Here is a 70263-nt window from a genome sequence, read left to right as displayed (position 1 = left end):
AAAATTCAGTAGTTGCAACAAATGGACTTATGAAATATATAAAAACCTAATAATTGTCATCGTAAAAATTCTATCATCATGCGTGACAATTTTCTTTTTATTAAAAGAGAAAATTTTGCTTGAAAACTCAGAAAAAAAGGGAGAAGCGGCTGGGGGAAAAAATGCAGATAAATGAATTACTATGCGCAATGTACATACGATTCATGATAGAAATAAACTTTGGACTATCCCTCTGGACTTTCACTAAATGATCAAAATCAAAATTCTATGAACCTTTTTTTTTAATTTTAAAAGTTGAATTTAATTTGATTTAATTTGCACTATTTGTAGTAAAACTGGTCTAATTATACCTATTATTAAAGCATAGCTAATGTCATTGAATAAAAATACTTAAAAAGTTGCTTTTTCATTTATTGTGGGAAACATATTATGTTTATAAATGTAAAGTAATTAATATCTACAAATGTTTAAAGATTTAAAAAAAATATATGAATAAAAGAATACGAATTTTTTTTATTTAAAAAAATTACAATTAAACTGTTTTATATAGAATTTTCCTATTTTTAACTAGTGTGTTCATCAATTAATTTGTTGTAAACGAACTTGAAAATAAGAATTTTTTTTTTTCAAAAATTTTATTGATTACTTTTAATTTACTTAAATTTTTCAGCACACTTTTCATTTTTTAAAGACATGACTATCAAAAAATTAGTTCAATAACTTATATATTCTGTTGTATTTTGAATGTTTTTCCTCTGCCATTAAGTCATATGAATGCTAATTGTAAAAATTAAATGAATAAGAAGAAAATAATTCTCTTAATGCTTTTTTATTCATTTATAAAATATTTTTTTAGTGGAGTTGATTGAACACTTTCCTCTCAGTTGAGGTTACTTTAATTTTTACGTCCAGAGGATTAATTTCACATCCTCCAAATGTAACTAATACCAATTCCCAAGAAAGTTCAATGTTTGCTATTTATTTCGTCTAATTTTAAACTACTTCTTACATGAATCGCAGCTCTTACATATCCTAAGTCTATATTTCATGTGAATGCGCCATGGTTTTATTCAGAACAACCCAAATGAAAAAACGTTCAATATTGCTACCTTATTCTGTTGTCTCTTTGAATAATTTTATTTTTCTAACAACTATAGACAATTTGAATTTTATCATATTTATATATTACTGAATTTGAAAATTTATTTATTCATCCATTTACACCGAATGTAACCAACTATAATACACTCTTCTTCTCTTTTCTTTATAAGATTGCGCTATCTAATGTAAATAGCAAGTATGTAAATGAAAAAGTCTATTTTTCATTTTCTGCCACTGTAAATACAAATACAAGTACAAAAGTGACGACCAGCAACAGGCTCTGGGCCCAGCTAGACTGGTCCTAGTCAATTTACAATTCCCAGTATGGCCCTGTTAAAACTATCTACTCCCTTGCTCATTACCACCTCTTTCGGTAAGCTGTTCCAAAGTTCCACTACCCTGCTAAAATAATAATTTTTCCTAATATACATGTTAGCCTGAGATTTAAATACAGTGGCGTAGCTAGACCCCGACTTTCGGGGGGGGGGGGGGTTTACTTCTTTTATATATATATATATATATATATATATATATATATATATATATATATATATATATATATATATATATATATATATATATATATATATATAAATATATATATATATATATATATATTATATATATATATATATATATATATATATATATATATATATATATATATATATATATATATATATATATATATATATATATATATATACAGTGAAACCCCTCCTAACGGACACCCCTTTAATGCGGACACCCCTCTTATGCGGACAGTTTTTAATTCCCCGGCAGAGAGACATTAAACCTAATGTATAAGGAACCTCTCTCGTACGGACACCCTCAAATACGGACACGGACACCCTTTTCGAAGTCATTTACATAGATATATCCTTTTTTGCGGACAGTATTTAAAACTTGAGAATTAAATAGCTACTCCATTGAAAGGCTTCATTTAATGCAAAGTCGACCAGCTTATACGGAAATAAAAAAAATATTTCTTTGCAATTTTACTTTGCATCTACTGCGTAGCAAAAAATTTTCAGCTTGACACCGAAAATGCATTTTTCATTCCAAAAAACATCATCAAATCGTCAAAAATAAAAGAAAAGAAAAGAGAAAATGATTATTCTGCAAGTTTCTGTCTGTATACCCCCACCCTCCCCCGTTGCCTTGTTCCTTTTCAGATGAACAACAAGCAGGCGTGTTGTGTCTTAAGTGGAGCCGAGTTGACGCGCCATCTAACAAAAATATTTTATAGAGAGTAAAAGTCGTCAGCGTCGTACTCTTTCTCTTAAAGAAAAAATTGAAGTTATAGATTTCGCAGAAAAAAATAAAATTGGGATACGGAACATTGCTGAAAAGTTTGGTGTGGGACGCACACAAATTTGCTGTATATTAAAAGGAAAAGAGAAGTTTAAGAAAGAATGGTTCATAAATGGAAACCAAGAGAAGAAAAAAGATTTTCCTAAAAGTAATGCCCTTGCAGTGAATGAAATTGTGTTTAAATGGTTTGTGGCCGCAAGAAACAAAAATATTCCGATTTCTGGCCCTATATTTTACAAGAAAAGGCGAAAGAAGCAGCTACTGAAACGGGTATAGAAAATTTCAAAGCTTCCAATGGATGGTTAGATCGTTTTCGAACGGGACATGATATCGTTTTTAAAAAAATATGTGGTGAATCCATGGATGTGGATGCTGACGTTTGCGAGAAATGGTTTGAGAAAGTGCCTAGTTTGATTGAAAATTACGAGCCATGTGACATTTATAACATTGATGAGACCGGTTTGTTTTATAGAACTCTGCCAGATAAAACCTTAACTTTACGGAAAGAAAACTGCTCTGGTGGCAAAATCTCCAAAGAACGCTTAACAGTTTTGTTGGGTGCCAGCATGGATGGTACAAAATTAAAACCAGTTGTCATCGGAAAAGCAGCCAGACCTCGGTGTTTTAAAGGACTGGATATAAAAAAATACCTGTAGACTTGTATTCAAATAGAAGAGCGTGGATGACAACCAGTGTCATATCTGATTGGCTTGTAACTTTTGATAAGAAGTTGGGGAGAGAAAAAAGGCATATTGTTATTTTTATGGACAACGCGCCCTCCCATCCCAAAGACTTTCACTTGAAAAATATAGAAATAGTCTTCTTGCCAGCAAACACAACATCGAAATGCCAACCTATGGATGCTGGGATAATTCAAGCATTTAAAATTCAATACAGACAACTAGTTATGAAGCATTTAATCAATAAAATGGAAGAAATTAAAACATGTAGCGAATTGTCCAAAACAATTGATGTGTTAGATGCAATCAGCTGGGTTAAGCACGCATGGAAGGAAGTTAAAAAAGAAACAATAGTAAGTTGCTTTAATCGCGTTGGATTCAAAAAAGGATCTGCCACAGAGGAAATTGACAACGAAGTTGATTGTGACAATGATGGGATCCGATTTGCAGTCGTTAATGCAACAAGCAGGGTTCACAAATGTGACCGCTGAAGACTATGCTCCCATCGACGACCAAGTTTTCACTGAAGAAAGCGAAACAGAAATTGCAAGCATAGTGCGCGAAATTAACGAAGATCATACAGTTGAGGATGACGATGAAGATGAACTGTCCGTAAAAGAAGACGTTAAAACAATTAAAAATGTTAACGAAGCTTTAAGCGTATTAGATGGACTCAGGGAATTTTCAATTAAACACAACGATCCTAAAGGACTAGACTTGGTACAAGAACTTAAGATACATTTCGAAAATGAAAGACTTTCATCGATCAAAACATATCAACAGACATCAATCGAACAATTTTTTAAAAGTACAAATTAGGTATGTAATTTTTATGCGAACCTGTTATTTAAATCTCTTTGAGTGTGCAAAACTGTAATATTTGAATTTAACCTGATAAAATAATTGTTTATGTATATGTTGGTAAAAACTAGTAAATTAAAAAAAATCTATGCATATGAAAGAGTAGAATTCACACATATTTCATTTAAGATTTCAAAAAACATAAACAAATAACTAAAGTTAATTAAATTAAAAAAACCTCTGTAAAGCGGACACCCCTCTCTTACGGACAAAAAAGTTTGTCCCGTTAGTGTCCGTAATAGAGGGGTTTCACTGTATATATATATATATATCTTTCTCTTCTCTCTTCTTTTTCTCTTTTTTTTTTGAGACTAACTTTTCGGGGGGGGGGGGGGGGTTTGTCCCCAAAAACCCCCCCCCCTTAGCTACGCCCCTGTTTAAATAGCTTAAAACAATGACCCCTTGTCCTGTTTTCAGTGCTAAACTTCAGCCCCGTAACATCTTTCATTTTAATAAATTTAAACAACTGAATCATGTCCCCTCGGTCTCTTCTTTGCTCAAGAGTGTACATTTTTAGCCTATTAAGCCTGGAATCATAGTCTAAATGAGAAAGTCCATTTATTAGCCTTGTAGCCCACCTTTGAACCCTTTATACATGAATATCTTTCTTAAGATAAGGAGACCAAAACTGAACAGCATATTCCAAATGAGGTCTTACCAAGCTTCTATATAAGGGCAGAAGAACTTCTTTAGATTTGTTTGAAATAGATAAACTCAAGCATCTTATTGGCTTTATGCTGCACTGTTGACTGAATTTTAAATCCTGACTTATTAAGATGCCCAGATCAGTAACTTTTTCTGCCTGACTAAAGACTGCACCTTGCAAAATAATAATTTGTACACTTATTTCCATGCCCTAAATGTAGCACTTAACATTTTCCAACATTAACAGCCATTTATCAGCCCACTGCTTAATATGATCTAGATCCTCTTGCAGCTGATTTGCTTGTTCTTCATTTTCTACACTCCCCGTAAGATAAACAATAAATTTAATACGTAAGTTTTCAAATATTTATATTTCTGCTAATTATGAATAATAAATGAATACGAAAAAAAAAGGCGAACCTTCGTTAGAGGGCTATGAAACCCTATTTCCCTATTTTTATAATTATTTTGATTGGTACTCATACATCTGTCCACTAGATGGCAGCATGAACGATAAGAAGATCAAGCAGAAATACGAATATATTGCACCACTATTTCACTAGGACATCTTCGGTCCCTAACAGAACGTTCTGAAAGCGTCAGGATGAAATAGTGCAATATCTTGGCTTTTCTACTCGATTTTCTTATCGTTCATGCTGCCATCTAGCGAACAGATGTATGAGTATCAATCAATATTAATTACAAAATAAGGTTGTAAAGCCCTTATGGTTGTCTTCTTTTTTGTTCCGTATTCATTTATTCTTTATAATTAGCCAAAATATAAATATTTGAATTATTATAAAGGTTACATTTAGCGTTTATGATGGAAAAAATGAAAAATAGACTTTTTCATTTACATACATAATTATGTACTTTAGTGCAATCTTATAAAGAAAAGAGAAGAAGAATGTATTGTGTTTGGTTACACTTGGTGTAAATGGGTGAATAAATAAATTTTCAAATTTAGTAATATATAAACATGATAAAATTCAAATTGCCTATAATTGTTAGTAATAATAAAATTATTCTAAGAGACAGGAATAAAGTAGCATTATTAAACGTTTTTTCATTTGGGTTATTCTGAATAAATACATTGCGCATTTGCATGAAATAGACATAGGCGGATTTAGGCTGTGAATACTGGGGGTGCAACAATATAGCAGTGGCGTAGCTAGGGAGGGGGGGAGAGGGTGGTCCGCCCGGGGCGGCGTACTTTTCGGGGCGGCGATTCAGCACTTTTGGTGTGAAAAAAAAATCAAATAAGGGAATCATACTTTAAATCTAATACTGGAGGCAAGGAAAAGAAAATCCTTTGAAATGTAAGGTTTTGGTATGACTGAACGGTCATTTCAGTGTTCAAAGTTGAAATATTTCCGTAGTGAGCCCTTGAACCTTCCTTATTCACTTAATGTCCTTAAATTGTAATTCAACACTTAAAATTGTATTTTTTTTAAAACTTAAATTTCGGAAAATATTCAAATATGTAATATCAAACATATTTCTAAAATATATAATCTGTTTATAAAAGGTTTTCTCCAGGGAGTAGCTGATATTTCTTCTAAACTTGATTTAAAATATGAGACTGAACAATTTCCTCCCTCCATAAACCCCATTTCTGAAAAAGGTTTCTCCATTCGCCTTAATTTGATCAAGAATGTGTTCAAAGCGGAAACAAATGATGTAGTGTTAAGAGCTCTTGCTCTCGAAACAATAGAATCCTGTTACCCCAGAGAGAAATGGTTGAGAATATATACTGACGACTCTAAAGTGAATGGATGCGTTAATACTGGTGCTGGTGTTTACTGTGAACTTTTTTCCTTTTACACCCCCCATTGGCAACCATAGATCAGCTTTCGATGGCGAGATTGCTGCCATTTGCCAGGCCCTGTCGCAGCTCCAGCCACATTTAGACTCTTTTTCAAAAGCAGTTGTATTAACGGACTCAAAGGCTGCACTCCAAGCTATCGATACACCTAGCCACTCCCGAACTTTAACCACCGATAATTGTTTGAAGCTCCTTAACTGGCTTGCCAGAAATAATATGACAGTTGTTCTTCAGTGGATTCCGGCCCACTGTGGAATCCAAGGTAATGAGATGGCCGATTTTTTGGCCAAAAAGGGAGCATCGGTTCTTTAGAGAACCAATCCTAAGCTTCCATTTAGTAACATCAAAAGCTTAATAAAGAAAATCTTTAAAGACACTTTTCACGAAGAACTCAAAAATCGCAACAAACCATGGTTTGAGCTGATTCTGAATGTCCCTAATTGGCCTAGGATGAAATCCTTCGCCATGTTTCGTTTATTATCTGGCCATGATTGCCTACGAAAACATCTCTGTCGTATCAACGTGCCTGACCCTTTCTGCACTTTGTGTGATCTCCACGAAGTAATGGACATCCCTCATTTGTCCAGATTTCCTGCTCTCCCTCGGACATCCATCTGGGAACGCTATTGGATTGCTCGTTTTCATTTATAATTTTGTTGTTATCCTTTTGATATTCAACTGTCTTTAAATGTGCCATTGGAAATTTAAAAAAAAAAATAATAATAATAATCTGTTTATGTATATAAATATCAAATATATTTCTGTAAAAGTTGTTTCTTCGCCAGTACTGAATTAATGCAGGGAAAACAAATTATTGGAACTTTGTTATGGAATAAAAGCTGACTCTCTATTGTCCCCAAAGGCTTAAACTGACTTCAGTTTTGATAAAGATTCGGTAGAGAACCCTTTTCCCCCAAAAGTTACTTTTAACTGCAATTTTTGATGTAACTTCAGAGTATTTCTCCGAGATAGACGCCTGACCCCGCCTCCTTTACCTTTATAGGAAGAATACGGATTAAATCAGTTTCCTTTTCCTACCTTAAATGAAGTTTTATATTTTGAGCGATAATTTTCAATGCTTTAATGTAGTAGATATGTCTCAATGAAAAGGTTGCAAATAGAGGAACCGCCCCGGGCGATAGAAACTAGCTACGCCATTGCAATACAGGGGATGGGAGGGGGGATACAGCACTGCAAATGGCGACTAAAGCTGCTATTTTGACTGCAATTTTGATGACAAAAGCGAGTATTTTGCAATCAGTTGTAAAATACAGCGACTATTTTAGTAAATGTAACTAAAAATAGGAAAAAAGCTAGTTTTTTTTTCTCCTAAGAGAAAAAATTTACAAAAATAAATAAATAAATAAATAAGTAAAAAATCGCTTTTGAGTTTACCCCCTAGTTACCCGGAAAAAAAAGGAAAGTTTTACCGCGTTTAATTTTTGAAAACAATCGTTTTAAAAAGTGGGAAAATGAAATGTAATAAAACATTCACGACCAGAAAAAATGTGAAATTTATATTTTTGTATAAAAAAAAGTTTCGTAAAGTTTCGTCGCGATCGTAAAAGATCGCAATTTTCGTAACGGTATCGTTTTTGTGAGTGCGATTTTTGTAAAGGATTAGTTTTTGCAATCGCGATTTTTGTTTCTCAACTACTTTTTTTTTAAAAACTGTTTTTTGGTTCTTAATTTCTTTTATTCGTACTATACATTCATTTTTTTTAAACGAGAGCTAATTTTCTTTCTATCGGAAATATGAATGTGACGCTTCGAGCTCTTTTTATACAGTCAGTCTTTTACTGTTGTCTTTAATATTAAGTCAGACAGTGAGAAAAATATACTAGAATGTGTCAGTGCTAGTTTCTCTAGTGTTTATTCAGGGTTGGGCTAAAATTTGGAAAATATTTTTTGAAGTTTTCCTTTTTAAAGGTTGTTTGGAGAAAATTAACCCCACGTAGGTCTGTCCCACTTCACGGCATTTTAATGATATAAATGCTTTTTTTTTTAAATAGGAGACTATTTTAGAAATTATTTTCTGTATTTGGTAACTATTTTGGAGACTATTATTCATATTAAAGGCAACAAAAGTAACTAATTTTAGTAGCGGAACTCAGTGATAGCACTGCTCCGCTCCCTTCAGAAAATTTTGAAATTTTTAGTGGAAATTTTCGTTTTTAGTTGATTTCAGAGTGACTTTATTGTATTGTTTACTGGAATGATGTGTAAGGACCAGTGGTTGGAAAAACTACATTTTTTTTTGTAGCGAACTACAACTACAACTACTTTAGCACAAATGTAGTTAACTACAACTACAACTACTTTTTTCAAAATGTAGCAACCACAAACTACTTTTGAAATGTAGTCGCTACTTCGCTACTTTTCAAAAAATAAATAAATAACATACACATAATACACACCAATTGCGGATTGAATAAAAAAAATGTTGAGATTGATATATTGGTTCATTTGAACATGGAATATTGCTATAAATTATCTATTCTTTCTTTCCTTTACTGAAACGATTCGTCAATTCAAACATTGTATACCATTTGCAAATATTCCCTGCAAGAAAGGACTTAAAAGTGGAAGGAATTCAACTTTCAAATTTGTAATCCTTTCCTGACAGTAAATAGTATTTCATTCAAGAAGTGTAACTCGGCTACTTGAAATTGAGATAAATGTAGCAATAATTTGATTTAAATTTTACATAGACATACATATACATAAAATTTATTTAGATGATGAAAAGCATCATCTTTTAAACAAAAGAGAAGAACTTTAATTTTCATTATATGAGTTAATTTTAGAAGAACTTATATGTCGTAGGAATTAATTGCTTTTGAGCTTCAAGCTACGGTTCCGGACCTGGACACATCTCTTTTCTTATGCCCCTGACAAAATAAAATAAAGAATTTTTCAATTTTACCGAATAATCTCAAAAACTCAGAACATTTAATAATTGACTTTTAATATGTTAATATATGAACACCCAATCAGTAAAAAAGAAAAAAAAAAGAAATAGGAAAAATACCCCAAACGGTTCTACTAATTATCCGAAACATGTAACATAACTAAAAACTTACTTTACTTCAATGTGCATTTTTTAACAACAGTGGACTCGGGCTACAACGCAATTCGACTAACACGAAATGTCTATATAGCGAGTTCTACTCGAGAAACGAATTTTGCAGCTGACGCGAATTCCTCACTCGCTACACGAAAATTTTTGGAGCAGAAGCTCAGGGTTTATATCACCCTCTTTCTTGGGTACTAAATATTAGTTTCGTGAATGGAATTTCCCTTTGGCATCACTGAAAGCCAAAATTCCCCGCACCGTAGAGTCGAAACATCAGATTGTTAACGTACAAATCGCCGCTCCGCATTTTTTTTGAAATATGAAACATAATTTCACATAAGCGGGCTGTTTATCTAAAGTTAGAAATGTATCCCTCGCGTAAATTGAGGTTCGACTGCATGTGCAAATGGCATTGATACCGAAAGCTTTTTGCTTAACGGGCAAAGTTTGCATGAAATGGAATAAATTCGTTTTTTTCTTTCTAAGCCATGCTCTACTCAAGGCGAATTGGGAAAATGTTAAAGTTTCTATGCCAAACAAACTAATGGCGTCAAACAGATACTACGTATGGCGTCAAAATAATATATCAGAGGTCAGCTCATATTTTTCAGTGTTACGAATCTCATTGGTGCAAGTTTTACTCGCGTAATACTTGCACCAGTCAGATTCGTTTGAAAATGCGTTTTTTTTTTTTTTTTTTAAATTCAAAAGTAGTTTCCAGAAATAGCTACAAACTACTTTTTTTTGTAGCGATCTACTCACTACTCTACTTTTTTTAAAAAGTAGTGCGCTACACTACAAACTACTAAAAAATGTAGCTACTACAGTAGCGTCGCTACTTGTAGCGCGCTACTTCCAACCACTGGTAAGGACTTTATTTATTTATTTATTTATTTTGAGGAAGTACATCACAATAGCCATATTTTTGGTTGTTTCAAAGAAAAAGAAAATTGTAATGTTATGCCAATAAATACCAAATTGCGGAGCATAAAATTATTATATAATACAGTTCTGAAAAATAATTAATGGAATGTTTCTATTTGATTTATGTAATTATTTATCATCTTTCTTTTTTTTAATGGAGAAATACTTCTTTTTAATTCGTATAGTGCAATTTCTCTCGCACTGGCGATATGTGGTTACCGGGTCACACAATAAGCTACCTAGTATTTTATTTTTGGGTTTGCTTTCAAGTAAATTAACTTGCATTTAGCTGTAGAAAAATACAAGTTGTTTTACAAAATTCCTGAGGAGAAATTTATATTTTCGCCTGATAAAATATATTTCATTTAAATTTTCTTTAAAAATCCAACCAAAATTGTTGGGGGTGCGGCGCATCCCCTGGCACCCCCGTAAATCCGCCTATGGAAATAGACTTAGGATATGTAAGAGCTACGATTCATAAAAAGAGTAATTTAAAATTGGACGACAAACATTGGACGTTCTTGGGAATTGGTATTTGTTATATTTGGAGCATGTAAAATTAATCCTCTGAACAAAAAAATTAATGTAACCTCAACTGATGAAAGTACTCAATAAACTTTATTTCTAAAAAATATTTTAGAAATGAATAAAAAAAAGTATTGATGAAATTATTTTCTTCCTATTCATTTACTTTTTACACTTAGTATTCATTATTAAAATGCCAGGTGAAAAATAGCTATGTACAATAGAATAAAAGTTATTAAACTAGTTTGTCGATAATCATATCTTTAAAACGCGAAAAAGGTGCTGAAACAATGTCAGTTAATTAAAAGTGAGCAACAAAAATTTCTAATTGGAAAAAAAAATCAAATTCGTTTACAACAAATTTAATGATAAACATATCAGTTTAAAATATGAGTTTTAGTTTTACATCAAAAACAAAAAAAAAAAAAAAAAAGTCCTCAAACATTTTAGTCTGCAAGACGCTCATATGTGAAACACATTTTCTATGTTAAAATTTTATATGAAAATAGTTTTATTGTAATAATGATAAAGGTTATTAGAAATGACTACTTAAAATCAGGGTTTCTGATTTTTTAATTTTCTTTTTAAATCAAAAAACTCGGATTTTTTTCATTCAGATTTATTTTAATCTTGAAACATTTGTAGATTAGGGTTGGTTGGGGGACGTGGGGTCACTGCGGTAAGTGGGTCACCCCCCTAAAACTGAAATAGGGATAAACAACTCTTCAAACTCTCTTCAACTCTTTCAAACTCTTTTGCACAGATCATATTAAATTTCATCACAGTAATTGGTTTAGCACACATTTGAGATTCTTGAAATTTTTCTAAGTCATAGCACTTAGTCAAAAAAAAAAAAAAAAGATCTGATTTTTTTTTTTTTTTTTTTTGCGAGTTCAAGCAACATTTTTCAAAGAAGTGTTTCCAGGTTAGTTTTTATTATTTTTTATGATAATTAATTTTTCACCTATAGTATAACTTAAAGTTCATACAGAAACAAGAATTTTTGAATAAAATATTATTAATAAGTATTTAAGAGGAGGGGTCCCACTTACCCCGTATATTTTTGCTATACGTGGTAAGTGGTTATCATACCTACCCCCTCACTGTGGAGTAATTGGGTCCCCCTATAATAATGGGGATTTCAAAATAAAGAGCAACTCTGATTAAGTATTTGTATTGGCGAAATACAAGACAACTATGACGACTTAGTTTAAGAATTGATAGTTGAGCTAAAAACTGCTAAAGCTGGTGATTATATTTGTGAAACTTTCGATTTAAGTAGGTCTAATATTGGAAGTTGATGATAAATTAAAAAATAATGTTGAATTTTCAAGAACGAATAAGAATAGTGACACTTTTTATTGGCATTGTGCAGATGATGTTGGGATAATCCCTGAGGATGAAACGATAATGGTTCTTTTTTACAAAGACGCAGTCATTTAGTGTTTCCATTTTTTTTTTTTAAACTTATAATTTTGGCAAATTTACTCAAATTGATCTTAATCAACTGTATTACGTTCATTAAACACACCTTTGTATGTAAAAGTAAAATATTTATCCCTATAGACTTTCAATAAATTTCACTAATGAAATTGCTCTGTTTTTCGTTTTAAAATTTTCCATGATACAGATTTAAAAGACAGTAAATATCTTATAAATGGATGCATTTACAAAAAAATAATTCACACTAAAAATGTACCGCATTAACGCATTTTTAGATATGCTTCATTTAAATTTAAATTAAAGGGGATGACCCACTAACCCCTTACTCACGCCCGACTTCTGGGGTAGGCAACCTAGGCGGCCACCTAGGGTGGCAGATTTTAGGGGCGGTAAATTTCGAAGTATGAGAATCTGTTTCAGCGCCATAAGATTCACTGCTTCAAAGCTTAAAAGTACAAGTAATTTAGAGTGTGTATCACATGCAAAGCATAGTTTGGAATGTAACTAAAAATTCAATTTAGTTTTAGAAGCGGCAAATTGCGTGGCCCTTAAAAGTCTTTTGAAAATATTAACATCCGTTTCAGTGATATAAGATGCACTACTTTATTAATGAAAAAGACAACTTAAAGTGTGTACCACAGCATGGATATGCAAAACCCATATTATTACTTTATATTATGATTATTATTATTCAATGGGGGTGATTGGGGTGCGGCACTAGTCAATATCGCCTAGGGCGTTAGAACTACTAGAATCGGCCCTGCCCTTACTATGGGGTAAGTGGGAGCCCCATCCGATTTTTTAAAAAATATAATCGTTAAGAATATTTAAAACATTATTTTAGAAAATAATGAAGAACTTTTGTTTATTAATAATATATAAGATAAAATAAGACAATAAGTTTAAAATTTTTTGCTTCAAAACGTATGCATAAGGTTTCAAAAACGAACTATTCTCAAAAGAGGTCCCACTTACCCCAACCGATCCTACGTTACATTTAAAAACATAATATATTTCCCACACAATAGGTGAAACAGCAACTTTTTAGCTATTTTCATTTCATGGCAGTAGCTGTGTTTGAATAATAGGTATAAGTAGACCAGTTTTAACACAAATAATGTATGATGCAAAATACATTTAGTGTTTAAAATTAAAAAAAAAAGGTTCATAGAATTTTTATTTTGATCTTTTGATGCAAGTCTAGAGGCATAGTCCATAATGAATTTTTATCATAAAATGTCTGTACATGTACATTGTGCATAGTAATCTAAAATTTTTCCCCCAGTCTCTTCTCCCCCTTTTTTCAAGCAGTTCTCAAGTATAATTTTATTTTTTTTAAACTGAAAACTGTCACACATGATGATAGAAATTTTACAATGACAATTAGAAATCCTTCAGAACAAATTTTGACTATCAACCACTAGGTTTCAACCCTAGCTGCTCTGCCCCCCCCCCCCTTCCCCCAGCTACTACCTCCAATCCTTCAACTATACTTCTGGGAAACAGTAGTACCACTATTTTCTATTATTATATGTTTCATACTTTTTAGAAGAAAAAATATTAAAATTCGGCAGTTTTTTATGTTTATCAGCTTAGTGCCGACAAATGTTCTGAAATAAATTCAATTGGAGTGAATAAGGCAATTGTTAAAACTTGATTATGAAGCAGTCTGAACTAATAAACCTTTCAGCTTACTCTTAAAATTAGGATTAGTTCTCTAAATATTCAATAAATTCTTAAGATTCATAAATACGTTATAACGTTTAGATAAGATGCGATTTTGTTTAACGCTTTGCTTAATCAGGGGTGCCCCTCATCCTAAAGGGAAAGAGCACACACCCCCTAAATGTAACGAAGTCCCCCCCCCGTTATCAAGAGCTCCCCAAAATTGAGAAAAACACTCCTAAAAACAACTCCCCTAAAAATTTCAATGGATCAGTCTGCGGCATGACCCCTTTCCCTCCTTTGGTGGGCACCCCTGGCTTAATGATAAGGTTTCCCTCATCATGTACATTTTTAGTGTAAAATAAAGTGTTAAACAATTACTTTACTTAATAAGTTTACTTAATTACTTTACTTAAAGTCATGGTGTATAAGAAAAAATGCAATTTTTTATATATACTTTTTTTCGAATTGTAATTCAGGAAAAAAAGCAATATTGCAAGAATAATCTATGTAGTTTGCCAGTTGAAGTTAAGATTGTATAATGCAGTGCAGTTAAATTTAGAGCTATACATTCCAAAAATTCAAATTTAATTAATAAAAATTAAATCAACTGATTTTATCCAATGATTTTGTTAAAACAATTTTTTGATTTAAATCAAGGGTTTTTTTCCCTAAATTACTTAATTAAAATCATGATTTTAATCATGACTTAAATCAAGCTGATTTAGATCAACGAACACTGCTTAACATTAAGTAAGATTGTCAAGCAGTTAACAATAAGTATTAACAAAATCGAAAGCGTGTACGGTTCCAAATTATGAACACATTGAGTATTATTAAAAAATGATAACAATTAGGATTTTAAAAAAATTGTGCTCATATTTAATATATTGTTGTCAGTCAAGAACTTTTTTTAGAGCAATCACGATTGCTTATTGTTTTCCCCCCACTTGACTGTTTTTTTTTTGGCGTGCTATGATTTTATTTCTCCCCCGCCTCCCTCTGCCAGTACCGTCCATCGTCCTCACGATGCTGCTCCTCTAGCGAAAACCGTCTCCAGTTTGCGTTCATATCCTACACACACACACGCGTACACACACACCTACACACATACACACACACACACACACACCTACACACATACCTACACACATACACATACGCATGCTTACACACAGACACAAACATTCGCCTGCACACAGACACAAACACACACCTACACACACGCCTGCACACAGACACAAACACACACACACACTTACACACATACCCACACACACACATGCCTGCACACACGCAAAAAACACGTGACTGCGAAAAACATAATTTGAATTCAAGATGTCAAAATTCAATTTTTTTTTTTTTTTTTTTTTTTTAACGTTTTCTAAAATTAGTCAAGTGCATGCTGGGCAAAGTGACATAGTTCAATTCGTTTACTTATTCAATCATTTTAAGTATTAATTTATTAATTAACTAACAATTGCCTTATTTACCCCAATTGAATTTATTTCAGAACTTTAGTCGACTCTGAGCTGATAAACATAGAAAATTGTCAAATTTTAAGAATTTATCTTGAAAAAAGTATAAAAGTTATAATTCTAGGAAATATAGTAGCACCAATGTTTCCTAGAAGTATAGTTGAATGATTGGTGGTAGTAGCTGGGGAAAGGGGGGGGGGGGCAGACCAGCTAGAGTTGAAACCTAGCAGTAACGAAATTTGTACGCAAAGATTTCTAATTGTCATTGTAAAACTTCTATCATCATGTGTGACACTTTTCTTTTTATAAAAGGAGAAAATTCTGTTTGAAAACTGTGTGAAAAAGGGGAGAGAAGGGACTTGGAAAAAAAATTCTAGATTGCAATGCACAATGTACAAACATTTTATGATAAAAATTTACTATAAACTATGCCTCTGGACTTGCACTAAAAGATCAATAATGATAATTGATGTCTACAAATGTTTCAAGACTAAAAAAAAAAAAATCTGAATAAAAAAATCCGAATTTTTTGATTGAAAAAAAATTAAAAAATCACAATCCCTGATGTTAAGTAGTCATTTCTAACCTTTATCATTATCACAAACTATTTGCATACAGAATTTTAGCATAGAAAATGTGTTTCACATATGAGAGTCTTGCAGAGTAAAATATTTGAGTGCTTTTGTCTGTAATTGATGTAAAACTGAAACTCATATTTTTGACTGATATGTTCATCATTAAATTTGCTGTAAACGAATTTAATTTTTTTTTCTTTTTTTTTTCATTCAAATTTTTTTCGTTTTTCACTTCTAACAGACATTTTTCAGCACCATTTTCATTTTTTGAAAATATGATTATCAACAAACTAGTTTAATAACTTTTATTCTACTGTAAGTAGTTATTTTTCACCTGGCATTAATTCATATAAATGCTAATTGTAAAAAGTAAATGAATAGAAAGAAAATAATTCTATTAATGCTTTTTTTTTTTTTTTTTTCATTTCTGAAATACTTTTTAGTGAAGTTGACTGAATACTTTCATCAGTTGAGGTTACATAAACTTTTTTGTTCAGAGGATTAATTTTACGAGAGGCGATTTGACTTTTATCATGCTAAAATATTACTGAATTTGAAAATTTATTTATTCACCAATTTATACCAAGAGTAACCAAAAATAATGCAGTCTTTTTCTCTTTCCTTTATATTGCACTACCCAATGTAAATAGTCATGCACGTAAATGAAAAAATATTTTTTTATTTTTTTCCACCGTAAACAAAATTATTAGCCTTTTTAATTATTCGAATATTGTTATTTTTGCCAATTATGAAGAATAAATGAATACTAAAAAAAAGAAAGAAGGAGAACCTCCATTAATAGGGCTTTGTAACCTTATTTTTATAATAATTATTGATCGATACTCATACATTTATCCACTAGATGGCAGCATGAACGATGAGAAAATCAAGTGGAAAAGCGAAGATATTGCACTATTTCACCCTGACGCTTTTTTCAGAATTTTTCAGTCTCTACTCTCTAACCGAACGTCCCAACACCGAACTGACCGAACGTAAACAAACAATCAATAGCGCCTTGCAATGCCGTTATTATATGTATCCGCATATTTTGGGAATACTACTAATGAAATGACTTCAAATATTTCTCAAGCATTGTATGAAATTAATGTGTGTTTAGTATACAGAGCATGCGCTGCATGGGCAAAAGCGCAGCAGATACATTTTGTGCAATGATGAACTGAAACCCCACCGTTTTTAAATTTGAAAGACTACAGTATCTCAGGCGATTACATCTGTTTGCTCAAAATCTAGGTTGAATGCTACAGAAAGTGCTGGCAGATGAAGGTAATTTCATCATTCATAAGAATCAACTAACGAAACCGCAAGAAACACACCAATCGCAGGTTTTGATAGTTCAATTTCAGGTAAGCAATTGGGCAATTCCATGGTGTCGGACGTAAAAACTGAAGAAAAATTTCTCAGTTTTAATTTTATTTACCAAATATAAACTGATCTAAAATGATCAAATTTATTTACAAGATACTTACTTCATCCCACTGAATGAAAAATCATGTTAGTTTTTCAAAACAGATTCCTAAAGTATAAATTAAAAAAATTTAAAGACTTGGTGTCGGACGTAAACACACAAATAGTAAAAGTGATGGTTCACTTACACATAATTAAAAGTCTGTGAGTTGGCTTACATTTTCATTTTAAAAACAGCTTAATTCTTAAGTATACTTATGATTGAAGCATATTTCAGTTTTCAAATGATATTATAAAGAAAAAAATTAATTTAAAAAATATTATTTGCTTGGTGTGGGATGTAAATTGTTCATGTTGGATGTAAACTGTTGCTCTTAAATGTAAATACAGAACAATGATCGCAGTTATAAATATGTAAATTACAAGTTAAATATACTGAAGCAATATTTAACAAGTAAATTCAGAAGTAGGGTTGGTTGGGAGAAGTGGGTCACCCCCCTAAAACTGAAAAAAGCATAAGGTTTTTATGCTTTTTTACATTGATCATGTCATGGTTCATCACAATTATTGGTTTTGCATTTTTTTGGGTTTCATGGAAGTTTTTTCTAGGTCAGAGAACTTAGCAAAAAAAAATCTGAAAAGTTTTTTTTTGCTTACTTTAAGCAACATTTTTTAAAGAAGTGTTTCCCGTTTAGCTTTTATTATTTTTTTATGATCATTAAACCTTCATGTACAGTTTAACTTAAAGTGCATACTGCAACCAGAATTTTTGAATGAAATATTATTAATAACTTTTGGAGTATGGGTCCCACCTTACCTCGTGAAATTTCGCTGTAAGAGGTCCCCATACTAAGGGGTAAGTGGTTCCCCCATAACAGTGGATTTGAAAATCAAACTGAACTCTGTTGAAATATTTGTATTAGTGAAATCAGTGGCGGATCCAACCGATCGTTTTGGAAGGGGCCATCCGAAATTTTTGAACAACTCCACAGGGCCGAATTTAGCTCCATGCCTCTAGACAAATTTGAAATCTGCCGACCCTCCCCCCCCCAAAAAAAGAAGTAAAATATCCTTTACTCAAAAAAAAAACCCCTAAAAAAGTGTTCCCCAAACTGTCAAACTTATGAAGAAATGATGGATGGCGTTTCACATTCTGAGGCGCGCCAATGAGATAATCACAGTGATGTCCCAAAAAAAGTCTTATTCGGCAAATTTTGCTGCCGATTTGGCAAATACCATGATTGAAAAACATTTGACGGCTCTCCTCTGATATGCCCCCCTCTTGGCGAGATTTTAATTTTTCGCTCGATACGAAAATCGCCAATAAGGCGATAACTTGGCAACCCTGGTTTTGCAACGTGAACGCTGGAAAGTAGTTTCGCTGGAAAGTAGTTTCTCGAAGTGTGTCTTTTTGCACGTGTCTCTGTGGTAGGAGGTAGGTGCTCATATGTTCCGCTCTTAGGGAGATTTTAAGTTGAATACTCTAAAATAAAGTTTCAATTCAAACTTTATTTTAGAGTATTCTTTTTCTTGTTGTTTTTTAATGTTAATTTAGTTGAATTTTCTATTTTAATTATGAGTTCGGTTTGTGATGTTGTCCAAATGTATCAATTGAAATTTTTGAATGAAAAATTGTGAATACAAAAATGAGGATATGTTTGTAAAGTTTTTGGAAATAATTCGCGAAATTAATTGGGTGGAGTACAAAATACAAGTAAAATAAGGTTGTTTTTTTTGGAATTTTTTTTTGTCAAAACAAACATAATTTAAATATTTTTGTAAAGTAATGATAATAAAAAATGGGATAATTTCCCTAAGAGCGGAACATATGTGCACTGCCTCACGTGAGGAAGTAAAAAAGGTAAGTGAACATATTTTGAATTATTGTGTTTTTAGTGTGTTTCTGGTAGTTTGTATTTTGGTCTGGTTGGCATTTTTGTAGCACAAAAATGGTGTTAATTTCACATAAAATCTGTGACTTTATTGTATACTGAACGGAGGAGATCTGTGACTTATATCCGACTGTGATGTATATTAAAAGTCGGAGGGATAACGGAGCGAGGTCCTGGCGAGCCCGAGGTCTCATAGTACTTTCGTAATGAGACCGAGGCAGGGCCGGCGAGCCGAGGTCTCATTACGAAAGTACTATGAGACCGAGGGCTCGTATCCCGGAGAAACAACGGAAAAAAATTAATGCATTAATTTCATTAAATAATTAATGACATAATTTGAATTTTTCCTGTTGGCGCTAAAAAAGCATCGCTAAGAACGATGTATGACATATGACGTCATACATAGTTTTCTTGGCGACGCTTTTTTGGCGCCAACAGGAAAAAGTCGCCAAGAGGGGGGTATATCAGATTTGTTCCCATTTGACTTTCATAAGATGTGTGAAAGTAATCATTATTAAATTACAAGAAAAACTTGTCTCTGTGGAAAATGAAAGAATGCTAATATTTTACTTTCAAGAATAACGTTCAAAAATTATTTGCCTATTATTTCCAATTAACCCTTATAAGACTTCAAAATGCAGAATTTTATATCCATTTTATATAATTTCCTCCGGGGGAGTAACCCCCGGGCCCCCTAAAACTGGAGATATTCTATATCCCACTTAAAAGGGAGCACTGCGTTACTCTCTTAATACCATCCCCCTCTCTTTTAAGGTCAATTTGAAAAGGACAGCATGATTAAACGACACATAAAAAAGTAAAGAATGGCCTTACGCATCACAGAAAACAGACAAAAACATGGGAAGGGGGGGGGGGGGAGGGCAATTAAAAATGTTGCTCCAAAAAAAAAAATCCTGCCCCCCCAGGAACTCAGTCCTAAATCCGCCTATGCTGGTGATTAGTTATTTGGGAAACTTATGTGAAAGAGAACCATTAAGATTTATGTAGGACTAATCTTGATAATGGTTCTTCCTTTGCCAACTTTACATAGACGCAGTCATTTAGTGTTTCCAATTTCTTTTTCAACTTATAGTTTTGGCTAATTTGCCAAAATTGATCTTAATTAACGGTATCACATTCATTCAATACACCTTTATATGACATGAACTGTTCTCATAAAGGGTAGTACTTACCCCATTCTACCCTATATGTATATACAGTAAATTCACTAAGTTGTTTTTTATGCATGTTTTGCTTTAACTTTGAAATTAAAGACAAAAATAGGAGAAACACAGTTGAAAACAAATTCTGTTTAAAGGAATGCAACAGTGTTGGACGTAAAAAAAGTTTTAGGTCCGACACCTAAATTTTGATAAAAAATATTCACTTGTTACAGAATGAAAATAGATTACATCAATGAGATTGAAAATCTTGCTTTGTACCCAAAAATACATGTATGCTGCTTTAAAATTATTGGCTCAGCATAATTAATTGCACATTTTGGGGGTCGGACGTAAAACACTTAATGTACCCCAGAGGAATGCTTTTACAGATCAAAATGAATTATATTTTGACACATTTTTGCAACATCACCAGCAATACATTGTATCTTTAAATGGTTATTCATCTCAATTCATAATATTGGTATGTCGTATTTTTTGGAAAAAATAGAACTTCTTTGAGAGTCACCAATATAGTTTGAAAATACTCAAGATGTTGACCTTAGCTTAACCTCCTGTAACTTATTTATAACTGAAGTCATCAAATTTTAGACAAGCATTTCAAAATATACAACTCTTTACCTTTAAAATGATACCTTATTTGTTTAGAAATTTTAATTTTGAAAATTTGATCATATGGTTGACCTTTTGGAATTGCCCAATTCCATTAGGATTCTTTTGATATTTCTGGAACTGTAGTGGACTCTTTGAACATTTTCTAATAGTTATAAAAATTTTCACAGCAATTTCTACTGAACTATTGTTGACTGGTATATGTATTAGGATAGGGCTTTGCAACCGGTGTGCCGCGACAAGGAACCCAGTGTGCCGCGGTATTTTCTTTGTTATATATAAAAAAAAAGAACCACGATGTTTTTTATTTGAAAGTTATGACCAAATAGCGTTTTTGTATCGTTCTGTAACTTCTCAATTCACCTGTCCATGATGTTCAATCAGACATACCCAACAAGGGGAGAGGCGGAATTTGCTTCCTCACCTCTTTAAAATTTCTTTTGATCCTATTACTTACAGTTTTGGAAAACGGATTCTAATTTCCACGAAATCAGCTATTTTTTTCTAAATCTTTCTCAAAAGGGAGTATTGGTCCCTTCCGCAGCCAGGGATCGTGCCCTCCCGCCCAGAATTTTAGCCCCAGCTTTAGTTTTTGTTTTCCTCTTTTCCAGTTCCGATACTAATTTAATTTTATGGTAATTTCATAAAGCTCGGTTCGTCGATTCTGAAACTTAGTAAAGTAAAAATTAAAAGAAAAAAGCAAAAAAAAAAAAAAAAAAAAATCAAACTGAAAAATAAAATCTAAGACGAAGTGAATAATTTTGATGATTGCCGTTTGAAAAATTCTGAGAGAGTAAAGGGAAGCATGCAACTGCCTTTACTTTTACCTGTTGCATACGTTGTCGCCAACGATCACACATGTATTGCTTTTGAAGATTTTTTTTGTTGATCTATAAAAAGCAAATCAATAACAAAGAATTTTTTCTTTAAACTTATGATCACTATTGACTTTATTATTATTATTATTTATTTGGCTTTTTTTTAGACACACGTTATTCATGCTCAATTCACAAGCAATGACATTCTGGCTCGTCGGCATACTCTCAGTGTGTTATTCGGATTGGTGCAAAACCTCCGCTTTAATTACGAATGTGATATGGAAAAATTCTGGGTTAGAGAAAGCTCATGGTTAGAGAAAGCTCATCAGCTGCTAAGTCTGCGACTGAATGTACTGATACAGATGCATCTTGTGCGGCCTGCCAACTTCTTATTCAGCCTATTTCTTTTTTCGACATTTTATGGTATCTAGAAGCATTCGAGACTACCATTCTTGGTCACGCCGAGATCCCCGAAATTTCTTCTTGATCGCTCTTTTACTCCTTTCAGTGTATTGAGAGGAAAAAGCTCAGGACATCTATAGGTCAAGGTCAAGCAGTCCTACCCTGCACGCTGGTGTACAAACGAACTCCTAGAAATAGTCAGAGGTGATTGTGGTCCGGTATTTTCGGACGTATTTCCGGTATTTTCATGTCTGAAAATACCGGAATTATGTTCTCTTTTCGTTATGCTTTTATCTCTCTACCTCTGCAATTTATTTTAAATTATATAATACTCATCAATTATACCTGCAAGAGCCTTAAGATGGACAACTATCCCTTAAGATGGACAAATGTCAAGATAATTTGTATAACACCAGCTCAAAAGTAACTTTTTAATCCATTAAATTTAATTAAATGTGCACGCAATATTTTGACTCAGAACTATTTAAAACTATGGCAAAGGTGCACTTAAGTAATAGGGGCCAAAGATTATCCCCCCCCCCCCATTCTCGCTTTGAAACTTTCAGGTGTTTTTTGATGAACTCACAATCACCCCTGAATAGTATTGCTTCACGTTGGCGTAGGGGGGGGGGGAAACAGGGAGGGAAGAGAGAAACATTTCAGATATACAAAATCTGCCTGCAATTGGTTAAAAATCGGCCTCAGTTTTCCCATTAAAATGTAAGCAAATTGTTTAAAAATCCTTGTGTTTCATTGTTTTATAATTGATAATTGAACTATTAATTGTTATTGTATAAGAAGTAAGAGCTTATTGCAGGGGTCGAAGTAGTCCTATATATCCTATATTTCCTATATTTTCAAAAAAAGCATCAAAACCGTCCCATATTTTTCGAAAATGTCCTATATTTCCTATATTCCCGTTTTTTACCCTATATTTCTTTTAAAAAGAACAGTAAATAAACTTTCTGACATCGGATTTTTCGCTGAAATATAGCTGAATGTACGTCCCCAAACGAATTTCAAATTAAAAAACGAAACGAACTAAATCCTGCAACAGGCATCTTCGCTCATTTTTGGCTACAGCAATGTGACGTCACTATAGGGGGTGGAGTTTCGTGAACTAAGTCTGAAGTTGGGTTTAGAATTTTGCGTTTGGGGGGGGGGGGGGCAACAGCCGTTTGTTTCCTTTTCCATCATGGTTTTCGTTTTCGTTGGTATATTTTTGTGTTCAGTGCATTTTCTGATTGGAGTGTTCTTATATTCTTTTTCCAATCTTTTCTTTTTGTGGAGTTTTGGGATCGTGGAATGTTAGTTCCTTTTGATGTTAAAACAAAGTTTGTTGTAATAAGTGGAATTATAATGGCGAAATCACATCGCTTAACAAAATTTCGTGTGGAGTGGTTGGACCAAGAGGACATTAATAGTACAAATTTTGGTGCATGGTGCACTAAAGGAAAAGATGATTTTACCGCTTTTTGCCATTTTTGCAACTGTTGAGTGCCCATAAGCAATAGTGGATTTTCGCAATTGAGGCAGCATGCTGAGACATTCAAGCATCAAGAAAACTCTGAAAAACGTTAGAAGGATCCTTCTCAAGCTCTGTTTGTTCTTAATACAAGTGGTAAAGGGTTCAGTTTAGACATAAAATCAAAGAACAGTGGAATTAGTACTTGGGTCATGAGTGAGGAAGAAATAATAAAATTATCTTTGTTCAAATTTTGTTTAGTTATTTAGTCTATAAAGTACACTGTTTTTTCAAAAACAGTATACTTTATACTTCTTTCAACTACAGGAAAGTCATTTCAGATGTAAGTTATAATTTTGTTTGAGGTTTTTTTTAAACAAAATCATTAATAAGAATAACTAAATAATATATGATATGTATTATTTCTTTTTTCATAGCAAAATTATTCGTATAATGTGTCCTATATTTGTCCTATATTTTTTGTGGAAAATGTCCTATATGTGACAAGTCGATCACTTCTACCCCTGTTATTGTTCAACTTTTTAAAACTACGTCCCGAAAGATGATCAGTGACCGGAATTCTGACCCGTGGGCTCTTTGCAGTTGGACAGCCCTGATTTAGAAGTAAAAAGACCAAGTCGCCGAGTAGGCAGTACTGGGGAGTATACCTGGCATTGGGTTTTTCGTGGGTCGGAGATGTAAAATCACCAAGACCTGAGTGTTTCATTTTCAGGGAGAAACTTTTAAATGAAGCGACGATCCCTAGCAAATTAAAACATCACCTGTCTACTAAACATCCTTCTTACCTAGGCAAAGACATCGGTTACTTCAAGCGATTGCAGGAAAAGAACTCGAAGCAAAGTTCCTTCATGAAAGCCAACAGAAAAGTTTCTGAAAGGGCTCAAGAGGTTAGCTATGATGTTGCACAGTTAACTGCCAAAACGAAAATCTACACACTATCGGTGAAATGCTTGTTTAACCAGCGTGCAAAGAAGTTGTACGGGGAATGCTAGGAACCGAAACAGAGAAGGAGATGGTCCGAGTGCCACTTTCTGACGACATTATCAGGAGACAAATTAATGACATGTCGGGTGACATAGAAGCAACATTGGTTGAGAAATTACGAGTAGCTGGAAAATTTGCATTTCAAGTTCATGAATCAACAGACATTGGAAGCTATGCACAATTCATAGCTATTGTGTGCTTTGTTGATGAGTGACGCATTAAAGACCATCATCTTTTCTGCAAAGAACTTCGTCAACGTGCAACCAGTGATGAGATATTCAGCTTTACAGATGAATATCTGAAAAGCAACGAGATCCTTTGGCAAAATTGCACAAGTGTTTGCACTGACGGAGCTGCTGCCTAACAGGGCCTATCATAGGGTTCCTGTCGAATGGTAAAAGTCGACTTTGGCTGAGATCGTGAAAATCGTGAATTTCATAAAATTGAAGCCACTTAATTCTCGCCTTTTCTCCATACTTTGTGGAGAAATGGGGACAGATTACTACTCCTTACTTCTTCATACAGATATTCGCTGTCTTTCACGTGATGAGGTACTATCAAGAATTTTTGATTTGAGGGACGAGGTACGAGAGTTTTTGATTTTAAAAAACGAAATGAGTACGCCAGTTTGTTACAAGACAAATTTTGTTTGGCAAAACTAGCGAACATGGATGACATTTTTGAACATCTTAACGAATTGAATCGGGAAATGCAAGGACAAGGAGAGAATTTGGTTACATGTGTGGACAAGCTAAACGGGTTCAAATCAAAAAAAAGTTTAAGCACTATTTCAAGAATACTAACATAGAACAGTATGACTGGATTCGTGACCCATTCTCTTCATTTGTGGAGGCATCAGTTAAAGACCTTTCTTTTAAGGCGCAAAAAGAATTTATGGACCTCAAAAGTGGCCGTACTGGTCTTGCTATTGATGTACTACTACCATTTTCAGAAGCCTATCTTTGCGAACTCAACTTCTCAGCCCTCACACTTACAAAAAACAGCAAGAGATCATCTTTAAAGAGCCTGGATCAAGAACTTCATGTAGCTCTTTCCAGCATAGAACCGAACATCAAACGTCTTTTCTTTGCTCCTCAAGGCAGGCTCAAGAGTCTAATTATTGTCACATACAAGTTAGGTGCTTGGTTTTAATTTCTTGCTTGCTTCTTTCTTGAAACATTTTTGATAAATCGGTTAACTGCAATGTGCCTTTTAATGACATGTTTGACAGAAATGCTTTGAAACACATCAAGCATAATTTTCTATAAAGTCTGATATAGGTAGTTTTGTTCATTATCAACCTCAATACATTCGAAATATTTCTACTTTCTAAATAAATTTAAGTACACTACGTTAGTTACAATTGTTTTATTCATATGAAAGAAGTCTCCCCCTCCCCCACCTTTTTTTGCTAATAAATGATAAAAACATTTCTATATTACCATTGCCAAATTAAGTTCAGTGTGCCCCATTGATTTAGAAATTTCTTAAGTGTGCCGCAAAGTAAAAAAGGTTGAGAAGCACTGTATTAGGAAATACATACAATTTTGCCTTGTAAATGTTATTGAAATGCTTGTTTTGTTCGAATTTTATGACATTTTGACGTATATACAAACCCTCTAAATGTATTCTGAAATTTTTACAATTTGGTCTTATTCCATATAAACACAGCTTTTGGTTGCTATTACATTTTAAAATTAAAAAATAGTTTTCTTTTGTTGCATGCTAGTGCATAGGGTATGTGGTATAATAGTACGCACAACGCAAAAGTAGACTGACTTTTTTAATAGACCCAATGTAGTTACACAGCAAGCCCCCAGTGAAAATAAATTCCAGTTGTCAAAAAAGTTCCAGTTGTAAAACAAAATCTCATAGCGTTACATTACTATAAGGTGATGAAAATGAGGTTAGTGTGTTTTGAACAGTTTTGTTGTAATATTTTCAATACTTGGTTTTAACATTTTATGAAGCAGAATAGAACAATCGCTTTGGTGTTTTTATGTAGTAATATTCCTTTAATTTAACCTTTTATGTCGTAAAAACAACTTTAATGCTTTCACTACTTGCTGGTCTATATGAAATATTAAATTTGCCAAATAGGGTAAAAGTTCGCAGAGCCTTGGAGCATAAGTGCATAGGTCGTACTTTTACCCCATGTAGGTAAGTATGTAAATTTCACCTGATTGGTTTTGAAATTTGTTTGATTCCTATTTTGTTTTAGGAACAGAACATTTTTATACAATGCAATGTTTATTGTGTGTAGACACAATAAAAATTGCATTGTACAAAAACGTACATTTAGGTAACCCTAAATTTTAAAAATATATACTTACCACGGGAAATACTGCAACGACTGGCACAAGCACGTTTTGTGGCAGTGCAAAGAGAATTTATGCAATATTATTTGAATTTTGCTCAACCCCCGTTAGCTTGCTTTTATTTTAGTCTATATTATGCAGGTTATTCGCGGTCAAGGACATCCCAAACTTTTCGAAATTGCTGTACTATTTACAAAATTGGAATTTTCTTGTGGCATAGGTGATGCAAGCATGTTTATCTATATGTACATTTATAGATGAGCATGGTGTGCTAAGTGACATTAATGAAATTGCAATTGATTTGTTTACACATTAAAAATAAATAAATAAATAAATAAATAAATAAAATGGCAAATGATTGTATCTTGTAACTTGACTGTTTTGCATTCGATAAGACATTCAGAGACAGAGTATTGTAAGCAATATTATAGTTCATTTGGTAGTAAGAATTGAAATATCATAGTATATTTACCTATAAAAAAAAACTTTTATTTTAACATGTAACAATGTTACATCTGCTTACTTAATTATCTTTTCTTGTTACTCCCTTTTTCCATAATAAAGGAAATATTGTATTCACAAAAAAAATTTCACTAAAAAGTGGCCTTAATTTCCATTTTGCTCGCCCCCAAATAAATATTGAGTTTTTTTTCAACCCGAGAACACGTCAATATATGCTTAAGAACGTATAGACACCCGAAATATCCATTTTGATGATCCCTGAGTTAATTACAATTTGTTTTCTCGTGACGTTTGTATGTTAAAGGTCAAGATTCAGAAAATTTCTAAGTGTGCCAATGGTCACTAGACCCAAAAAACTTAGTGGCCACCACTGTCGCCGAGTTTTGAAGTATAAAATGGGGTGAGGGAGGGATTTTTGCTACTTTTATAAAAAAAAAATAAATATAGAGAACTTTACAGAGTACATTTTAAAAGCTATCAACATGCATTTTGGAAAATTTAAGTTAAGATAGGTTTTTATTTATTTATTTTTCTTTTTTTCAAAATCAATAGATAAACAAATCCATGACAATAACTGCATTTTAGATGAAATAGTTTTAGTTTATTGTGAAGCCACTGAAGCAGTGAGGATCAAATACAATTTTGCTAATAAAATTTCACTTTTCCATCAAATAACTAATTAAAAAAAAATATTATTTCTGGAACTTTTTATGTACTTTTTACATATTTATGTATTACGTTTGCATTGAGATTTGTATCTAATTCTGTTTTTGGAAACTTAGGCAACTAATAGTCTTGTCTACTTCTATCTTGCGAATGACCAAACATGGCGACTACGCGAAAAGTTTAAGATAATAGATTTTTGAATGTCTTGCATAATTCCTGCTCATCCCAAGATTTTTTTGATAGGAATAACAGGGGTGCAAATGGCGACTGAGGACATTTTTTTAGGTCGCACGTGGCGACCGTGAATTTTGACCTTTTATCATATGTATGTGCATATGTATCTCGCATAACTCAAAAACGGTATGTCCTAGAAAGTTTAAATTTGATACATAGACTCCTAGTGGGAGCTAGTTGTGCACTTCCCGCTTTTGATTGCATTTGACTGTTTCAAAGGGGGTCTTTTACACCTTTTTGGGGGTAAATCATTGTTAATTTCAGTGCAAACTCAAGTGCTGTTATAATTTTGCAAACAGGGCGCCTGTGATGCAGGGAGTGTTTTTTGCTGCTAATTTGATAAGTGTTTTTTTACTATAATTTTTCATTATTACTGTCTAGTTTTAGGTTTTTTTACTTCACTTTATCATGTAATTTAGTTTTATTGTGTTTTGGGGGCTCATTTTTGCTGTTATTGTATTCTTGAAGTGTTTTTGCATTTTTTGGAGCTAAGCCTAACATGTGGTGATCTCCTGGTTTTTGATCTTGTGTGCTTTATTGGGTGTAGCAACTCTGTTTATTTACTGCTGTTTTTAGTATTTATTCTGTGTTTTTTTGCATTTTTATCTTACTGTTTTGCCTTTTGGAACATATTCACTGAGTAGAAATGGGTGTTATATGCATTATGAAAGAGGTCAAGAGTGGGAAGGGGGACAGGTGGATCTCTTGTGATTTATGTCATATGTTCTGCCTGTATAAGGGGGAAAATGAGTCTGTTTTTGAAGAGGATTATATTTGCACTAAATGTGCTGAACTCTCAGACTTAAGACTTAAGATGCTAGTTTTGGAAGCCCAGTTAGCATTAGGGTGTAAGCCAGTTGTAGAGGGTATAAATGTTCCAGAGATTCAGGGGGAAGTTTCAAATGAGGAGTTAGATTGGGAAACTAAGGGTGTAATTTTGGGGGACTCTATGGTAAGGGAGGTGGGTAACACAGTTGGGAGAGTAAAGCGTAAGGTGGCTAGGTGTTGTTTACCAGGGGCTCGGGTAAAAGACGTTAATATGGTTGCTGAAAAGAAGGGAGTATTGAATAAGGAGGACATGGTTACTTTGTGGGTGGGAACAAATGATGTAGGCCACAGTAAAAATGAGGAGTTTTCTAGGGAATGGGAATCCCTGTTGGATAAAGCAACCAGCTTTTCGACGAATGTCCAAGTGGTTGGTTTGTTGGTTTGCTTCCCAGGTATGGAGTGCATAGGAGCTGGCTAAATCAACGTGCGAGGTGTATGAACTTGCTACTGAAGTCAATTTGCGAAAAGCGCAGTATCAGGTTCATTGATGTATGGAGTCACTGTAAACGGGATTGGATTGCTAGGGATGGCCTGCATCTGAGCTCTACAGGGGTCAAAATGGTTAGTGGATTAATTTTAAGGGCTTCGGTGTCAAAAAACTAAGTTGGAATGGGGGGCATGGTTCAAGCACCAGGTATCGAGAGAATGAAATGTTTTTGGGTATTGCTAGAAATGGAAATAAAGTGACAAACAAGAGTAGTAATGTTAACAATTGTAATTTAGGAAATTTCAGGGTGTTAAATAAAAGCAACTTAGGCATGCTTAAAGTTTTCTATACCAATGCTCGCAGTATTAGGAACAAGATGGATGAATTGAAAAGCATAGTTATGGATGAGAAGTTGGATGTTATCGGAATTACAGAGACATGGGCTACCGAATCTGATGCAGAGTTATTACATATTGCTGGGTATAATTTATTCAGACAGGATAGAGTAGGTAAAAGAGGTGGTGGGGTTTTATTTTATGTTAGAGACAATTTTATTTGCAATGAATTGGTCATAAATGATAAGCCTACTGATATTGATATGGTTTGGCTGGAGTTGATGAGCAGTAAGGGCATAAAGCTACGCTTTGGAAACATTTATAGGCCACCTAATTCAAACCAGGGACAAGATGAACAGATGTACCGTATTATTAGTGACATGTCTAGTAAGGGATCCGTTATCATAATGGGGGATTTCAATTTTCCGGGTATTGATTGGAATAATTTTTATCCTGGTAATGGCAAAGAAGAGGAATTTTTAAAAGTAATTGGTGACTGTTTCTTAGATCAAGTTGTAACTCAGGGAACTCGAGAGGAGGCCATTTTGGATCTAGTTTTTTGTGACATAGGTAGTTTTGTTCAGGGGTTGAGTGTAGGGGAGCATATTGGAGATAGTGATCATAACAGCATTAGGTTCCGGGTTAAATTTGAAGTGTGCAAAGATGATAATTTTAGGTTTGTGCCCAATTTCAGAAACACCGATTTTGTTGCACTTAGGCAGAGCTTGAAAGAGGTTTTTTCGTCAGGGTTGGAAAATAGCGACGTAGATCAGCAGTGGACGGAATTTAAGGATAAACTTGCTAAAACCGTTGGGGACTATGTTCCATTTAGGAGAAAAGGTGTTAGTACCAAAATTTGGCCCATGTGGTTCTCCAGGGAGACTAAAGAAGCTCTTAATTATAAGCAAGCCACTTTTCGTAAGTTTAAAGGAACTGGTCAGAGTGCGGAGAGGCTCCAGTATGGTAAGGCAAGGCGAAATTTTAAGTATTTGGTACGGATTCAGAAAAGGGAATTGGAGCAAAGGCTGGCAGATGACATTGATGGGAACCCTAAGAGGTTTTTTGCTTACGCTAATTCTGGGAAAGCTCGAAACAGTCAAATTGGGCCTTTGGTTGATGAGCATGGAAATTTAATCCAAAACGATAGGGATATTGCAAATGTTCTAAATAACTTTTTTTCCAGTGTGTTTAACGATAACTGTATCTCAACAGTTGACACTAACAAGACACAAGCTATTATACAGCTTGAGGATTTTGTATTTTCCAGGGAGGAGGTTTTATTTCATTTGAAAAAGATTAAAGCAACTAAAGCTCCGGGACCAGATAATATTTATCCAAAAATTTTAGTTGAATGTGCAGAGGAATTAGTGGATGTTATTTTGAATATTTTCAATGCTTCTTATAACTCGGGGACGGTGCCAGAGGACTGGAAGCTGGCTAACATAACGCCACTCTTCAAGAAGGGGTCTAAAGGTATTGCTGGGAATTATAGACCTGTAAGTTTGACTTCGGTGATTTGTAAGATTTTCGAAACTTTGATCAAAATTAAGATCATGATGTTCTTAGAGACTAATAGTCTGTTGACTAGTTTGCAGTATGGTTTCAGGAAAGGTAAATCCTGTACTACTAATTTATTGCATTTCTACGACAAGGTTACCTCAGCTTTAGATAACAAAAAATGTGTGGATGTTGTTTATATTGATTTTCAAAAAGCTTTTGACAAGGTACCGCATGTTGCTCTTCTCAGCAAGTTAGCTGACATTGGAATAGGAGGAAAAACTTTACTTTGGGTTAGAAATTGGCTTACTGGTAGGAAGCAAAGAGTAGTTGTGAGAGGAAATCATTCGAATTGGAGTGATGTTTTAAGTGGGGTTCCTCAGGGATCAGTTTTAGGGCCTCTTTTGTTTATTATATTTATGAATGACATCAATGAAAATATTTCTGGAAGCATGAATTGTTTTGCTGACGATGTAAAAGTTATGGGGATTGTCGAAAATGAAGAACAAGTAAAACAGCTGCAAGAGGATTTAGATCATATTACTAAGTGGGCAGATAAATGGGGTATGGCAGTTAATGTAGGGAAATGTCAAGTGCTACACTTAGGTCATGGAAATAAGCGTATGAGATATCGTTTACAGGGTTCAGTCATAAATCAGGCAGAAAATGTTATGGATCTGGGTGTCTTTATAAATCAGGACTTCAAGTTTAGTCAACAGTGCAGTATTGCTAGTAACAAAGCCAACAAAATGCTTGGGTTCATCAATAGGTCTATTTCAAACAAATCTAAGAAAGTTCTTCTGCCTTTATATAGGAGTTTAGTAAGACCTCATTTGGAGTATGCTGTTCAGTTTTGGTCGCCTTATCTGAAGAAAGATATTTTTGTATTGGAAATGGTTCAAAGAAGGGTAACTAAATTAGTAAAGGGACTCTCAGATTTAGATTATGATACCAGACTTAATAGGCTTAACATGTATAGCCTGGAGCAAAGAAGAGTCAGAGGGGACATGATTCAGTTATTTAAATTTATCAAAATGAAAGATGTAAATGGATTAAATTTTTGCGGGGAAAGCAGGACAAGGGGTCATTGTTTTAAGCTATTTAAATCTCAGGCTAACTTGGAAATCAGGAAAAACTACTACTTTAGCAGGGTCGTGGGCACTTGGAATAGCTTACCGGAAGAGGCGGTAATGAGCAAGGGAGTGGATAGCTTTAAGAGGGCCATTGATCTTCATTGGGGACTAATTAATTGACTAGGACCAGCCTAGCTGGGCCCAGTGCCTGTTGCTGGTCGTCACATTTGTATTTGTATTTGTATATATATTGCCAAGCTTTTGGTCGCCAACTTGGCGACAAATTTGGCTTTTTTTTAAATATTTTTTAAATATGCATTCAATTTGGCCATATTTAGAAAATAAAGCATTGAATAGCATTAAAATTGCCAATATTGGCAATACTTACCTGTGTAAAACGTTTTTTTTTGCTTCAGTTCGCAACAAACTTGGGGTGAAAATATTTAAAGTGTTTCTGTACTTACTCCGAGGCACTATTATCATTAAATTGGAGTAAAAGGAAGTCATGTGATGCACACATCAGCTCGTTTTTTTGTGAACCATCATTTTAATAACCATGAGCCAGCATCAGTTTCTACAATATCATTTGCATGAATCTGTTATAATTTGCAGTTTTTTGCTTTTAGCAAAAGAAGCTGTTCAGAAGGAAATAATGGAAAAAGAATTGGAAGAGCAAAGACGTCTTAAAAAATTGGAGAAAGAAAAACGTAAAGCAGAATCCAAAGCAAAACAAAATGAAAAACGTGATAAAAGACACATGGGAGACAATGAGGAGGAATTTAATGGTATGTTTTGTTCAGTTTTAACTGGCTTCCTTTTTATTTGGTTTTAATAACTTTTACTGTTATATTTGTTTTGTTGGTTTTATTAAATTTCATAATTTAATTTAGGGTAGTCTCGAGCTGGCACCAGGGGGCCATGGTCCCCTCAAAGAGCTGAGAAAGAATTTAAATGAGAGTTCAGACTTGATTATACAGTCAGACCTTGATTTAAGGAACTTCTAAGTAGCAAATTTTGCAATTTAGCGAATTTTTCTTTTTTCTGACTAAAATTAAGGCAAACCCCCCTATTTGCCGAGTAATTAACTCTGAATTAAGAAATTTTTTTAACTGCAGATTTAAAAAATTTTTTTTTTTAATTTCAGTTAGGAAATATTGGATTGTTTTATAAATGATGTATCCATCTTGTCCGAAGCAGAAAATACATTTTTCAGGGTGGCGACAGATCAGGGAGATCAGGGAAAAGTCAGGGAACTTTATTAATCAGGGAAAAATCAGGGAATTTTGAAAAAATAACAAAAAATCAGGGAAAATTGATTTTTTGAAGAAAAAAAAAATTTTTTTTTGCTTTTCAAAATTAAGTAGTCTAATTCCCTACGCATTTTCTGCCAATTATCTGTTCAAAAAGGAAAATTAATGAGGTGCGATTATACACCGCCGCATATTTGTGCATCTTTTTTCCTCATCGTCAAAGTATTGAATCTTACTTATTAACCACAGGATGAACTTCCTAAGATTGTTTCTGTGTCTGTTAGGTTGTTTATTTTTTTACCTTGCTTGAAATTTCCTTTTATGCTTTCAATGCTACGTAAAATAAACAACCATACAGGCAAAGAGAAAGCCTTCATTAATGCCTTAGCTCCTTTGCCTTTATTCCAATGACTCGAAGTGATTAGCGTACAGTAATCACGATTTCAAGAAGAAATCTTTGGTTTTTGAATTAATACTATAAAGCTTAAAAGTTTTGACTTCTTCGCATTTTTAATTTTATTGCTAAAATTGAACTTTCAATTAAAAAAACTTTGTTTTTTGCCGTTATACTATTTGTTGTCACCGCAGATTATAGAGGTTTTCTTTTCTTCCGACTTAAGTGATTCTTTTATTTTACAACCAAGTTGTATTCTTCTTTTATATATTTTGAAATTAACTAATTGTTTTTTTTTTTTTCTCTTGCATTTCAAAGTTGTTTGTTGCAAAAGCAATCTTAGATTTTTTGTTCGTTACATACTGAAATCATTTGAAATAGAGTTAACTTGTGTACTTAAGTAAATATCTTAATTTTTTTTATTGTTAAAATGCTGTATTCATACATTAAAACCTATATTCTTGATTAGAGAAAAGCTCTCTATGAATGGATGTCAAATGGTTTCATCTGTTTTGCATAAATATGTCATTTATATAAGAATAACTACATTACTTCTATTCTTTCACTATCACTTGTTATTCTTGCAACAATTATTATGCTGTTTGAAAATTTAGTTCAAAATAATTTCAATTACTTTTTAGTTCTATCATAAATACACATATGTTCTTTAGAGTGATTTTAATAGTTGCTTAAAATTCTTATGCTAAGTGGTGTCTGGAAGTAAAGTTTTTTTTTTTTTTTTTTTTTAAATTTTCTATAATCTTTCCATGTAGAAAAATTTAATGTACTGTTTTGTAGGTCTTTTTCCCCCAAAAAATTGACTTGGTATGTTTTTTTTATAACCATTTTATTAAAAAGGTAGCATCTTTTTTAAAATGTATCTTTAGTTCAACAACTTTACACAACTTAAAACTTTTAAAATACTGCATTTTATACAAACATGCAATGGATTTCAAGTAGAGCAAAGAAAGAAAACCATTATCATTGGTAACGTAAATCAGGGAAATTTCTTGAACTTAATCAGGGAAAAGTCAGGGAACTTTTTTTCACAGTTCCTGTCGCCACCCTGTTTTTGGAATCGGCAATTTTTGATCGGAAAGGGGTAAACCAATAAATAGCAATTCTGATGCAGAAAACGATAATGAAACTCCCATTAAAAGTTACTTTTTCTAAAGCTTTACATGGCTTGGAAACTGTAAAATCATATCTCATGCAGCAGGTTGTAAATGACACAGTATTTTCTTCTCTCCATAAAGTCGAAATAGAACTTTTCCAGTCAAGTAGCAAGGAAATTGCGAAGCCTATTACTCAATACTTTAAAATTTAAAATTAACTGATGTGTAGTTAGTCCTGGAATGCTGAATAAAATGTGTACACTTTCTAATTATGGATATTTTTGTGCAGTTTCTTATAAGGGCTCTTAGCTAAGGTAAGTGGAATTTTTTTTTGCACACCGATATTGCGAAAGCCCCCAATTTAACGCACAAAAGTTTCCGGCCCAGATGAATATGTTAAATAGAATTCATAGAGTGTATCAAAAAAAAAAAAAAAAAAAAAACTGCTCCACCAGCTGATTTTTTTTTCAAAACTGATGTTTCGTTTAAAAAGCACCACAATATAAATTCAGTTATACAGTGTGTCGGCTTTCAAAGCACAACACAAATTCTATTTTGTCTTTCTTCCTTCCGTAGGCACATTTTTTAAAATTTCAGTAACAAATTTGTTTAGGACCATCTGGGGCATGATTTTATTTGTAACAAATTCATTCTTTAGTCCCTGAGTAATACTTAAAGTTATGAAAGAACTTTGAAGGCTTGTTCATGTTCCCATTTATGAACAAGACTCTTAAGGAGATTAATGCATGATATTTAAAATGAAATAAAGTGAGGAAAAGGACCTAAGCAAAACACCAATTCAGTTCAAAATGTTAAAAGTTTTTCTTACTGATACTTTGAACTTTTGTTTTGCAACAAACAAACAAAAAAAAAAAATATTAGGGGGATATATTGAAACATTTCTTATCCGAAACAGTCATATGACTTTGGGAAAGCAAAACTAAGGGAAGGTTTCAGACTTGTTTCAATAAAAGGGCCATTTCACGGGGAAACAAACATTTTGTCCCATGTGTGACGGTTTATACATTTCAATAAAAATAAAACAAGTTACATGACTTTAATATATTTGGTGCTTTGTAATTTAAGTATTTTATAGTTTTTCAAATACAAATACAAAAGTGACAACCAGCAACAGGCTCTGGGCCCAGCTAGACTAGTCCTAGTCAATTTACAATCCCCAGTGAAGATCAATGGCCCTCTTAAAACTATCTACTCCCGTGCTCATTACCACCTCTTCCGGTAAGCTGTTCCAAGGTTCCACTACCCTGTTATAATAATACTTTTTCCTAATATCCATGTTAGCCTGAGATTTAAATAGTTTAGAACAATGACCCCTGGTCCTGTTTTCAGTGCTAAACTTCAGCCCTGTAACATCTTTCATTGTAATAAATTTAAACAATTGAATCATGTCCCCTCGGTCTCTTCTTTGCTCAAGATCAAGACTGTACAGTTTTAGCCTTCTAAGCCTGGAATCATAGTCTAAATGAGAAAGTCCATTTATTAGCCTTGTAGCCCGCCTTTGAACCCTTTCCGATACGTTAATATCTTTCTTAAGATAAGGAGACCAAAACTGAACAGCATACTCCAAATGAGGTCTTACCAAACTTCTATATAAGGGCAGAAGAACTTGAGATTTGTTTGAAATAGATCTATTGATAAACCCAAGCATCTTATTGGCTTTGTTACTAGCTATGCTACACTGTTGGCTGAACTTTAAATCCTGACTTATTAAGATGCCCAGATAAGTAACTTTTTCTGCCTGACGAATGACTGAACCTTGCAAATAATAACTTGTACAATTATTTCCATGCCCTAAATGTAGCACTTGACATTTCCCAACATTAACAGCCATACCCCATTTATCAGCCCACTCCGTAATATGATCTAGATCCTCTCGCAGCTGATTTGCTTGTTCTTCGTTTTCTACACTCCCCATAACTTTGACATCATCAGCAAAACAATTCATGTTCCCAGAAATATTTTTATAAGTATTGTTCATAAAAACAGTGAACAAAACAGGACCTAACACCGATCCTTGAGGAACCCCGCTTAAAACCTCACTCCAATTAGAATAATTTCCCCTTACGACTACCCTTTGTTTTCTTCTAGTCAGCCAGTTTTTTACTCAAATGAAAGTTTCCCCCCTATTCCTATATCAGCTAATTTGCTAAGTAAAGCAACATGCGGTACCTTATCGAAAGCTTTTTGAAAATCAATGTAAACAACATCTACAGGCTTCTTATTGTCCAAAGCCATGGTAACTTTGTCATAGAAATGTAATAAATTAGTTGCACAAGATTTACCTTCCCTGAAACCGTACTGAAAACTAGTCAATAGATTATTAGTCTCTAAAAAATTTACTATCTTAATTTTTATCAGTGTTTCAAAACTTTTGCAAACCACCGAAGTTATACTCACAGGTCTATAATTTCCCGCACTCCCTTTAGACCCTTTCTTGAAGAGTGATGTAATGTTAGCCAGTTTCCAATCCTCTGGCACTGTCCCCGAGTTATAAGACGCATTGAAAATATTTAAAATTACATCTGCTAATTCCTCCGCACATTCAACTAAAATTTTTGGATAAATATTATCTGGTCCCCGGAGCCTTAGTCTCTGATTCTTTTCAAATGAAGTAAAACGTCATTCCTGGAAAATAAAGTCCTCAAGCTGTACTAGCTTGTGTCTTGCTGGTGTCAACTGTTGAGATACAGTTATCGTCGTGAATTAAAATTCCGCGCTCATCAACCAGTGGCCCAATATTACTATTTCGAACTTTCCCCGAATTAGCATATGCAAAAAACCTCTTGGGATTCCTGTTTATGTTATCTGCCAGTCTTTGCTCCAACTCTCTTTTCTGAATCCGTATCAAATACTTAAATTTGCGCCTTGCCTTGCAATATTGGAGCCTATCTGCACTGTGACCAGTTTCTTTAAACCTAAGAAAAGCGGCTTGCTTGTAATTTAGAGAGTCTTTAGTTTCCCTGGAGAACCACATTGGCCAAATTTTAGTGTTGACACCCTTTCTCCTAAAAGGAACATGGTCCCCAACCGTTTTTGCTAGATTTTCCTTAAACTCTGCCCACTGAAGATTCACATCGCTATTGTCCGATCCGGAAGAAAAACTGCTTTCAAACTCTGCCTAAGTGCCACAAAATCAGTATTTCTGAAATTGGGCACAAACCTGAAATTCTCTACTATGTGCATATCAAATTTAATCCCAAACCTAATACTGTTGTGGTCACTATCTCCAATGTATTCCCCTACACATAACCCCTGAACAGAACCTTCCATGTCGCAGAAAACTAGATCCAAAATCACGTCCTGTCGAGTACCCTGAGTCACAATTTGATCTAAGAAGCAATCACCAATTACTTTCAAAAATTCCTCTTCTCTGCTATTACTATGGCAAAAATTATTCCAATCAATTCCTGGAAAAATAAAATCTTCCATTATGATTACTGACCCCTTGCTTGAAATGTCACTAATAATACTAAACAACTGTTCATCTTGACCCTGACTTAAGTTGGGTGGCCTATAAATGTTCCCTAAACCTAGTTTTTTGCCCTTATTGCTCATCAACTCCAGCCAAATCATATCAATCTCATTAGGTTTATCATTAATTACCAATTCATTGCAAGTAAAGTGTCTCTAATGTAAAATAAATCCCCACCACCTCTTTTACCTGCTCTTTCTTGCCTAAACAAATTATACCTAGCAATAGATAATAAATCATCATCATTTTCGGTAGCTCATGTCTCGGTAACTCCAATAATATCGAACCTCTCGTCCATTATTATGCTTTTCAATTCTTCCATCTTGTTCCTAATACTACAAGCATTTGTATAAAAAATCTTAAGTAAGCCCATCTTACTTTCATTTGATGCTATATGATTATTTGAATCCCAACTGTTAAAATCTTTTCTCTTATTAGCCACCCTATTCATTCATTTGTTTAAAAGGAATTCAATATAACTTTCTTTGTATGAATACTTAATTATTATTTTTATTATTATTAAAAAATACAGTGAAACCTGTGTAAGTTGATCACTCGCAGTGCAGTACTTTGGTGGTCAACTTGTAAAAGGCGGTAATGATTTTTTTTATTTTTTGTCATTTCTAGCACCATGTTTTAATTTTTTGAGTAATTCACCCTTATTCTTTCTGTTCAACTCACTTTTATTGTTTAACAATATTGAAAGTGAAACAATAATTAAAAATACTATTCAAATAATTTTGTTATTTTTTTCCTTGTTTTTAACTATATTAGACACTGTAGTTTTAGAAATTCCATATGTGCCGGCTAATTTTCTCTGGCTTTCTCCATTTTCAACTAATTTTAATATAATATTTCTTACTTTTTATTAATCTCAAGTTCAACTAACTTTCTTTTTCAAGCCTTTATTGTACAACTTACAGCACAAAGAGCAATAAGCGCGACTCTCCCAGTTCATAAAGGCGAAATTAATAATCCTTAATCTCTTAATCCCTTGCACCAGAAACATGTAACTTTACTCATTAGCAGGCCCAGATCTGCGTACTCGCAGAGTGAAGGGCCCGCGTCCTTAAAGGGGCTAACGGCCTTAGAAATTGAAGAAAAAATAGAAAAAAAAAAACTAGCACTAAGACTTATTCACTTTACAAATAGACACAGCTGGCCACTAGGGAGGGGCCCTACATATTTTGTTGCAGGAGGGCCCAAAATGTATAGATCCTGGCCTGCTTTTTTAGCACAATTCCTGTATTGCCACAACTATTGCAACTGATAGAAAAGACTTTGAACTTTTCTACTGACACCTATTTTCAATTTTCATTGAACAGAGTACAAAAAGCTATCTCAAATAGAACAACAAATGAAAAACAAGTTTGGAGAATAAAGAGCAGCATAAGCTTTATGCTGCTGTTTAATTAGTAAAATGCTAGTCTCTCATCAAAGCATTAAAAACATTTTTGGAAAGCTATCAAAAAAATAAAGAAAGAAATAATAATAAATAAATAAATAATAAAATAAAATAACTTGCTGAAGAAAGTTTAAAAAAATAAACCAAGTGGTCAACTTACAAAGGTTTTTTTTACAATACTTCAAACCACATTTGGCGTATATTAGTGGTCAAGATAGAGAGGTGGTCAAGTTACAGAGGTTTTCCTTCACTATATGAGATAGGATTAATTCCGTTCCTGACAGAAGCGGTCAACATAGACAGGTGGTCAACTTACAAGGGTGGTCAACTTTACAGGTTTTACTGAATCAAATTAATATTATTTTTTAAAAATTAAATTGTATTTTTTTCAAAAACCAGCACCCTTGTTGGCACCCCTGGTTGTGTAGTAATATCTCATCACACTTATGCATGTATATATAGATTAAAATACAATATCAGTATTCATAACAAAGGGTGTTTTACTTGGATTAACCACTTTCACTAAACCCGGATTTTGCAAAGGAATACAGAAGAAGGTTTTATTCCTGCAAAATTTTTGATGTTGCAATTTGTACAACCAAATGCGCAAAAAGAAGATATTTTTTAAAAAAATCAAAGAAATTACCGCCATCTTCGCATCAACTATGCAGTCTTAACACTACCTCAACTGTCAACAAAGCAAGGAATGGAACCATCACTTGAGAACAACGTCACACGAGTTGACCCCATTGAATCTCTTTTTGACAGCACTGTTTGTAAGTTGGCTTACTCCCTTTCAGCAAAAACATTTTTATTCAATTTGGAGAAATATCCACCAAGAGGTCAAAAGTTTTGTTGATCTGAACCAAAACTTTCATTATGATTAACGTAAAATGCATGATGTTTTAACATAATTAAATAGTAAACCAAACTTGATTATCAAAATGCTCGTTTTAGCTGTGATTTCGTATTAACCATCATTGCATTAACAGAGTTCAACTATAAATACACACAATGCAGAGAGAAAGAGGATAGCTCACTCCAAACACTTGTTCTGGAGTCTCCACTGGCTGACACCACCTGGTATAAACTGTGGTGTTTCCATAGGGTATATACTCTATATACGCTATATACTCTCAAACATTTTTTAGACATATAGCATATACCCTCAAGCTCCATAAAGTTTCATATTATGACATACTATGTACATGATCACATACACAAATTGTGCATAATGGATTACTGGGAGTACACACTCAGAAAATTTGATGGGAACATCACTGGGTATAAGTTAACACTGATTATCTAGGAAAACTCTTAATTTTTTGCAATTAGAAGGACAAACGATTGTACAGTCTGCCAACAGATAATATGGAATAGCCAAATGTCCAGTTAAGACAAGTCTATCTGAATGAGGGGAAAAAGTAAAAATTTGATGCGCGTTCTTCATCAATGTGATATAACTGCTTAATTTAGAGGCTTACACACATATGTAAAAGTTGGCATCTCTTAAAACATAGCTGTGTCCATTTACGCCTCTAAACCGGATGTTTGCCTTTTCATCTCATCGATGATCAGACTGTACCTTTGTTACTTTGCTGTATAAAGTAAAAAAGGTTTTTGTATTCACAAAAAATTTTTCACTTATATTTCAACAAAAAAATTTTTTTACTTTCCTTGAGTAGCTGGACAAAACAGACCAATCTGTCTGATGGGGCACATTTGACTTTATTATAAAAGCAAATTCAGCTACAATTTTAGTAATAAAGTTTTCCCAACATTTTTTTTATGTGTTTTTTGTGTGTGTGTGTGTGTTTGAAATGAGAAATCTAAAGCTTAAATATCATTGTAACATATTAATTTTAATTAAAACTAGTGATAAGTAATCACCATTAGTACACAATTATTAAATAAACATCAAAGGAAAATTAAATGTTTAATATTTATGAGAAAATTGACATGTGTTAAAGTTAGCAAAAATGAGTGATATGGTATCTGAATATAAAAAGTCTACTTCCTGATCAAACACTGGGTTCTCTAGAGCAGGTCTGCAATTAAATTTTTTGTGTGTGTGGGGGGGGGGTGTCAGTGGGTACATACTTGATGCATGTTACATCGAAAACCCACAAAAAAACATGCCCAATTATTTCCAAATACATTAATTTCTCAAAGTCGGGGGGGGGGGGGGGGGGCTATTGCCCCTTCCTGATCAATCTAAATAACGAGCATGCTTTAGAGTCACTTTTATTCAATTACATCAACATTTGCTGAAAAAATAAAGCTTTTTTTTCTCTCTGATGCATCGCATGAGACGAATTTCAATTAACACAATTTACATAGCTGCCAACTTGTACGATTTAGCCATGCATAGTAAGATTTTTGGACATTTTTGTACAATTGTACGGTCTTATGGCAGTTTGTACGAGAGCTGAATAATTCTTTATTGGATAACTGCATGGAGAACATTTTAATCTGTAACAGAGTAAGAGCCCGTGAGTGCCAGACCTATGTCATAGTACAGTCAAACCCCGCTATAACGAACCCTCAACGGACCGACTTGAGAGATCGCTATAACCGGGGGTTCGCTACATCCGATTTTCCAAAAAATAGTCAAAATTCGGTAATATTTTACAATAATAATCATCAGAATTGCACAATGACTTAATTAGTAGTTAGGGTAATGAAATTAAGTTTTAGAAATAACTAGTAACTATATTTTACTCAATAATAAGCAAATTAAAATTTTACTTTTTTTATATTTATCAGTAGCATGGAAGAAAGACTGATTTATAAACTAGAGAGAGTTTCTTCACGTTCTTAAAGCACCTGGGTTTATTCGATTTTCCAATAACCATCAACTTTCGTTTTTCAGAGCCAGTCATGTTAGCACAAATAAGTGGTTATCCGTGTGTTGGAGTGTTTTCCGCCGACACATTTTTCACCTTTTAACTTCGATGTTTGATTTGGAGTCAGCTTATAAAATAAGCTCGCTTCGTCGGCGTTAAAAATATCCTTTTCGTCGAAATCTCGAATGATGTCCGGCCACACATTTTGCATCCAATCCTTCACATCAGAAGAGCACACACTTGCAGCTTCACCCACAACTTTTCCACTCGTTATGTTGTGCCGTTTCTTGAATCTATCCAACAACCACCCGTTAGAACAGACAAAACATTTTTAATTAAAATGTTCGGCAAATTCATTTGCCTGCAGAATGGCTCCCGTTATCGGTACATTTCTGTTCCACTGCAGAGTGAACCACTTAAATAACGCTTCGTCTACATTTTCCCTTACTGCTTTTCGCATTTTTTTTACAGCCGTTTATGTTTGTTTCATAGGCAGAAACAATTGCATCACGGTTCTGCCAAATAGTGGCTACAGTAGATTTTGAAAGCGAAAATTTTTTGCAAAGTGAGGATTGGGTTTCGCCACTTTCTAATTTGCGAATTAATTGCACATTTTCTTCAACAGAAAATGCTTTGCCTTTATTTCGCCTGGCCATGATGATTTCTACCTAGTTCACACGATTATCCGCAGTGGAAATTAAACTAAAAATCAGAGCAAACGCACGAGTGACCAATAATCTCGTCCTCTGACTAAAACCAGTTGAGAAAATTGAGGGAGCTTGAAAACCGGCTTGTCCCCCCCCCCCTCCTGAAGAAGCAGCTGCTCTTGCAAGGAACAATAAATGAGGGATGTGGTTTGGACTAGAGATTTCCTAGAAAAAGGGTTGAGAATTGTAGAAGATGGAGTTTGCTGAGAGAACAATTGCTAATGAATTTCATTGGGGCCTGTGCAAAGAAGAACTTGAAAAATCAGACATTTTAGGATCGTTATAGCCGATTTTTTCGTGTTTCTGGATCGTTATAAGCATATGGAATTGTATTAATGACATAGGGCTTCAGTTCGGACCAATTAAAAGGTTCGCTACAACCGGGAGATCGCTATATCCCGAGTTCGCTATAGAGGGGTTTGACTGTATAAAGGCCAGGGTTGGCTTTCTGCCGGCAGAAACTAGTTTTTGCCGTGCCAATGGCAGAAACTGGTTATAACCAGTAAAAACCGGTAGAAACTGGCAAAAACTTAAAATCATCTTTAATTACTCAAGTAATTACTAAATGATATTCATTTAAGTAAACTAAAAATTAAACTTCATTTCATCATTTAAAAAAATTAAAATCCTATGCTAGTGCCCTTGATTTAGTTCAGAAAGGAAACTTTTCAAGTGCAGATATCGTAATATTTTGATTAATCTAACAAAGGATGAAAAATAATACAGGCGCTTAGGAAAGAGGAGTGACATACAGTATTAAACAGGCATTACTGATTGTAATTTGCTCTCTTATATGTGCCAGAATTTTACTTCCAATATTAACGTGGATTTTGTAACTAATGCCACAGCTTTGCAAAACAAATTGGCCCCATTTCTTAAAACTTATTTTCCATTCATATTTTTACCACTACCCCAGTTACAAAATGGTGGACCAGTTAAAAAAATTATACAATAGACGAAAGTTTCATGAACATTGCTTGTTCCTTGATCCATTTCCTGCTAGCTCTTCTGTTGCAAGAATGTTCTAAAGTTTCACATTTGTGCATATTAAATTGAAACTATTTCGATTTTAGGAACCACCTTTTCCAAGACGCAACTGCAGGGTCCAAACAATATAACATTTGATTTTGAATTGTGATAATATTGTAATTAAATTGTGCTTTGGCTAACAGTTATTTTTTCCGTACATTTCTTTTGTATGTCAATATATTTTTTTTGTCAGTTTGTGAATTTTTGCCAGTTTCTGCCGCAAATGTGTCAGAAAGTGGTTTTTGCCATGCTGGTTTTAACCGGTTTCTACCAGTGGTTTTAACCGCCTCGGCAGAAACTTGCCAACTCTGATAAAGGCACAAAATTTTTCTGCATAAGGACTTCGCAGCAGGTAAAAAAGGTTTGCTATTATTTAAGCTGAGTCGTGCTGGCTTTGACAGGAAACAGGTAGCAAAGTTGCGTCAAAAACTGAGTCATTCCATGTCAAGTGACCACCGGACCATCTCCGATTTGAAAGAAATTTCATAAAGGTGCCGACGTGCCTTTGAAACTTACCTGTACAAATTTTCAGCATCCAAATCTTGAGGATCTAGGAGCGATTAAAAAAAAAAGGCTCCAAAATGGCGGATCAGCTTTGTGAAACATATTGCCATGTTTGGCACGGTTTCCCCATTAGAGCCCATTTTGTAGTGAACTTTTTTTTTCTTTTAAGGTATCCTAGATCCTCATGACTTGTGCCTTGAAAGCTGAAAATTTGCATTGGTTAGTTTCCAAAGGCATGTCTGAACCTTTGTAGAATGTCCTCCAAATCAGCGATGGTTGGATGGGGACTACATGGAATAAATCTATGATGTTTAGCTTTTTGCAGCAATTTTATGTACCTTTGGTGCCTGTTTCCTGCCAAAACCAGCTCGACTTAGCTTAAATAATAAGCAAATCTTTCTTACCTGCTGTGATGTGTTTACGCAGAAACATTTTGGGCCTTTATACTGTAACGTAGGTCTGGCACTCATGGGACTGTAAGAACTTATCAAGAAACTATTGTTTTGAACAAGTTTTTGACAGTCAATTTTTGAAAGCTGCAAAGTCAGCAACTTTACAAAGTTTAAGTTCAAAGAAATGAAAGTTTTATTTACTTATTTTAAAATTTACAGTTGGCTCTCTGTTTAACGACTTTCAAGGGACCACAAAAAATCAGCCTTAAGCAGAAAGCATCCTTAAATAGAATGCTTTTAACACTACAGTGGACCATCTGGGACCATGAAAAGCTGTTGTTAAATAGAGAGTTGTTAAACAGAGAGCCAACTGTATTTATTTATTTATTTATTTTTTTGCTTATAAAAGCACAGATCAAGTAAAGCTAAGGATTTGAAGCTACTATAAAACTTTAAATTTTAATACTTTGCTTTATAATGGTCAAAAAAGCGTAGAAATATAGCCACCACATACATTGTAAGATTTTTTAAGTTGGCATGTTGGTAGCTATGAATTCATTTATTTTTCAGTTCCCCAATGTTGCATAATGTACTATTGCTATTTTAGTAGCAAATTTTGCTGCTACATGCCAAGCAACTTTTAAATTGTCACTATTTATTTCAGAATCATCTACATTTTTGCAAGAATCAGTGCCAGTTAGGTCTTTATCAACTTCACTGCTACTATTTCTAGCATTGTTTTTTTCTAATTCTTTCAAAAGTTTTAGTTTTTGTGGTCTTTTATTTCCTTAAGTAAGAAGTAAATCAATGAAAATTAAAAGACATACAGGGTTCGTACGGGTCATGGAAATCCTGGAAAGTCATGGAAAAAAAATAAGCGAATTTCAGACCTGGAAAAGTCATGGAAAATTGAAATTTTCATTGAAAGTCATGGAAATTTATTTCAAGTCATGGAAAAATGCCCCTGGACAAAGAGAAAGTAACAGTAACTAAAGGAGCATTAGAAATCTTGAGTGATTTAACAGTATAGCACATAAAAGCTATTAAAATCGGAAAATTGAACAATCCCAAAATCAAATCTGTATTTTGAAATCTCATTGCATCCACTTCTGTTGCAGCCGCTTGCCTTTTTTTGCGGTGTGATTTTTACTGCTTGGACATCACTTATTTTGAATTTACTGTTATTTTCGACACTTCTTATGTTTCATATTCTGTAGTAGCGAAATTTCATGTTCTTTAGTTTTGCCACGCCCACTCAAAAAAAAAAAAAAGCGCAATTCAATTGCATCCAAGTTCGATTTCATCACTCGTAAGAACTTTATCATTAAACTTATCAGAGTTTATCTTAATTTGTTGAAGGTTTTAGAAAATAAAGATCTTTAGTCAGGCAATAGAATACAGAAAAAGAGAAATTCTAATACTTTAAAACAGTAATGCCCAACATATGGCTCGCAAAACTAATCCATGTGACTCACTGCTACGTTCAATGTCAGGAATCAAACATGTTCTAAAATTTCTTCACTTATTAATTTATATGCATTTGAAAAAGTGCAAATAACTAAACAAAACAAGTATACTTTTGAATCAGAAGATTGATTCATTATTAAATGGTTTTTTTCAAAAAAGATCTGATTTAGAAACATAAAAAACTAAACTATGTGGCTTTACTTTAAAGAATCAAAATACTGTCAAGTAACGTGGATGATTAAATGCACTGTTGACACTAAAAGGCAACTTTTGAAGCAAATTTATTGAAACTTAGTGATGACTCGTTCAACCTTTGTCCCATTCAATATCATTCTGCCTATTTATAAATAAAATATCAGACATTTAAGCATCATCATATTTGTTTTACTGCATTTTTGCTTTACTTAAATTTATATGATGAAGACAGTTAAGAATAGTTTAGTTTTTTAAGTGTGCACTTATTATTTTTCCCATTACAAGTAAGTGCTTCAATGCGGCTGTGGCATTCATGTAGACGTCTTGCTAATGCTCATTTCCAAAAATTATCAAGTTTTGAGATTAAATAGTGCTATTCTCTTCGAGTAACGAGGTCATGAAAATTTTCATTGAAGTCATGAAAAAGTCTTGGAAAAGTCATGGAATTTTTCCATCCAAATAGAGTATGAACCCTGGACATAACTGATTTTTTTTTGAAAAAGAGAGAAGAAAGAAAACTAAAACCAAGATCAATTTTATGAATAAATGGTTTCTTATCCTTTCAATACATCAAAATGTAGCGGGTTTTTTTTTGCAAACATTTCTCCTGAACCTTTTTCGAGCCTTCAGACATTCTGCGCCCCTGTTAATTTTTTATTGTTAAGTTGTAATTTCAATTTAATTTGCATATTTAATTTCTATAGGATATTTTAGTTTATCAAGTTGAGAAGAATATAATTTGCTTTGTTTTAAACTGACTTTTTTCAACAGGTGATGATGTTGCTGAAAATGCAGAGACTGCTCCAGTGATAACAGTTAGAGGTAAATGCGTAAAAAGACTTTGCATTGCACAGTTTATTATAAACTAACAATAGTGTAAAAAGACTTTGCATTGCATAGTTTATTAGAAAGTATCAATATTATCAATCACTATGTCAGCCAGACAACTAAATACTTAATATAAACAGTAAAATACGTATAATGTAATACCTAAAATATACTTCCACAGTTAATGATGGTTCTTTGGCTGTAGCACAATCACCAACCATCTTGCTCACTTATATATGACTAAAACAAGACCCCTTTAGTTTTAAATAGTAATTAAGTATAAATAATGTGTCTTGTTGAATATTTAAAAAAAAAGAGAACGTTAATACTACATTTGAGTTTTTAACCATTTGTTATCATGCACATAATAAGGTTTCAAGAAAGTTGTTTAAACTAACATCAAAATTTATCTATCCAAACCGTATAAATTAATGTTAAATAATTTGAAATAGAAAATTCCGATTCCTTCAAAGCAGGGCTGCTGTGTCAGAGAGAAAATTACTGGCTCTGACTAAGAATTTCAGAGCGTCCAACTCTTTTACCCCAAAATCAGTCCAACTCTGCAAGTACTGGCAAAGTTGCAGTGGCGCACAGTGGTGCCAGAGTGGAAAAAATTTGATTTTTGAAAGTGCTTATTTCGATTACCTAGTGTATGATTCTCACACTATATAAGATACAGGATATAAGAAGGGCATGATTTTTTCCGCTGTATCGAGGGTATTCCCATTAATATAGGCTCAAAGTCAGAATTATGTAAGTTTGACCAAATTCCACCCTACTCAAGATGAGTGATAAAAAAGTGTAAAAGATTTAGAAAAAAATAATCAATTTTTTTCCCTGTTCTACGATGGTCAATTAAACCTCTCATCAGTCAAACAGTGCAAAAAATATTACAGCGCTTCACAACGTTATAACTTACGAATTTTAAATTAGCATTGAGAACAGCTAAGATAACAAAAAAAGCTCTGGCTTCCTCTGCGATGGGGAAGGTTATTTATCAAACTAGGGGTCCTTAAGTAAACATTAGAACACAAATCACCTGCCTTTATCTGCCTATCCGATCATAACACAGAAAAGAAAGGAAAGGGTTAGAGTACGTATTTGTTTCTTGCACTATTTTGTTAATAGAATTGACTCAGACAAAACATTTCCCCACGTCAAAACATTTTTTATTTGAGTTCAGTCTAGTTGCTAACGTTGTCTAGTCATGAGCTCTATCAAAATTAAATACCGTGATTTGTGTGAGTGCTTGTGGAGTGGTACAAATTTCGACGTATTCCTTCGACAAAATCACCCTGAACTTGACGAAGGAAACATTTCTTTAATGCTGACAGCTCTTAGCAAGAGTTTCTTGCCTCATTTTAATAAAAAAAAAAGAAAAGAAAGTAGATCGAGACCGGGAGAGGTTCAAAAAATAGTTCAGCGAGTGGACGGAAAATGAATACGTTTTCAACATACCGGAGCAGGAATCTACAGGATGTGTTGGGAGACCAAGTAAAGACTTTGATGATTCTGGTGAATGAAGCAAAAAGAATAAAATATGTAAACTTCAAGCATCGTACCAACAAAGCTTGTTAACGCAGCTGCGACACATGAAAAGCACAATAAACCCAAAGCTTTGTCAGCCGATCAAGCATTAGCAATATTTCTCTTGGCCAATCTGACAAAATATCAGTACGATGTGATTCGACAAACACTAAAAGACCTTGGATGCCATGTTTTCCCAAGTTATAAAAAATTAATCATCTCAAAGAAACAATACTACCCTGATCATATGTTAATTAGTGAAACATCTGCAGCTGTCCCTTTGCAGAATTTGCTTGACCATACAGCTAAACGAATTCTGGAAACAAAACCCCTAGAAGAACTAGAAAAATTAAATGAACATGAATTAATATTGACAACGAAATGGGGATTCGACGGTGCCTTAGGTCAAAGTGAATTTGCCCAAAAATATTCGATCAGCAATAACGAAATAAGTGACTCGAATTTATTCATGACGTCCATAGTTCCTCTGAAGCTCACAATTCCAATTGATGTTGATCAAAATGGATCGCTTTGGGAAAACGGCCGACCTTCTTCAACAAGAAATGTCTTGTTGCAGGCCCTTGAGATACAGCTTCCAGAAAGAGACACTTGATTTGGCATGAGATGAAAAAAAAGAATTGAAGAAGCAATAGAGAAGTTGGAAATTACCCAAGTTGTGATCGGCATTAATGTCATCCGTATTCGACACACGTTGGTGATGACAATGTTGGACGGCAAGGTAACTCAAGCCATCACAAATACAAAGTCTGCAAGTGCCTGCTACATATGCAATGCTTTACCTTCGGAAATGAACGACTTAGCAAAAATCCAACGAAACCTCTTAATGTGAATGCTCTCGAATTCGGTATCTCTCCATTACACGCCAGAATCAAGTGTATGGAATACATCCTTCACATTGCATACAACAAAAAATTCGAAAAATGGAGGACTACAAAAGACACGAGACATGCACGAAAACGAAAAGAAACGTATTCAACAAGAGTTTCTTGAGAAAGTCGGCATCAAAGTGGACTTAGTTAAGCAGGGTTGCGGATCTTCAAATAATGGCAACACAGTCAGACGTTTTTTCAATGATTGCAAGGTCACAAAGTGCAATAACGGGATTCTAATCCACCGGATCGCTTCCATTCTGGAAGTCAGAAACAGCAATGCAATGATTGACCCAGAGAAATTCCGACTATTCTCAAAAGAAACAGCAGAGCTGGCCATTGAGAAGTATTCATGGTACTAACATGCCATCCACAGTACATAAGATTTTGTTACACGGTGCTGAAATAGTGCAGAAGTCAATTCTCCCAGTCCGAATATTGCCGGAAGAGGCACAACAAAGTAGGAATAAAGATTACAAGGCATTCAGGATCACCAACTCGAGAAAAATGTCTCGTATATCCACCAACGAAGACGTGTTCCACAAGCTACTAGAGACTTCGGATCCTTTTATTACGAACATGAGACCCGAATCAAAGAAAAAGCATCTGGAAATCAGTGAGGCAGCTAAGGAACTGTTAATCTAATTTCCTTGAATTTCAATTGGTATGTATTCTTTCAATTTAAACAACTATTGACTAAGAATCTCAAACTTTATTATTTTTAAAACTCTCTGGGTCTTTAAGCTTCCTTGAAGGAATCATTTTAAGCAATATTTAATTTAAATATATGCTCAAAATACTTGTTGCAACTTGTTTTTATAAGTACACGCTGTTTTGGAAATTACAAAAAAAAAAAAAATTATATTTCCAATAGTCTTTCATTTCACAATTAGTTATTTAATTAACTTCAAAATGTCAATAAAAACAGTTGAACTTTATGTATTTTTTTGCTCTTTTTTGAATGAGACCGGCCCCAGCTTTCTATGTTAACCTGTTCTCGAGATATTGAATTTTTTCCACTTTTTGGCCATTCGGCCCCACTGTGTGGCGTAACTACGTACCGCAAGACTCCGCAACGTGGTGGGGCCCGGACTCGGAAGAAGTCCGAAAATTTTCGAGTTTTGTTTTCATTCAATTTCATTAAATTTTTCTGAAAATCAAACTTAGTTCAAAAGTTAATATTGGCTCTGGTGCCCTCTAGAACCCTAAAACCTATTGACCAAGGGTCCCCAAATAAAATATCGGGCCCTAGGCTAAACCCTTTTTTGAGGTCCTCATGTAGGTAAGCATAACAATTTTTGCTATTTGCTAAAACAGTTATTGCCATTTGGGGTCCCCAAACAGCAGGTGCTCTAGGTCACGGCCTATTTAGCCTTATCAGTACACAGGCTTTGAGTAGAGAGAAGGGGCCCACGAATCAACTTCCCTGCACGAAAACCAAACCTTGGTATGATGCAAAAAGTATCATACAATGCCTCCCTAGGCCACCTGCTACACAAAGAAGGGAAAATTTCTGAAAGTAAAGGAAAAGAAGTCCTGACCGTACCGGAGCACTGAAAAAGACAGCCAAGAGAAGTTTTTGGGAAGGATCTGGAAGGGAGGGAAATTGGAAGGGGCCCAAAAATTTTTGATTTTTGTTTTCATTTATCTTTTTAAACTTAATTTTGAACGCTTATGTTGGTTCTGGGCCCCTCTAGGGTCTCAGAACTTATTGGCCTAGGGCCCCCGATTAAGATATCAGAGATCGTAGGCCCAAACTTTTTCGGGGCCCTCTTGCAGCCAGACATTACAATTCTTGCCATTTGCTAAAACAGTTTTCGCCATTTGATGCCCCAAATAGCAGGGCTCTAGGCCATGGTCTAGTTAGCCTATTCAGTAAACAGGCCCTGATATTAAGTGAGGGAATAGACCCCAACTCCTGACCTCCCAATTTAAAGAAAAGAAATGTAATAGCTACTTCGTTTTAAGCTTAAGCTTTTTTGGGGGGCAGTTGCTAACATATTACCTACCAAGTTTTCTCACATTTTTTTTACAAAATAAATAAAAAATAGGGTCTTAGCCAAGAAGGTGGGAAAGAATGGATCCTAAAACTAAATAATTTCCTTTTACTTCACCATAAACAGCCAATTGTGTTTTTAAACTTCAATTTCAGAAATGTTCTGGGAGAGAGTCTGGAAAACCTCCTTCTCCCTGATATGTCCAAAAATCGCTTTAAATTGCTTTTTTTGAACTTCCATTTTGAAAAATTCCGGGGCAAAGTTCCGAACCTCCTCCTTTCCCATATTTAAGATTTTAAAACTTTGATTTTTAAAAAATACCAGAATAGCGCCGGAACCCGATCTTTTCTCGTCAGGTCATTAAAGGTTTCCTACAATTGCATTTCAGAAGTTCAATTTTGAAAAAGTTCCAGGGGAGCTTCCGAACTTTCGTTCCATTTTAAAATTACCGAAGATCATCTAAAATCGCGTATTAGGAACTTCATTGTCAAAAGAATTTTCCGAAAGTTTCATCTTTGAACAGCTTTCCTATACATAATATCTTAAAAATGCATTTGTGGACCACTTTCGATGAAGTTAAGGGAAGGGATGAGGGGGTTTGAAACTTTGCCCCTTAATTTTTCGAAATCGAAGTTTCAAAAATGCACTTTAAAGATGACTTACAATCGCATTTTTAAAACTTCAATTTCGAAAAATTTACAAAGAAGGTCCCCAAAACTTACTCTCTTCTTAATATCACATAAATTCGCCGAAAATTGCGTTTTTGGAACTTCAATTTTGAAAATTCTGGGTAGAGTCCCCAATTTAAAACGTTATTGTAATGTCATTGAAGGTGGCCTGCAATTGGGTTTTAAAAGTTCCATTTCAAAAAATTTCCGGAGCTGAACCCCTGAACCCCCCTTTCCTTCCTTTTCGTGAACATTAACGAATATTGTCTAAAACTGCGTTTTTAGGACTTTAATATTGAGGAATTTTTGGAAGAGTCCCCGACTCCTTACCCCAAAGGTGATTCCCAATCACGTGTATAAAAACTTTTGAAAAATTTACAGTTAAGGTCCCCGAATCTTCCATCCTTCTAATATCACTGACGAACGTTTAAAATCACTATTTTGGAAATTCGAAAAACTGCGAGGGAGAGTTCTGAACCTTATCCTTTCACCTAAGGTCATCAAAGGTGGCCTTTTAACATCATCGAAGGTCTTTTAAAATTGCGTTTTTCGAACTCCCATACCAAAATATTTGTGGAAGAGAGTCACTGACCCCTTTCCATTGCGTTACAAAAATGGCTTGCAATCACATTTTTAAAACTTCAATTTCGAAAAAATTTCGATGCAGGGCCCTGATCCTTTCTTTTGCCACATATAGTTTGAAATTCCGTTTTTAAAACTGGAATTTCAGTAGAACTTTAGAAACTCTGAACCTCTATTTATGTACAAATGTTACATTTACAATTAAATTCATATTGGTAATTCTTTTTCTCCTCATTGCGACGAGTTCTCTGGATTTCTGTAGCTAATGATTCCTTTCTAAACTAAAATCTCAATCCCCCTCTCTCTCTATATATATATATATATATATATGTATGTGTGTGTTTGAAAAAAAAATTGTGGTGCCAACAAAATCGAAATATTGCACTGCAAATTACATTAATACAATTTTTAGTAGGGGCCCAAAATCAGATTTTGTGGTGAGGCCGAAAATTTAACGTTACGCTACTGCAAAGTTGCATACTTAGAGGGAAAATGACCCACTTCAACTCTTGCAATTTTAATCCTTTCACTTCTGACTCCTTCAACTCGAAATCACTCCTACTCCAACTCTGCAGTCCTGCTTCAGAAGATAGGAAATGATCAAGGACTCATTTCCCTTATGTCAGCCCACACAGCTTATAAATTTTTTTTCGAAATTTCTGTGGGAGAGCCTTTGAACTCTTCCTTTCCAAAAATAGTCCAAAGTTGTCTTCAGTTTTGAAAAATAGTTACCAAACAAAAACCGAGGTCATGTTTTTAGAATGTCAGTTTCAGAAAATTTTCAAGACAGCTAGAGATGCCTAGTCGCTTTTACTTTTTTCGACATTAGAGCATCCCCTTAACACCATCCAAGATATCTTTAACTGTATTTTAAGTCTTCAAAGCTGAATTCTTTCTGATGATCATTCCTTTCGTATTCCCTTATTACTAAAGGACAAGAGATAAAAATTTCGTTTCTGGAAATTTTGGGAGGGAACCTCATTACTTTTCATTTATCATTTACCTAAAATTGCGTTTTAAGAGTTCATTAACAAAATATAAAGCTTCAGTTTCAGAAAAATTTCTAGAAGGTGTCCCATTCCTCTAATGTCAACAAAAACAGCCTGAATTTGACTAGAATTACTGTCAAGATACCCAAACTGCCAAAAAATTGCCTGATTTTTGATGTCAAAAGCGAACATTTATCAGGGTAAGAACGCTGAACGCATTCATCTCTTAGCACTACCAAAAATGTTCTTACACCAGCTTAAAGTACATTTCTCCGCACTGAGGAGAAGAAAAGGCTCTTTTCATGGTTACACAAATAATGCTGAAAGAATGTCAATTGCATGCATAGAAAGAAATGATTGAGCACTGGATTGTGGGGGGGGGGGGGAATCCAAATATAATTTCACACACACTCAATGTGTAAGTACCTCTTTCAGAAAATTTTGAAAACTGAAAGCCAAAAAAGGTCCTTTTAGGCTATGTTTTTCTGACATTAAGAGAAGGGATTTAGGGCTCTCCTCAGAATGTTTTGATATTGAAGGTCTAACAACCAGAGAGGCATGAAATTCTTCCTTGTATCCGACATTTTCCCTATTTTTGTCATTTTCCTCTTTTCTCCCTGTTTTTGTTATTTCCCTAATTTTATATGCATTCATGAAGGAAAGGAAATGCAATTAAACATGAAATTAAATTACATGTAGAGTCGACTCCCGCTATTACGTGATTCGACTCGAATGAAATTGCTATTACACAAGTTTTTCATGAGAAATAAGTTTAAGAGCTGTTGTAAATTTCTTGCCTGCAAAAAGAAAGTTTTCCAAACGGAATCCAGGGGTCGAGGTATCACATTCGTTATTGGCTGCTTAACATTGGTTTCGTGCAGGGGCCTGCACAGGAGGGAGAAGGGACACCTTGTGGCCTGAACCTGAAGGGGGCCCCAACATTTTAAAAACTAGTGGTTAAATATATGTATGGACTTGGGGGTAAACAAGGTAGATGGGGGCAGTAAAAGTCATTTGTGACGGGCCTCAAAATTTCTGTATATGCCCCTGGTTTTGTGAATGGGCGTTCCCTTTAGCATCACTAAAAACAGAAGTTCCCTACACCGTACTAATCTTGGCATTGTTTTATTAGTGTAAGCAAATAACCACTTCACATTCTTCATTTATTTCTTTTATTGTAATGAAGTTGGAGAAATATAATTTTACCCTGTGCAATTTCTATTTGTGTTTATTTATTTTTCAAATTACATGCATGTTCAAATTTTATTTTAACCTTGGGAAAGGTTAGACACATTATTTTTTTTTCGAACTGTAATACATATTTTAATTAAATTATTTTTTCTTTGAATCTCGTTTCTTCGAATATTGAATAGTTGTTGCATTTGTTTTCGTCTGGTATTAAGAACTACTGATGAACACTAAATCTACTGAAAATTGCTAAGATAACTACTGAAAACTAATAGGAGAATAGTATCGCTATATACGTCCGGTACTGTGTCATTTTATACCTCTTTCCCAATGATTTAGTGCGTGGGAACAGTATATTATGTTAAATAACCCAGTTTTTTTTAAAAGTACAATATATTTTTTTTTGTCTGAAAACAGCAATGTAAAGTTAAGAAGTGAGTTAAAGCAGCTTGACGGATGTTTAGAAATGTCTAAAATAATTATCTATGTTCGTTACCCTACAAAATTCGTTACCCTTTTCCACAACGCAAAATTTTGACTTACGTGACGTTGTCTTGGAACAAATCCCTCGCTCAAGTGGAGACTCAACTACATATTTTTGTTTAAGATTGATTTAAAATAGTGAAAATTCAAAATTTTTGACTTTGTCACTTTTTCCATGACACGGGAGGTGAGTGAACATGTGTGCATTGTCTCTTTTGTATATCAACTTATCTTTACATAAAAAGTATATAGCGGATACCTGAGAAGTGTAATATAAATAATTATATCTTTTACTTTTAACCATGAATATTTTTAGATCATAATTGTAAAATATGTACTTTCAAATTTATTTATGTGTTACTGTGTGTTTAATTATATGTATAACTGTTTCTTTCAAAACTTTAACATTTGTTGAGATATTAATAGTTAGTTGAAAACCTTCTTCTTACTTTGATTACTTCTTTTCAGGATTTTTCTCATCATTTTTTCTATTTTTCTTGTTGGGATCTGCAACTGTCTTTTTGTATCACATGTATCAAGATGAACATTTTCAAAGGAAAACACTGCCAAAATTACAAGCTTTAGCCACGGAATATAATACTAAATTCCAACTTTATGTTTCAAGATTTTTATCTGCTTTAATTCCTATTTTTAAAGACTTAAAATCAGAGTTTTTACAGGTTGCTCATCATGCAATGATATTAGTTACTAAATTTTTTAGACAATTAGAACATGGTGTCAAATTATTAATGTCATTTTGATATTCATAATACAGACAGTACAATTTATGTTTTCAAAAGAAATTATGTTAAATTTTAAAATGGGTTTGATTAACATTTGAAGAAGTTTATTTACACTATGAGAGTTTCTTCAAAGATTACTAAAATTCTATGTTTCTGACACTTTTTTTTAGAAAATCTGAAACCAGTAAACATAAGGTTAAATGTAAATTATTATAACAAACTGAGCATTGCATTATATCTGTAATAAAAGCGTTTATTTATTACATTATTTGCGTAAAAACATATTTTATTCCAGACCTAACCATATGTCCAGTGTATGATTTTTGTATGAATTTACCATTTGTACTGATACATTTGAGTGAATAAAATTAAATAAACACGTTTCATGTTTCAGTTATATTATTTGAGAGACCTTTTTTTCTGAAATATGAATTTCGTATGCATCCAAATTTACGTACTTAGAAAACTAGTATCAAGTTGTAACAGTGTTTCAGAATTTAAGTTCCCTTGAAAATAAGTAAGAATTCAAATATATTTATATTAAGAATTAAAATATTTTTGGTTCGTTTTTCAACCAAAGATGGAGTTTCCACTGCTGATGAGTACTGGCTCCATTTATTAATTAATTTTCTGTTCTTCCTTTAATTTTTTGTGCTATCATAACATATTTTATTTAAACCTTAGAAACTTTTATAAGCTATTCACTTGGCTTAACTTTTGCTGTTTTTGCGCATCCCTAAGCTTTGGATTTAATATTTTTGTTACTTTGTATAAATTTATGTATATATATGTATGTATGTATATATATATATATATATATATATATATATATATATACATATATATATATATATATATATATATATATATATATATATATATATATATATATATATATATATATATATATATATATATATACATACACACACACATATATAATATACACACACACTTCATATTCTTGTTTTAATGAAAAATCCAACTTTTCATGTGGGTTGACATCAGGCCTTATTCTCCACCAAGATGCAAATAATGTATGGCAAAGCCTTGTCCTAGTTGAATGTTCTTTGTAAGAAGACTATTAAAGAATTAACTGTACCATAAATGACTAAATAACTAATTTTACCTTTTGAGCCTGTTCTGGTATAACATATCTACCAGGCCATTTTGTTTTGAAAATTGAAGGTTCGAAACATTTGCTGTTTGTCCCTTGAAATAATAGATTTCTTGAAATTTGTAAGGTATAAATTTTCAAGAAACAATCAATTCCTATATCCTATAATTTACAGGGACCAAAATTTGAATATTGCCCTACGCGCGAAGGTTCTTTTTGCAGTCGGTTATGTTTCCCGAGTGGTGGTGAAAATGCAACAAGTGATTGATCAGCGTTATGCAATCAAGTTTTGCATGAAGTTATAAAAGACCTTTACCCAGACCCAGGACCTGCTTAAGCAAGCCTTCATAAATGATGATCTGTCCCAGACACAAATTTATTATAGACACAAGGCGTTCAAAGACGAAGAACGCACAGAGAGGGCTTCCACATCAAAAATTCTTTCTGAATATAGCTGACGTGGAGTCGGGAGTCGCATCCTGTGGCTGCGGGGAGCAAAAGAAGAGGATCCTTCAAGGGACCCAAGGCTTCTTGTACTTTCAATGTATTGTAAAATTTTTCTTTGTATAAAAATTGTTTTGGGAGTAAAAAAAAAACAGTGATGTTCCAGACATACCTCTTTCACTTAGAATCGAGAGCAGATCTGTATCAGTAAGTACTTATTACTGCAACTGGTCTGTAGCTGTTCTGGCATGTTTTTTATTGAAATTGAGCAAATTAATGCATTGAGCTCCCTATCCATTTGTACTACAGTCATTCTTCTTAATCGGAAGTATTTCATCATAATTTGAATTAATCTTGATTTGTTCTTAGAATGCCACAAAAAGTTAGTGTATATAGTCGTTTCCACTACATTTTCTTCAAAAAGCAGTAGTCTCAGACATTTTCCACATCACCCTTCTTTGTTTCTTCCCTATGTTAGTTGGTAATGCATACGCATATCCATTAAAAGCCACTGCTTCACATAAAAAGAAGCTTTTCTGAAGACACCTGAAGTATTTGAGGCATATGTCTTTTTATCATATGTCTCACTCGTCCCATGCCAATGCGTACATAAGAAATCTTTCATATTTAATGGACAAAGAGATTGGTGGTGGGTGACTTAACAAAAGGCTCTACTGATTCAATGATAGCTGCTACGATTGTGTTTTTTATCCTTTATCAGAGAAACTCAACCAAAAAGCGAGGCTAGTTGAGGGGCTAATTCATATTTGAGATATCTCGTAAATTATCGTTTGATTTGAAAACAGCAGCATCCTGATCAAAAACTGTGGAAGAATGAACAGAACACTCATTTCTTAATAACTCCTTTTTTTCTTCGGAAGTTTAACTTCCCCTAAAGAACTTCCTAAAGTTTAAGGCAGTGATCTTTCACCGAATTTTTTTCCATTGTCACTTAATTATACGGAAACATAATTTTAAAAAATGCATTCTTGAGTAACTATTTGCTACCTAAAATGTACAAAAAATACCATTTTGAGATAACAATGATCTTTTTATTAGAAAAAAAAGTTTTGAACGATTTTTGATGAATTTCAGTCGTTACTGTGAATGTTTTTTTTTTTTTTAAATATTACAAAAGGAATTTGGAGCCACTTAACGATTTATGGTAGTTTCAAAGAGCTAAACAGATCAGCATTGAGTTTTGCACCGAAAGTTTTGCATTTCAGACAAAAAACACAATTTGCAGATCATGTATGTTTATAGCTTTTTTTATGCTGAAATGTCAATAAAACATAAGCACCAATTCAAACATACATAGCATTTTTTAAAACTGAAAAATAACAACTATTGACTCTTATATGAGGGAAATAATTTTTTAAAAAATACCCCAAAAAATGTAAAAAAATATTTATGTTAGTAGCTTATGTGTTCTGCTGCATGTTACATAGAACACAGAAATTTCAGTTTTTGGTGTCAAAACAAATGTTAGAAATTTTTTATTGGTTATGTATCGAAACAGTATTACTTCTAGAGCCTACAGTTTTTTTTTTCTTTTTTCTCAGAACTGAAAAATTTTCATTTTTGACCGAGTTACAAGGAAAACAAATGGTACTAGGCGGTCATCTTTGATCCGTCATTTTGGATAGAAGCTCACATGGGAACTTAGGGGACTTTTCAGGATTCGTTCTACACATGTTCAGGAACTAACTCTGAAGAATTCAGCTAATTATAAATTTTGTGGGGGCATCGACCCTATTTTTGGCCTAAATTTACTGGGCTAATATGCGAATTACATTTTATTATCGTTTGAAAATAAGGTATAAATCATTTAACAAACAATTTTAAAAAATCCTTTGCATAAAAAAGCAGGGGGGGGATTAATAACTCTGCTTATGGCACAAAAAAAGTAGGGGGGGCACTTCCCCCTCCCCTAGTTTACGCCAATGGTCGGACTACCCGTCAGCTTTTTCGCTGTTGAACCAGTGCAACTTCAGTTTTTTTTTCTTTTGCACCTTCGAATTTGCGCCTTCAGGTGGTTGTTTTCCCCCGCTCTCGAACCCGTGCGATTTTTTTTTAACCCTCGAACCCTGTAAGTCCTTTGGGAGGCACGGTTGATACCCCTACCCCTGTCCGCCTCTGCTTGAAACGAAATTATTAAACTCTTATTATTTAAAAAACAATAAATTAATCTATTACTTAATATTTTTAATGCTTTAGTACCTTATAAAAACTTTTTAAGGAATTAACATTGAAAGCGAAATAGTTATGTAGTTGAAACTCACCACTAGGCGCACTCTCATATCTAAACGCCCGTGCGACCTCCCCCCCCCCTCCTTCGGACGGCCCCGTTTGAAAGCACTATACTCGTTTTTTGCGTAAAAAAGCCCTATAAAATAAATAACAGCATGAACGTACCCATAACCGTATACATTTAATAGCTGTAATGAATTATCATCTGAAAATAAGAATATTCACTAACCTACAAGTTAGATGTTTTAGAATTACAAAACAACTGCAAACTATGGTCATAAAAATACCCCTTGAACAATGACGATATCCTTACCATAACTTTATGATGTTAACTATATGAAGGTAGTGGTACCAATCATGAGGTTTTAATTCTGTTCTAGTTGGAGATATTACGGTGGTCGTGATTACCCGCTGAGTGATCGTCATTACCCTGCCCTCCCCTGTTTGAAGTGCAATCTGTTTTGTTACAATCTTTCAATTCAGAAGTTCAATTTTTGAAATGCTGTGATAGAATTCAGAACTCTGTTCAACAAATGGAGTCGCTCAGAAGCCAATGCGGTTAGTGCAAAAGAAGAAAAAAAATCATTTTAGTACGTTAATTAAAAAAAAAAAATTTTTTTTTTCTTTAATTTGGTAAGAAAAATATATACTCATTGTATTATATGTTTTTCTGCTATTCTTCAATTACTATGAAAAATAGTATTTATTTCATTAAAATTTACAAAACTCGAAAGTAGGAAAAAATGGACTTAGAAAAGTGCTAAGAAAAGGACCTATTCTGAACGACTGAAATGCATTTAAAGCAGTGGTTGGAAGTAGCGCGCTACAAGTAGCGACGCTACTGTAGTAGCTACTTTTTTGAGTAGTTTGTGGTGTAGCGCACTACTTTTTTCAAAAAGTAGTGTAGTGAGTAGTTAACTACAAAAAAATAGTAGTTTGTAGTGATTTCTGGAAACTACTTTTAAATAAACTGAAAAAATAAAGGTTCAAACGAATTTGACTGGCGCAAATTTTACACAAGTACATCAGCGGATGCAATAAGAAATAAGACTCATAAAAATACGAGCTGACCTCAGGCATTTCACTTTGACGCCATACGTTCTATCTGTTTGACGCCATTAGTTTTTTTGCCGTCGTAATTTTTATATTTCACCAATATTCATATTGCAAAAAGCACTTATTTTAGCGAAAATGAATATGTCGGTGATTTCGCGAGTTGAAAATTTGGTGAATTTTATGTGAACAGACCGAAGATTTAAAAACAAATATTTTAGCGAGGCTTAAATTTTCGACAGTATTCACCAAATAAAAAGAAGCTACTGAAAATGCTTTAGAAAAGGATGAAATTGAACTGTTCTGGAGGACTTTAACAATAAATACGAGCATTACAGTGTGTGAGAGTATGATAACGGATAGTTTTCTTAATGTCTTCTGATGAGCTAATTTATCAATCTTTTTTTGTTCAATCCTCTTACGGTGTGTGTGTGTGTATTACGGTGTCCCCCCCCCCCCCAAAAAAAAAATCGAAAGTTAATTTTTCAAGTTGCACTCTCTCTTATATTTTGTCCTTTTACGTCAAAAAAAAAAAAAAAAATCATATAATTTCAACAACGGCAGCAAGTGCCGATTATGTCTGAAAGTGTGAACCAGCACTTGTGTAATGCTAGGCCAAATTAAAATAAAATGTTTTTTTTATAAACTCAAAATTAAAAACCATTTACATATCCCACACGTGCCTATCATTTATAATTTTCTTCAAAAAATTAAGTTTTTGATACATATTTTCAGAAATGTAAGATTTTACGAAATTATCAAGCTGAAAAATATAAACAGTAAAGTAGAAAAGTAGGTAATTAGCGTTAAATAGAAATTTTTGTTTTCCTGCAATTTTTAAGTCCAAATAGTACTCAAAGATCTGGTTTTTTTCCAGGTTGAGTTAAATTTTTCATTTAAAATATATTATTTTTTTATTATTCGTTTGTAATTGTTGATCTGTAAATATGTTCGGCAGTAATTTTTGAACTTGATATTCAACTTAAATTTATATGCAATTTTTTAAAAGATAACTGAATAATTGAAAAAAAATCAATTTTTTAAATAAAATTATAAATTTTAGGTCAAGTGTGGCATATCCAGGGGCGGCAAATAGGGGGAGCGAGAGGGGGCGGTCGCACCTCCAAATTTTTTGAGCAGAATGATAAAAAATGGGGAATTTCAATTTATGTAACTCGCAAATCAATGTTATTTTTTAAAAATCTCGCTAGTTGATGGAACTCGACATATTTCCAGACAAGAGCAAGTGTTTTCCGTTATTTGATGACTTAGAAATTCATGAAGAATTTGCCGGCCTTTTGAGGGGGGGGGGGGGAGAAAACTGATGAAAATTCATTAACCATGGTTAATTTTAACTAAACAACTAATTTCCTCCTATTGGCTAAATACTTCATTACTTGTGTGTTTAGTTTAACTTTGGTACATCCAATGTAAGAGGCTCGTGCAAGTAGTCTGACTGCATGATTTTCACAAGAAAATTCCTTGGTATTTTACATTCATTATGCCCATATTTTAAGTATATGTTTCTTTAATAAGTGTTCGTCCCTTTCTTCTGCTGAGAATACATTTCAGCTACTCAATGCATAATATGCTTTCTTAGAAAGTTCTTAAAAATACATGCCATTTTTCAGGGGCGCCGACTTGGAAAAATTATTGGGAGGGCCGGGTGTCACCGGGGTCTAGGGGGTATGTTAAAGAACGGAGCCCCCCCCCCCCCCCGAAAAAAAATCAGATTTTTGTGCCTTGAAAATGCCAACTTACATATTTTCTGGTGTGTATAATTTATACAAATAAACATATGTGCCAGGGCGTTTTCAAAGTAAAACAATCTAAAAATTGGTACACAAATTTTCTGCTTCAATTAGATCATGTCACTTGCCTTAAGTGAGGGATAATTTTACAGTTCCATTTTGTGGGGTGACGTGCAGTACCATAGCTAGGCTACGGCACTTTACAAGGTAGTGCACTTGAGTTGCATGGAAAGGCACTCCCAGTGGCACCGATTCAAAACAACTATTGGGGGGAGGGTACCATAACGGGGGGCCTTGCCAGGGGAAATTATCTAAATTTGAGATAAAAAATAGTGATTTTTTAAGTTTTTTAAGCATTTTAGAGTCATATGATCAACATTAGAACCCCAAAAACTCGACTCTCGGTAAATCGACACACTGAGAAAATCGACAAGACGACACATTTTTTGGCTTTGAAAAAAAAAAGAAAAAATAATATTTTTGTGAAAAGCTAATTTAATTTACAGTAATAATTATACTTTTAGTCTATTAGCAGTGAATATATAGCTCTGAAAAGATTGAAATGATATTTAAATACATCTAAACTATCATTAAAAGAATAAAGCGTAAAAGATTGATGTCGCACGACTTCACCCGAAGGTTCGCGCACTTGGACAAATTCTATGAGTGCTCTCAGCACCGTAACACTATCCTTATTCACACCACTCGTTTTCAATTAACCTGCTTACTACAGCAATAGTTATTTGTTTTAATTCATTACTGAATGTATTTTACAATGTAAACTATCTTCAAACAAGGAAAGTAAAAAATACCAACATAATTTTATGATTTTAGAAACCATAATATGACAAATAATGTTCTTAAATTATTGAGGGGGCTCTGCCCCCCAAAACAAACTATTGAGGGGGCTCGGGCCCCCTCAAGCCCCATGGAGTCGGCGCCACTGCCATTTTTGAACAAAATATCGTACTTCAACAAATACCTTTTCTGGGGCTCTTTAATTATGCAATCTCGGAGTGACACAAGATGGTCTTAAGGAGACCCACAATCATAAAAACTTTTTCTCGATAGTTTCAAAAGCAGGGATTAAACACCTGGAAGAAATCACTTTCGAAAACGGCTCTTTCAATGGTGAAAAAACGGATGCTCTAACATGTAGAACTTCGTTTAATTTTTTACTCAATTTGTTTTTATTGTAGAGAGTTTTTGAAAAATGCTTTACTCGATTGTAATATCTTTATTAGCTAACCTTATTTTTCGGCCTGTTCAAGCTTCAGTTCAATCTACACTTGAAACTGTTAATAAATTTAACATAGATGTATTTCTCCAAAAAAATGTGGAGCTTTTCAAAAAAAAAAATCTTAATCCGAGCCAATTTTAAAAAGCAGCGGAAGAAATGAATTTTTTAGAGCTAAAAATACAGAAAAATATTTATCATCAACTCCTTTGTTGAATTCATTAGAAACTGAATCTATTCGTTGATACAAAATATTAAATCATTGTTTGATTTTATATCATTTGGATTTTTTTTCACCGCTTCTATATTATCTGGATTGGATATTGAAAACGAAAAATAAAATGTTTCAATTATGAGTTAAATTTACATGAGGCAAAAATATTAATTTTGCGAAAAAAGGTTAGACTATGTGGGGCTTCTTTTTTCATCATTGAATAAATTTTAAAGTTGCCTGGGTGATTTTGAAGAACAAGATCTGAAAAGTATGTTTTCATACGTAACTTTTGTTAATTCAATTGCTTTTTAACTATTCCAAACAGCTCGGCTAATCAAGGAAGATCATTTTCAATTTTAGGAGGTAAGGGAATCAATTTCGAAGCATAATGGGAGAAAAAACTTATCTTTAGCACTACTGGCAAAAAAAAACACGACACGGGGCATTGATGGTAACAGTCTATTATTTTAGTAACAAGATTTCAAGCCTGATTTTTTCAATCCGAAAGAGCAGGAAAACTTTACCATAAGGTAAAAATTGTATTATCAAGACGTTCTATATGAGTAACATGTAATGAAATTAATGAAAATTTTCGTTACAAAAATTTAAATTGTTTCTAAACACTAATTTTTATTAATATCAAACACATTTTATGATTACTTCCTGTTAGCCAATATGTGTTTTATTCCATACTAAGCCAGTTATTAATCGACCCCCCAAATGAAACGTCGAAATGCCGCCCCTGGGCATATCTAAATGTTTTTTAATTTGAATAAATGTTCTTGTGGCACATATGGGGTGTTGGGTACAGGGGCAACGTTTTATCAACAGAAATTTCGAGTTTCTAAAAAAAGTTTTTTTTTTTTTTCCCTCGATGTGGCCCAGCATACAAGTACTGTTCTACACTTTCAGATGCAAGTCGGCACGGGTTGCCGTTGTGCAAATTATATGAAACTTTTTCTCACTATTGTTTTGACACAAGAAGAAAAATACAAGAGTGTATGCGACTTGAAAAAATGACTTTCATTTTTTGAGAGACAACCAATTGTGTACGCTTTTTATTTACTTATTTTTTGAAAAGTAGCGAAGTAGCGACTACATTTCAAAAGTAGTTTGTAGTTGCTACATTTTGAAAAAAGTAGTTGTAGTTGTAGTTAACTACATTTTGAAAAAAGTAGTTGTAGTTGTAGTTAACTACATTTGTAACAAAGTAGTTGTAGTTGTAGTTCGCTACAAAAAGTTTTTCCAACCACTGATTTAAAGTGATGTATAATGTAAAAAATTCTTTTCAAAAAGCAATTTTAAATTTAAGTTAACTTTTTTTTGCTGAAGAACTTCCTAAAAATTATATTTTCTCTTCTATCTTTATTTTCCGGAAATCCAAAACAATGCGGGAAAATTTTGCTATCTTTGTTATATCATATAAACACTAGAAGTTTCATTTAATAGATTGCAACGATGTAGATTTTGTTGAAAAAATAGGAAATAAGGATTATAGAAAACTATATCGAATGAATATTCTTTCTAAGACTTTGAAAAAAAATAAATAAATATATATATATATATATATATATATATATATATATAATCACGATTACGTTTTGCTAATATTCCATATGACATCCGGAAGTAAAGATTGAAATTTGAGGCTTCTTTAACAGTTCAATACTTTACTTGAAAATATAATTAGCATTTAAATCAAAATCTCTTTTCTGACGTCATACAACTTCTTTTAATGTTCAAATGTAATCATTTTCCGAACGCTTTCATTCTTTTAAAATGCATTTATACCTGAAATTTGAATGAATACTGAATATAGATTGCTTTTAAAGAAATTGCGTTTTATTAATATTTTAATTAGTAACTTTCAATGGCATCTCAGAAATAAAATGATTATTTTAAGCTTTGTGGCATTATGAATCACTAAGAGATTTGTTTTAAATTTAGTTATTATCTACGTTTATATACATATTTAAGCGTGCATATACGAGAAAGTACGTGTATATACAAGTATGTTCGAGTACACACGAGAATATGCATATAGATATATGTTAACCCGAGTATATTCGTGTACAGTGGTACATTTCTATTTAAACGTGTATATACATATTTATGCAGGCATATACGAGAAAATACGTGTATATACGAGTAAGTACGTGCACACACGACAATAGGCTTATAGATACGTGTTTAACCCGAGTATACTCGTGTAACATGGCACATTTGTATTTCTACGTGTATGTGCATATTTATGCGTTTATAAACGAGTAAATACGTGTATATACGAGTATGTACGTGTACACACGATTATGCGTATAGATACGTGTTACCCCGAGTATACTCGTGTACAGAGGTAAATTTGCTTTTAATTGTGTATATACATATTTGTGCGTACACACAAGCTAAGATACGTGTATATACGTGTACACATGAGAATATGCGTCTAGATACGTGTTACTCCGAGTATACTCGTGTAAAGAGGTACATTTGTATTTCTACGTTTATATACATATTTAAGCGTGCACATACGAGAAAGTACGTGTATATACAAGTATGTTTAAGTACACACGAGAATATGCATATAGATACATGTTAACCCGAGTATACTCGTGTACAGAGGTAAATTTCTATTTAAACGTGTATATACGTATTTATACAGGCATATACGAGAAAATACGTGTATATACGAGTAAGTACGTGCACACATGATAATAGGCTTATAGATACGTGTTTACTCCCGAGTATACTCGTGTAACATGGCACATTTGTATTTCTACGTGTATGTGCATATTTATGCGTTTATAAACGAGTAAATACGTGTATATACGAGTATGTACGTGTACACACGATTATGCGTATAGATACGTGTTACCCCGAGTATACTCGTGTACAGAGGTAAATTTGCTTTTAATTGTGTATATACATATTTATGCGTGCACACAAGCGAAGATACGTGTATATACGTGTACACATGAGAATATGCGTATAGATATGTGTTACCCCGAGTATACTCGTGTAAAGAGGTACATTTGTATTTCTACGTTTATATACCTACTTAAGCGTGCATATACGAGAAAAGACAAGTATATACGAGTAAGTTCATGTACGCACGAGAATATGCGTATAGATACGTGTTTAACCCGAGTATACTCGTGTACAGAGATAAATTTGTACTTGTACGTTAAAATACATATTTATGCGTGCATGCACGATTTATACGTGTATATACGAGTAAGTACGTGTATATACGAGTATTTTTGTGTATATACGTGTTGACTCGACGATATTCGTGTATACAGGAATTTTGTATTTCTACGTGTATGTACCTACAAGTACGTGTGAATACAAGTAAATATGTGTATATACGATACATATTTGTAAACACGAGTTTATACGTATAAATACGTGTTATCCCGAGTATATTCGTGCACGGAGATATGTTTAATTTCTAAGTGTATGTACAAATTTATTTGTGCATACACGAGTAAATACATGTATACACGAGTATATACGTGTACACAAAGGAATATACGTATGGATACGTGTTAATCCGAGTATACTCGTGAACAGAGGTAAATTTGTATTTAAACGTATATATACATATTTATGCATGCATATGCGAGAAAATACCTGTATATTCGAGTAAGTTCGTGTACAAGCAAGAATAGATGTCTAGGTTTTTTTTAGCCCGAGTATAGTCGTGTACAATGGTACATTCAGTGGTTGGAAAAACTGCATTTATTTTGTAGCGAACTACAACTACAACTACTTCGTAACAAATGTAGTTAACTACAACTACAACTACTTTTTTTTTAATGTAGCAACTACAAACTACTTTTGAAATGTAGCCGCTACTTCGCTACTTTTTAAGATAATAAGTAAATAAAAAGCATACAGACTAGGGTGCCCCACAAAAAATGAAAGTCGATTTTTCTAGAGGCATACCCTCTTATATTTTTCTTCTTATGTTAAAACAATTGTAAAAAAAAAAAAAGTTTCATGCAATTTGAACAAAGGCAGCTCGTGCCGAACTGTGTCTGAGAGGTTAAGCTAGCACTTGTAGGTACGAGTATGCCAGGACAAATTGAAAAAAAAAATCTTTTTTTAGTAGCTCGAAATTTTTGTTGATAAAACGTTGCCCCCTATATCCCACACTCCACATTCACCATAAAATCAATTATTCAAATTAAAAAAACATTTAGATATCCCACACTTGGCATAAAATTTATAATTTTCTTCATAAAACTGATTTTTTATTTCTATTTATCTACATATTAATTGAAACAAAATATCAAGTTCAAAAATTATTAGCGAACACATTTTCAGATCAACATTTGTAAATGAATAATAATATTTAAAAAAAAAATAAAATGAAAATTTAACTTAACCTTGAAAAAATGCATATCTTTGAGTAATGTAGGAGATTTAAATATTACAGGAGGGCAAAAATTTCTATTTAACGCTATCTACTTTACTGCTCATATTTTTTATCTTGATAATTTCGTTAAATTTACCTTGCTTTTTTAAAATATGTATAAAAAAATGAAATTAAAATTATAAATTTTAGGCCAAGTGTGTATTATACCTAAAAGTTTTTTAAAAGTTTGGATAAATATGTTTCTGGTACATGTGGGGCTATAGAGCCAACGTTTTATCAACGTGAAGTTTCGAATTTCGAAAAAATATATATATTTGGTCTAGTACACAGGTCTGGTTTTAACTCTCAGAAGAAAGCCAGTACTGGTTGCCGTTG

The 70263-nt window shown here is 33.5% G+C and overlaps 1 protein-coding gene across 2 annotated transcripts; it reads left to right on the top strand.

Annotated features, from left to right (window-relative positions):
• The first annotated feature begins 17074 nt into the window (after positions 1–17074).
• Positions 17075–57811, top strand: LOC129231804 (uncharacterized). 2 transcript variants are annotated; one of them, XM_054866180.1, is made up of 4 exons: positions 17075–17396; positions 33379–33537; positions 48321–48371; positions 57170–57811. In XM_054866180.1, the coding sequence occupies exons 1-4, from the start codon at positions 17369–17371 to the stop codon at positions 57460–57462; spliced, it is 531 nt and encodes a 176-aa protein (XP_054722155.1). In that variant the 5' UTR covers positions 17075–17368; the 3' UTR covers positions 57463–57811. The 2 variants fall into 2 exon arrangements, with proteins under 2 accessions (XP_054722155.1, XP_054722156.1); XM_054866181.1 differs by having other exon boundaries at positions 17075–17476.
• The last annotated feature ends 12452 nt before the right edge of the window (positions 57812–70263 follow it).

Source organism: Uloborus diversus, chromosome 10, assembly GCF_026930045.1.
Source record: "Uloborus diversus isolate 005 chromosome 10, Udiv.v.3.1, whole genome shotgun sequence".
Taxonomy (NCBI): domain Eukaryota; kingdom Metazoa; phylum Arthropoda; class Arachnida; order Araneae; family Uloboridae; genus Uloborus; species Uloborus diversus.
The sequence above is the reverse complement of the archived record's forward strand: the minus strand, read 5'-3'. Positions and strand labels throughout refer to the sequence as shown.

Excerpts from the sequence above, each read along its gene's own strand:
- LOC129231804 (XM_054866180.1), top strand. The coding sequence starts at position 17,369 with ATGCTACAGAAAGTGCTGGCAGATGAAG. Across the intron at positions 17,397-33,378 it reads GAAAGTGCTGGCAGATGAAG|CAAAAGAAGCTGTTCAGAAG; the intron begins GTAATTTCATCA and ends TTTTGCTTTTAG. Across the intron at positions 48,372-57,169 it reads TCCAGTGATAACAGTTAGAG|GATTTTTCTCATCATTTTTT; the intron begins GTAAATGCGTAA and ends ACTTCTTTTCAG.